Source organism: Cucumis melo, chromosome 6, assembly GCF_025177605.1.
Source record: "Cucumis melo cultivar AY chromosome 6, USDA_Cmelo_AY_1.0, whole genome shotgun sequence".
Taxonomy (NCBI): Eukaryota; Viridiplantae; Streptophyta; class Magnoliopsida; order Cucurbitales; family Cucurbitaceae; genus Cucumis; species Cucumis melo.
In genome coordinates this window covers 11,559,487-11,631,575 of record NC_066862.1, presented here as the reverse complement: position 1 = coordinate 11,631,575, position 72,089 = coordinate 11,559,487, and the positions used below count along the sequence as shown (strand labels likewise).

Sequence of the window (72,089 nt, the reverse complement as noted above, 5' to 3'; positions counted from 1 at the left end):
GTAGAGCTTGGTTATAGAAAGCTATACGAGGAGATGCGTGCAACCAACAAGGTGGTGAGCAATCAAGTTAGGCGATATGATGCACTAGTAGACAAATTTGGTTGGCGTAACTGTCAGTAAAAGTACAAAAGGATGTCTATGCAACGCCGATGCAACTTTAATCAGAAGCATTAATGAGGCATGAAAGAGCAAGCTCACATTCTTCCATTCTTCCTTTCCTTCTTAAGTTTTAGGTGAGAGCTTAGAACACAAAAGGAAGAGAGAGAGAGTTCCCCTTAACATTTTTCCCTCAATATTCAAGCAAAAATCAAAGCCAAGGAGCATGAGATCATTATCCAAGGCTTGACACATTTCTTTGAATACCAGCTTATGATTTTGTTGTATTAATTTATAATATGCACTCCATGACCAAAAAGGCCTAAGTTTATATTTATGAAATTAGTACATTTCTTCTATCATTCTCCCCTCCCCTTTTTTTTGTTGTTATCTATTTCCAATCCATTTAATTAACTATGAAGTAATGCAATGTGTTATTAATATTAGAAAATCGTAGTGTATGTTTTTAAGTTTTGTTCAATTAAATATGAATGTTAGCATTATTCATTCAGAAGAAGGCCAACCACATTGATAGCAATCACTTGACAAATGAAACCACATATTTAACTAAACAAGTAGCGAAGAGATGGTAGAAATACAATCTCACCGTCGAGTTCATACTTCGCATAAGTTGCAGAGATATTAACATGTGCGGCGAAAGCACGAGAGTTGCTCGCCTTAATTTAGGATAAATTACTCATAATGCAAACAAATTGATTTGATACAAATCATAGCTTAACATTAAGTATTTGTATCGTCTCGAACTATTAGTGCACAGTAAATTGTGATTAGTTAATTATATATTCCTTCAATCCATGCCTGCAATTTGAGTTCATCTTCCGTCTCACTTCATCGCAATGATCACCTTGCACCACCAAAGGCACCTTAGTGTAATTAATTAGAATAAAATATATTATTCATAATTATATTATATAGTTTATATTGCATGAGTTTAGCTACTCGATAGGTTCATCAAGAACAATAATTTCTCGTGTTCGACCCTGAACTTACCAGGATGTCTCTCTTCGCTTACACTTGGACAATAGAGAGGAAAACTTGTATATTACACGCATATCATGAGAAATTGGCAACACATGGATAGGAACTGCATCTTTTATCGAATGACTCTATTCCAGCCGCCTAATAGACTGCTCATTTAGAGCCCTAACACGACATATCTATGAACAAATATACGTGCGTGAACCAAAAAAAGCACTCCCAAACTAAAAAACAACTACAAAATCTCTTAAAAGTGTCTATTAAGTGACACTTAAGTCCCAAAACAATTTTAAAAAACTTAGGATAACTTCAAAACTTAACCAATATGACGTGACTCTTGTGTCAAAAAGTCGACGATTGATATGACCTTGCCGCCCAATCCAAATTCAGGGTAAGAAATGCGTAGAGACACGTGGCATTGCAAGATTGGACCACTTCTTACCGCCAGCAAAGACAATCATTCGGACATGGGAAAATTCATCGGAGAGACCTATAAATTGAGAAATTTCGCCCATTTTGAAGTTTCTTTTATCCTAGTATTTCTTAGGAAAGAACTAAGAAAATATCAAAGACTACCAGAGACTTAAAATGAGCTTGATGTCGATGAGTATTACAAACAGGTGCAAGGAAACTCTTGGCTAAGGAGGCTAGGCAAAAGAGCTAGTTGATTGTGATTGTGTATGGTTCTTCTTCTTATAAAAATGTTTCCGAAATGAAAATGATTTCTGAAATCTATTTGAACCCTTAAATGCATTTCTATTGAGACCATGAACTATATGATTTCTCTTATGCTTTCCATTTCTTAAAATGCATATGACTTATAAATGAATTGGACTTATTATGAATTGAAATGATGTATTGTAACGACCCAACTTTTTACACTAAACTGAGGCCATTACTAAAAAGAAACAATAACAATAGACACTTTCTTGAAAAGAGGAAAACTAATTTTTCATTAAAAACATAATATTAAAACACTGATGCATAGACGCGGAAGTAAAACTGAGTCCCCATATGGCATGTTATTCTCTGCCGCTCGCCAGCTTTCCTCTACCCTTACCTTCGCCTGAAATATTAAACATAGAAAAAGTGAGTATAAACATGTACTAAGTAAGGGACCCACTACTAGTCTCGCTAGGTGTCTGTTAACTTTCCATTAAAGTTCTGTAAAGAAGTATCACTGAACTGGCACGTTTTCGAACACGTGCAATCTGTGATCCCGTAGGAAAACATATCTGGTCTTTGGTGAACCCAAAGGAACACCTAGGACAATCTGGTTTTTAGTGTACCCGAAGGAAATACTAAGACAATCAGGCTATGAGTGGCCCCGTCGAATCACTCGTAATCATGTCTATGTCTATGTTAATGTCAATGTGGACTAGTAATCCCGTCGGACTACACAGTCATAAAAAAGGTAGTGATCCCGAGGGACACCCATGTGGTTACAACTCTAATAGACAAAGTTAACAAAACGCTCATCCATAGCATGTAGCATAATATAAATATCATAACATGGCATGAGTATTAATCTTAACATCCTTAGTTATGTGATTAATATATCATGCATTAACATCAACATCAACAGTCATCATCATCAATTATACTACCAGTCATAACATGACATCAGTCATCAACATAATATCAGTCATCATCATCAATCATCAATATAATGACAGTCATTATCAATAGCATCAATATAAATCCTCAAGCTTTCCAAAGAGACCAATCACAACTAAAACTGGTGATGTGACAACAACAGAGGATTATCTTATAGAAGAAGACGAAGAACTTTTTTTTTTCTTTTTCCTTTTCTTTCCAACTTAAGCATTTCAATGTTATCTATAAACCCAAATAATAATAATAATATTTATTATTATTATTATTTCCTTTTCCTTTTAGGATATATATATATATAATACCAAAAATATACATATATCTTTATTCTCATTATCTTCCCTCAATAAATGCCTTAAAAATGCACAAAATCTTAGGCATTTACAACCATTAATAACAATAATAATAATACTTATTTATTATTATTATTTTTCTCTCACCAAAATCTACAATAAACATATATATTTATTTAAACCATCATTCTCTCTTTTAAATAAATATATATCTTTTTCGTAAAATCAAATCAACCATCTCTCTCCTCATAGATTATCTTCTTTTTCAAATAAATATAATTATATTTTATCATATAATTAACTTCACTTTTCCAAATTATTAATTATATATATATATATATATATATATATATATATATATATATATATATATACTCAATTAAATCCAATTCCACCAAAACCAACTTTTCCCTCCAAAATCTCAAATTAAGTTAAATCTTCAATTAATTTAATCAATCAAATCTTTTCCAATAAATCACTTATAACTTCCAACATGAATTATCTTAACCCAACCATAACAACTCCACTCTAGAATCAATATTTATCTTTCTGCAAAATAATTAATTATCTTCTACAATAATTAATTATTATTTATCTTTATCTAAAATAATTAATTATCTTCCACAATAATTAATTATTATTTATCTTTCCCCAAAATAACTAATTATTTTCCACAATAATTAATTATTATTTATCTTTCTCCGAAATAATTAATTATCTTCCACAATAATTAATTGTTAGTTATTTTTCTCCAAAATACAATTATCTTTTCTTTAAATAATAATATTTCAACAAATATAATTATCTTTTCCTTTCACATAATAATTATATATATATTTCCACATATACATATAATTATCAAATCTCTAACAAACTTTCCAACCCACAATTTAATTAAATAACATTCATAATTATTTAATTTAATTCAACTTCAACAACACTAAAAATCCACAACTTTACTTAATCCTCTTAACCTACCATTTAATCAAAATCTCAACAAACACCACAACCTCTAATTAATTAAATATTCATCCAATAAATATTTAATTAATTTCAATTCCCACATAAATCAAATAATTCTCATTAAATGAATTCAAAATAACGTCCAATAAATTAAATCTAATTAAACAAAATTAAGATAATTAACTCCAAAATTATCTTAATTTTTGGGGCATTACATGTATTCTGGAGAGTGCATGAGATTTGATAATTTTGAAATGAATGTACCCTATGCGATGAGAATGCCTCATACTTGCTGTGTGATCTGGTATAGGATGCCTTATTCTCGTTGTGTGATCTGCAATAGAATGTTCTATTCATGTTGTATGATCTTGAATAGATGTCTCATACTTGCTATATGATCTGGTATGGGATGCCCTTTGCTTGTTTTGTGATTTAGCATTAGAAGATGCATTATGCATAGTGGAATTGATGGAACTTGCTAAATGCATTGAGATTACTTTGTATAGTTGCAACTTGGCAAAAGAATGTTGTAAACGCTTGAGCTGAGGAAAGGGTACAAAGATATAATTAGACATATTAGAATGATTATGCGAGATGATTATGTCATTCGCTATATGCAAGCTATGCGATATGAATTATGATGAAAGATTTTAACAAGGGGATAATTTCAAAATGATTTTTGAAAATGGTTGATGATATTGAGATATTGTGAATAGCCTAACGAATGAGATTTAGTTTGATTTAAACTCAATGTTTTATTAATGATACTGAATATTATTCATACCATGCCATTTGATGAAATGGATTTGAAATGTTAAGGTAAACCTGAATTATTTAAGGCGATTGATAAAAGATCTCACTCACTAGACGTTTTTGTCTAACCTTTCAAATGCTTTGTTAATTCCTCACCCCCTTTAGGTAGCGAAGGACATCCAACATTGGACTTGCAGCCTTGATCGCCTATATGTGCCTCCTTAACTGCATTATTTTGGTAGTGGCCACTGTCAGCTTGCATAGCATATAGTAGCTAGGCGAGAGAAGTACAATGTAACGACCCAACTTTTCCGGACTAAGCTGAGGTCACTACCAAATACCAAAACTCGACCATTCAACATAAAATTTAAAACGGACCAGATACGATTCATTAAAACAGTATAAACCTTACAAAAGACAGTTTCGGGCCCTATTTTAAATAATTCAAAAGGTCACAAAATAAAATGTCAAGTCACAGTCCAAAAATCACAATCAAAATATTCTGACAAAATACATAGCGGAAGCGGAAGAAAATCAGACGCGTCCATATGGCCTTCACGTATCCTTCCTGCCTCTCGTCGGTCTGCCCCTCGCTGTACCCCTACCTGAAAAGTTAAAGAAGAGAAAGGGTGAGTATAAACATACCCAGTAAGGGACCCACTACTGGGCCCGTTAGGGAACAACAGTTAACTTCCTATTCGGGGGTACCCTACATAACAGTCTAGTGGTTCCGTAGAACGCACATATCAGTCTAGTGCTCCCGAAGGATGCACATATCAGTCTAGTGCTCCCGAAGGATGCACATATCAGTCTAGTGCTCCCGAAGAACGCACATATCAGTCTAGTGCTCTCGAAGGACGCACATATTAGTCTAGTGCTCCCGAAGGACGCACATATCTGTAAGGCACACTACCCCATAGATGAAGCTAACCGTTACCCCTCAGTCCCAATTAAACTGTCTACATCAGCTACATCCCAACGGTATTCATATCACAGTCCCGCCATAGGCTTTATCAGTCAGATAGTATAGGTTTAAACATCTACACCCTCAGTCGCTATATGCATTACCGATTCGCACACCAATAGGGGAACCCTAGGTCCAATCGACTAACCAACCAAAACCGGACTCACTGTCCTTCCCCGTCCAAACTCCATGAACCACATCCAGACCAGTGTTTAATACATACTGAATCGTAACTTTAAGGTCCATCAACATAAAATCTCAATCCACAACTAGCAGTCACAGTATATTTTTAATCAGACAAAATATAATATTAGTACTTAACAGTCAACACGCATACAGATATTCAGTACAGTCACTACCGTGTAATCCCCTGTGGATTACTACGGTTTTAGCCTGGGCTCGGGGTCCAGTAGTAGGAAAACCCTTACCTGAAATTCGGTTATGCCCCTCGATCGAAAACCACGCTCGACAGATCTACCTAACGAAACACGAAAGTTTTAGTTGATGATTTTAGTAGCAGTTGTTTTAAAAGGTTATCCGTTGACTTACCCAAGGAAAGGAAGCTAACTCCAACCAGGTCTGCCGCGGAACCCGAGAACTTAAGCGTCAACTCTGCACTACCTTCAAGGGAGAAAAGTAGGGCCATATCTTAATCTAACATTCAAACTCGAATCGGACGAGGTAACATTAGGGAATTCATCAGAACAATCCTTACCGAAGACTCACCGTGAACCGAAATGAAGGAAGGAAGGCTTAGGTGGCTCGGCTCGGCTCGGCTCGGCTCGGCTCGGCTTGGTTCTCGGCTCGGCTCGGCTTGGTTCTCGGCTCGGCTCGGCTCGGCTCGGCTCGGCTTGGTTCGACTCGCGGCTCGGCTTGGTGCGGTTCGCTCGGCTTGCTCGGCTCGCTCGGCTCGGCTCACTCGGCTCGCTCGGCTCGGCTCACTCGGCTCGCTCGGCTCGGCTTGGTCGAATCGGATCCGTGGCTCGGGTCGGTTTTCTTCCCTTTTTCTTTGCTCCGCCCGACAACGCTCGAGTGAGAGACGTCGACGGCGGACGTGGGTGGCTCTCCTCGGCGTTCAGTGCTGCGTCGGGAACACCGGTTGAAGTGAAGCCGTCGACGGTGACAGAAACGGAGGAAGAAGAAGAGATGACGGCTGCCGGCGGTTGGAGCGAGTCGGGATTGGATGGAGGCCGCGGCGGAATCCGCTTCAACGTTCGTGGACGGAGGCGGAGATGAAGAGATGGTGGCGGCGTCGGCTTCGTGAAGGCAGACGGACTGACAGGCGAAGAACGGAGGAAGAAGAAGAAATGGATGGCTCGGGTGGCGGTGGCGCGGTCGTGAGGAAGGAGAAGGAAGAAACGGAAGAGAAAGAAGAAAAATTTTCGATGGGGGGGGGGCGGCGCGAATTAGGGTTTTTTTTAAAAAAAATTTATATATATATATATATATATATATATATATATATATATATATATAATCCTTAATAAATTTATAATATAAATAATTTAAATTAAATAATAATATATATATTAAATATAAATAATAATGATAATAATAAAGTAATAATAATAATATATTACTAATATTAATATTAAATAATTAATAATTTATTTTATTGTTTTATAAATAATAATATTTCTTTAATATTAATTAATAATAATAATTATTATAATATTAATATTATAACAAATAAAATAAATATTAATAATAATAATATAATTAATATTATATTATTATTATATCAACTTGCATTTTACATAAAACGAGAAAAATTTTACCTTAAATTTTCGGGGCGTTACATTCTTCCCTCCTTAGGGAACTTTCGTCCTCGAAAGTTTTATTCCTCGAACAGTTCGGGATAACGGGACCTCATGTCATCTTCGCGCTCCCATGTAGCCTCTTCTACCCGATGATTCCGCCATAAGACTTTAACTAGGGGAATTTCTTTATTTCTCAACGTCTTCACCTCTCTAGCAAGCACCTCAACAGGTTGTTCAACATAGCTCAAGTTTTCATCAATCTCTAGTGGCTCGTAATCCACTACATGGGATGGATCTGGCACGTACTTCCTCAACATAGAAACGTGAAACACATCATGAACTGTCGAGAGTGATGGAGGCAACGCCAAGCGATAAGCTACAGGGCCAATTCGCTCCAGAATCTCAAACGGCCCAACAAAACGGGGACTCAACTTTCCCTTTCTTTCAAAACGCAAGACACCTTTCATAGGTGCTACCTTTAAGAACACCTTATCCCCTATCTCAAACTCAAGGTCCTTCCGCCTCACATCTGCATAACTCTTCTGTCTACTCTGAGCGGTATGCATGCGTGATCTAATCTTCTGAATTGCTTCGTTAGTAGACTGAACTAACTCAGGACCCATCAATCTCTGCTCACCTACCTCACCCCAACAAACCGGGGATCTACAACATTTGCCGTACAGGGCCTCAAACGGTGCCATGCCAATAGTAGCCTGATAACTGTTATTATAAGCAAATTCCATCAAATGTAAGTGGGAGTCCCAGCTACCTGGAAATTCCAATGCACACGCCCGCAACATATCCTCTAAAACCTGGTTCAGACGCTCAGTCTGACCGTCAGTCTGTGGATGGAAAGCCGTACTAAAGTCCAACCTCGTGCCCATAGCAGTCTGCAAACCCTTCCAAAATTTGGAAGTGAAACGGGCATCTCTATCAGAAACAATCGACACTGGCACTCCATGTAATCTCACTATCTCAGACATGTACAACTGTGCCCACTTACTAGCAGTATAGGTGGATTTACCCGGAACGAAGTGCGCTGATTTAGTAAGTCTGTCCACCACAACCCAAATCACTGTAAATCCCCTCAGAGTTCTCGGTAGCCCTATAATGAAATCCATGGACACGTTCTCCCACTTCCATTCCGGTATGCTCAAGGGTTGTAATAAACCCGCTGGTTTCTGCCTTGGTGCCTTAACCTGCTGACACACCAGGCATTTACTAACAAATTCTGCTACTTCCCTCTTCATGTTATGCCACCAATAAACCCGCTTCAGGTCCTGATACATCTTCGTACTATCTGGGTGCATGGAGAATGGGGAACTGTGCGCCTCAGATAATAATTCTGTCTTAACCGCACCATCTGACGGAACACATAGGCGTCTTTCAAACAACAGTCCACCATCAGAGGATAACGAGAACTCAGCCGCTTGCCCTGCCTCTGCTAGGCCACGTTTCTCAACCAGATAAGGATCGTTACTCTGAGCATCAATGATCCTCTGCCTCAAAGTCGGCTGTACCGTCAACTGGGCTAACTGCGTAGTAACTGCCCCCACTGACACTGCAATCTCAGCCCGCTCGAGATCCCGATGCAATGGGGCCTGCCGGGTAATAAGTGCTGCTGAATGTGACACCTTCCTACTAAGAGCATCGGCTACCACATTTGCCTTGCCTGGATGATACAGTATCTCACAATCGTAATCCTTCACTAACTCAAGCCACCTTCGCTGTCTCATATTCAATTCTTTCTGAGTAAAGAAGTATTTCAAGCTCTTATGATCTGTGAATATCTGTATCTTTTCACCATATAAATAATGCCTCCATATCTTCAAAGCAAAAACCACTGCTGCCAACTCTAGATCATGTGTAGGGTAGTTCTGCTCATGACTCTTCAACTGACGAGACGCATAAGCGACCACCTTACCCTGCTGCATCAAAACACAACCCAGACCCTTCTTGGAAGCATCACTATAAATCACGAAACTGCCAGAACCATCGGGTACCGTGAGAACTGGTGCGGTAACTAGCTTCTGTTTAAGGGTCTGGAAACTGTCCTCACATGCCTTGCTCCAAACAAAAGGAGCTCCCTTCCTGGTCAACTGAGTAAGAGGAGTAGCTATACGAGAAAAGTTCTCCACAAACCGACGATAATAGCCTGCTAAACCCAGAAAGCTACGAACCTCACTGACTGTGGAAGGTCGGGTCCAACCGGTGACTGCCTCTATCTTAGCTGGATCCACAGAGACTCCAGCCTTAGAAACCACGTGACCCAGAAAGGACACCTGCTTCAGCCAAAACTCGCATTTCGAGAACTTTGCATACAACTTATTATCCCGAAGTGTTTGCAAAACCAAACGTAAATGCTCCTCGTGTTCGGCCTCCGTCTTGGAGTATATCAAGATATCGTCGATAAACATGATCACAAAAGTATCTAGGAATTCCCTAAACACTCTGTTCATCAAGTCCATAAATACTGCCGGAGCATTCGTCAAACCAAAAGACATCACAATAAACTCGTAGTGTCCATATCTAGAACGAAATGCTGTCTTCGGTACATCCTCATCCTTAATTCTCAGCTGATGGTATCCCGACCGAAGATCAATCTTAGAGAACACTGTGGCTCCCTGTAACTGGTCAAATAGGTCGTCAATCCTGGGCAAGGGATATCTGTTCTTTACGGTTACTTTGTTCAACTCCCTATAGTCAATGCACAGACGCATCGATCCGTCCTTCTTCTTAACGAATAAGACTGGCGCACCCCAAGGTGACACGCTTGGTCGAATGAATCCCTTATCAAGCAATTCCTGTAACTGTACCTTCAGTTCTTTCAATTCTGCGGGGGCCATTCTGTAAGGGGCTCTGGATATAGGAACCGTGCCCGGCTCCAACTCTATGGCAAACTCAACCTCCCTGTGCGGAGGTAACCCTGGAAGTTCCTTAAGAAAAACGTCCGGATAGTCCCTCACTACTGGTTCTGACGACAGGGATACATCCGCCTCTCTAGTATCCACCACGCTCGCTAAGATACCCCAAGTACCCTGACTGAGCAGTTTACTGGCCCTGATGGCTGAGATTACCTGAGGCAACGACTTTGACCCTCCTCCCTTAAATTTAAAACTGGCCATCGAGGGAGGGTTAAACGTTACCTCCTTACGTGAACAATCTATGCTGGCGTGGTTAGCGGCCAACCAATCCATACCCAGGATTACATCAAAGTCCAGCATATCCAGAACTATCAGCGTTACTTCAATCACATGGCCTGCTATCTCAATCTGGCATGCCTTCACCTTTTCTTTCGACAACATACATTCCCCGGAAGGAGTAGATACTGACAGAACATGGTGTAAGGGCTCTACCTCTAAGCGGGCATGCGACACAAATGCGGAAGAGATAAAAGAATGTGACGAACCCGAATCAAACAAAACTAAGGCGTAATGCCCCAACACTGGGAGCGTACCTGTCACTACTGTGCCTGCCTTCTCAGCCTCAGTCCTGTTGGTAGCAAAGACTCTACCCTGATACGGAGCACCTGCTCCCTGATTCTGCGCGATCCCCGTGACTCTCAACGGGCATCTATCAGCTGTATGACCTTCTTGCCTGCACTTAAAGCAGGTCCTGGTCCCGAATAAGCAACGGCCCAAATGGTGCTTCCCACAAGTGGTACACAACGGCTTCCCTCTGGCAGCCTCCCCTGCCTCCAAAGGTTTCTGCTGGAAGCTGCGAAACTCACCACCTGGTCTGAAATTCCGCTGTGGCACTGGAACAGGCTGCTGCTCAGCCTTCCTCTTCTGTCCCGACGTCGAACCTCTACCAGCGGTCTTAGACGAGTTGGCCCTCTCCTGTAAACTGAGATCCACTGCCAGGCGCAGTGCCTCGGCATGAGTAGCGGGTCTGAAAGCTCGGACCAAACCCTGAATGTCCAGTCTGAGGCCTCTAACAAACTTGTCAGCTCTGGCCGCCTCGGTCGCTATCATCTCGAGAGCGAAGCGGGATAACATGTCAAACTCCGCATCATACTGCTCCACTGTCATGTCACCCTGCTCTAAGTTCAGAAACTCCTGCCGCTTGGCATCTCTCAAACTGGCAGAAAAGAATTTCGCATAGAAACTCTCCTTGAACTGCTGCCACGTGATCTGATTCACATCACCACCTAGCATCCTCTCTGTAGTCTCCCACCAGGCAGTACCTCTGTCAGTCAACATAAAAACAGCACACTGAACTTTCTGATCCTCAGGGCATTTCATGTAACGGAATATGGTCTCCAAGGACGATAGCCACATCTGAGCTCTGGTGGGGTCCTCCAAAGACCCATCAAACGTCGTGGGATTATACTTCCTGAAATCCCTCAGGTGCTTAGCCTCTGCTGACAACTGATCCGGCACAAACTGGGGTGCAACTGGTGCCGGAGCCGGAGCTGGAGCAGGAACTGGTGCTGGAGCTGGCGCTGGAGCTGGCGCCGGAGTTGGCGAGGCAGGCTTCTGCTGCTCCCGCATCTGCATAATCATATCTCTAAACCTCTGCTCCATGGCGGCTAGGTCCGCATGAGTAACTGGCGCAGCCGGGTCAGGGGCTTGGGCTACAGGCTGCACCTCAGGCTGAACGCGTCCTGCTCCCCTTCCACGGCCTCCTCGACCACCCCTACGTGCACCTCTCCTTGGTGGCATTTCCCTAACAACCACCAACTATTCCTTTAGTCATAAATTGGTAATTGAATTTGCAGTTTAACTTAGGTAAGGTAATGCATGTAGAGTTATACATATACTTTCATGAGAGCGTACCTGACGAGCGGCAAGGATCGTTTCAGCCATAAGGACACAAAACACAGACTCACATTATAAGTCAGTCTACAGAACCTAAAACTTAGGCTCTGATACCAACTGTAACGACCCAACTTTTCCGGACTAAGCTGAGGTCACTACCAAATACCAAAACTCGACCATTCAACATAAAATTTAAAACGGACCAGATACGATTCATTAAAACAGTATAAACCTTACAAAAGACAGTTTCGGGCCCTATTTTAAATAATTCAAAAGGTCACAAAATAAAATGTCAAGTCACAGTCCAAAAATCACAATCAAAATATTCTGACAAAATACATAGCGGAAGCGGAAGAAAATCAGACGCGTCCATATGGCCTTCACGTATCCTTCCTGCCTCTCGTCGGTCTGCCCCTCGCTGTACCCCTACCTGAAAAGTTAAAGAAGAGAAAGGGTGAGTATAAACATACCCAGTAAGGGACCCACTACTGGGCCCGTTAGGGAACAACAGTTAACTTCCTATTCGGGGGTACCCTACATAACAGTCTAGTGGTTCCGTAGAACGCACATATCAGTCTAGTGCTCCCGAAGGATGCACATATCAGTCTAGTGCTCCCGAAGGATGCACATATCAGTCTAGTGCTCCCGAAGGATGCACATATCAGTCTAGTGCTCCCGAAGGATGCACATATCAGTCTAGTGCTCCCGAAGGATGCACATATCAGTCTAGTGCTCCCGAAGGACGCACATATCAGTCTAGTGCTCCCGAAGGACGCACATATCTGTAAGGCACACTACCCCATAGATGAAGCTAACCGTTACCCCTCAGTCCCAATTAAACTGTCTACATCAGCTACATCCCAACGGTATTCATATCACAGTCCCGCCATAGGCTTTATCAGTCAGATAGTATAGGTTTAAACATCTACACCCTCAGTCGCTATATGCATTACCGATTCGCACACCAATAGGGGAACCCTAGGTCCAATCGACTAACCAACCAAAACCGGACTCACTGTCCTTCCCCGTCCAAACTCCATGAACCACATCCAGACCAGTGTTTAATACATACTGAATCGTAACTTTAAGGTCCATCAACATAAAATCTCAATCCACAACTAGCAGTCACAGTATATTTTTAATCAGACAAAATATAATATTAGTACTTAACAGTCAACACGCATACAGATATTCAGTACAGTCACTACCATGTAATCCCCTGTGGATTACTACGGTTTTAGCCTGGGCTTGGGGTCCAGTAGTAGGAAAACCCTTACCTGAAATTCGGTTATGCCCCTCGATCGAAAACCACGCTCGACAGATCTACCTAACGAAACACGAAAGTTTTAGTTGATGATTTTAGTAGCAGTTGTTTTAAAAGGTTATCCGTTGACTTACCCAAGGAAAGGAAGCTAACTCCAACCAGGTCTGCCGCGGAACCCGAGAACTTAAGCATCAACTCTGCACTACCTTCAAGGGAGAAAAGTAGGGCCATATCTTAATCTAACATTCAAACTCGAATCGGACGAGGTAACATTAGGGAATTCATCAGAACAATCCTTACCGAAGACTCACCGTGAACCGAAATGAAGGAAGGAAGGCTTAGGTGGCTCGGCTCGGCTCGGCTCGGCTCGGCTCGGCTCGGCTCGGCTCGGCTCGGCTTGGTTCTCGGCTCGGCTCGGCTCGGCTCGGCTTGGTTCTCGGCTCGGCTCGGCTCGGCTTGGTTCGGCTCGCTCGGCTCGGCTCACTCGGCTCGCTCGGCTCGGCTCACTCGGCTCGGCTTGGTCGAATCGGATCCGTGGCTCGGGTCGGTTTTCTTCCCTTTTTCTTTGCTCCGCCCGACAACGCTCGAGTGAGAGACGTCGACGGCGGACGTGGGTGGCTCTCCTCGGCGTTCAGTGCTGCGTCGGGAACACCGGTTGAAGTGAAGCCGTCGACGGTGACAGAAACGGAGGAAGAAGAAGAGATGACGGCTGCCGGCGGTTGGAGCGAGTCGGGATTGGATGGAGGCCGCGGCGGAATCCGCTTCAACGTTCGTGGACGGAGGCGGAGATGAAGAGATGGTGGCGGCGTCGGCTTCGTGAAGGCAGACGGACTGACAGGCGAAGAACGGAGGAAGAAGAAGAAATGGATGGCTCGGGTGGCGGTGGCGCGGTCGTGAGGAAGGAGAAGGAAGAAACGGAAGAGAAAGAAGAAAAATTTTCGATGGGGGGGGGGGCGGCGCGAATTAGGGTTTTTTTTTAAAAAAATTTATATATATATATATATATATATATATATATATATATATATAATCCTTAATAAATTTATAATATAAATAATTTAAATTAAATAATAATATATATATTAAATATAAATAATAATGATAATAATAAAGTAATAATAATAATATATTACTAATATTAATATTAAATAATTAATAATTTATTTTATTGTTTTATAAATAATAATATTTCTTTAATATTAATTAATAATAATAATTATTATAATATTAATATTATAACAAATAAAATAAATATTAATAATAATAATATAATTAATATTATATTATTATTATATCAACTTGCATTTTACATAAAACGAGAAAAATTTTACCTTAAATTTTCGGGGCGTTACATACAAGCGTTGTTTGGGTCATGATTTGTAGTTTTGTGATGAATGTTGAAAAACGTACTAAATGTACTTGTATTCAAAGTATCAATGAAATTTCCACAATTCATCTGTCTACGGTCCGCATTAAATTTTCTTGTTGTCTTTTAATTTCGCATACTAGGTGTTTGGCAGATTACTTCGCGGAGAATCTCACGTAGAATTTCTAAGCGGTCGCGTCCCCATTTCATCGCATAGAGTGAACTAAAGTAGGGTGTCACAATGGTCAATACAATCATTTAGATTTGAAACTTTTTTCGCCATCGTTTAAAAGAACTACACGATCTTGTATCCTGACCTAAACGATAGAAGATCCTTCGTTTAGACTTTAGTACACGATTGTTTAGAAGAAGATTACTCAGGCATGTTAATTGGGGCATTTTTTGGTATTTCCCATTATTGACATGTGGGCTTTTGCCATTTTCGGAATTATTATAAATATTTTACAGCTTTGTTATATGTTTGGGAAAAACCCCTTTTTAACTAGTTGAAAGAAATGAGGACGAAAAAGAGAGAGATAGGATTCCAATAGAGTAACAAAAATAAAGAATTAAGTATGGACTAGTTAAATGGCAAAATCTAATATTTATTTTGACAACTAGCAAAAAGAATTTTTATTTATAAAAGTGAAAAAAAATTACTAAAAAACAAAAAAAGGAAACGGTAAAAAAAAGTACCCAGTTGAATCAAAACTGCTAACGATCAAATAAAATTTGGGTGGTCTTTAAACAATTAAAAAATGCAAAATACATTAATTATAGTTAAATCATTTACCAAGGCAATCAAGTAACATGCCAAACCTCAAATCAAGACCTACTTGACAAGATTGAGACACAAACCAAGGTATTTATCCGAAATATCAAACAATCTTCCTCAAGATAAAATTAGGGATTCATTCACGCCTGAATATTTTGGTCACACTTTTCTCTATTGCTCTCACTCACTCTTAGCAGAATCTCTCTCACGATCTCAGCCGCACACCATAATTTTCTACTTCTTCTTCTTCTTTCATTGTTGTAAAATGCAAATACATGGAGTAGAATTTCAATGGAGCATCACAAGCAATATGCCTCGATCGATAACATCTCAAATTGAAATCAAAGTTTTTTCTTCAATTTGAGATGACTTGCATCTTTGTAATAGCATTGTTATAAGCTTTTAGGTTATTGTCGTAATTAGAGTATTTTTTGGGAATATTATTCTTATATTTATTTTGCATATTCTTTCCTTAAGTGTCTATTTACTTGTGTATAATTAGGCTTGTATCTCTGTTAAATATCAATAAAAAATACACATTTATTTAATAAAAATCTAATGGTATCATAGCCCACTTGTTTAATCTAGTTGTCGCCGTTGTTATCGCTCTTCAAGATTTGCAGATCCACTAGCGCCCTTCATCTCCGTTTTGTTCTGTTTAGATCCGCAAACGACGATAACGAAGCTACAACCTGCTCAAAATTTTGTTCCGTATTTTATCCATTTCAGTCTACCCAGATCCGATATGCTCAATTTTATGTTCCGTTTCTAATCCGCTCTAGTCTGCCTAGATCTGCTCTGCTAAGTTTCGTGCTCTAATTTAGTTTCATTTTAATCCATCGACGCTTCAATTTGTTTTTTGCTCAGAATTGGTCACATTTTCTTCTTGCTTTACTCTGGTTTTGATTTGCTTTGGTTCTATTCTACCCAGTTCAGTATCTGTCTACTCCTCCACCGACCCCTTTGAGAAGCCTCGTTAATCTCAAATTTTTCACCTCATTCCTTGCCAAATATTTCTGATGGAGAAAAATGATATAGTTCGTCCTATTAGCACTATTCTTGATGGCCCAAATTACATTACCTCTGCTCATCAAATGAGGCGTTTTTTTATTGATATCACCAAATATGTCAAACCCACTCATTTAGTGAAAAACATCAGTAAGCACACCATTGAGAATGATGATGCAGACTCTTCTAATGTCACTGTTCAAGAGCCTACTGTAAAAGACGTCAAGTACATTGAAAGACTTGAGGACTAAGATAGCAAAAATCATCAAATCATCTCTTGGTTGGGTAACACTTCTATTCCAGTCATTCATACTCAATTTAATGCTTTTGATACTGCAAAAAAAAAAAAAAAAAAAAAAAAAAAAAAAAAACTTCGGGTTTTTCTGTCCACCTGTTTTCAGTCTATTAGGCTTGCTCAAATCATCAATTAGTTGGGTAACAGTTCTATTTCGATTATTCATATTCAATTTGATGCTTTTGATACTGCAAAAGAACTTTGGGATTTTTTGTCCACTCATTTTCAGTCTATTGGGCTTGCACTATTATCAATTACATTCTTGACTTGTTAACCTAAACCAGGAGGTTAGACAATTTAGGAATGAATATTTTGCTACTCTTCAACCTATTTGGACTAAACCAGGAGGTTAGACAATTTAGGAGGTTAGACCAGAAAAAAAAAAATCAGTGCTGACCATATTCACATCATAAAACTTCTCATGGGACTCCGCTAAAAGTATGAATCAATTCATGTTGCTCTATTAATCGCAACCCTCTACTATCTCTTGACGTTGTTAATCAGGAAACTTTATTTAAGGAGAAAAGACTTGGCATTATCTTCTCTTTGCGCTTAACATCGCTCTTGCAACCACTCATCCACGACCTATTAATAAGGCCGCTTTCTGCAAAAATTGTAAACTTCATGGTCATAAGTTTGCTAATTGTCCTACCATTTAGTGCATGTATTCTTACAAACGAGGTCACATCTTGGACAAGTGCCCAACTCGTCCACCCTGCCCTCCTGGTCACTCACATAAATCCAAGTTTTCTCCTAAAACTAGTTCTTCAACCGTTGTTGCTGCTGCCACACCATCTGATATCACTGCACCTCAAATCTTTTAGTTAAATGATTTTCATGACTTACCGAAACAGGTGATCTTTTCCAACTTTACTGCTCTTGCTGTCACCTCAAGTACCTCTTGGCTCCTTGACTTCGTTGTAATCAAATGACTTTTGATATTTCATTATTATCCTCCGCTATTCTTGTTCAATCCCTTCCCCTAATCCACTCTGACGATGGTAATCACGTGTCTATTTCTCACATTGACATTGTTAATACACCCACCATAAATCTTTCCAACACCCATCATAACCCAAATCTCATATTCAACCTAGCCTTTGTTGGTCAACTATGTGATCTTGAATTAACCATTGTCTTTTCTTCTCATGGTTGTCTGGCTCAGAACCACAAACGAGACAGGTGATTAGTATGTGATGGAAGGTGGGACAATTATTTGAGCTCACATCCCTCCAGCACTCGCTTGTGTTTCCACCCATATTTGCACCAGTCACTAATAAAACTATATATTAGTGGCATCATCGCCTTTAGTCATGCATCCTTTGATAAACTTTGTAATTTTGTTTCTATTGGCACTTTGAATAATGTCTCTAAATTTAGTTCTTTTGATTGTTCAAATTGCAAGCTTTCAAAACAACTTGCTTTATCTTTTACTACTTCTGCTTCGTTATGTAATACATCATTTGACATAATTCATTCTGACGTTTAAGGTCATGCTCCATGTACTACTGTTAATGGTTATTGATACTTTGTTTTATTTATTGACGACTATTCTCGTTTTTACTTGGATTTACTTCCTTAAACATCGTTCTACCTTATATCAAACCTACGTTGATTTCACAAATATGGTTCATACACAATCTCTTTCACAATTAAAATTCTTTGCACAAATAATGCTATGGAATATAAGGACTCTCACCTTCTTTCCTTCATTGTCCAACAGGGCACTTTGATTCAACGTTCATGCTTAACTTTTCTCTGCTTCTTGTCTTGAAAAATTTTGCTCGGCCTCACCTATGTTTATGTCATCAACCATCTTCCTTCTCAAGTCATTCACAATGTCTCTCCCTTTGAACGACTATATACGGTACTCCCCCTACCCTAATCTCAAAGTCTTTGGTTGTGCATGCTTTGTGTTATTACATCCTCATGAACATACCAAACTTAAACATCATGCTCGTCTGCATTGTTTTTAGGTTATGGTACTAAACATAAAGGATTTTGTTGCAGGGATCCCATCTCTCAACGATTACGTATATCTCGCCATGTCAAGTTTTGGGAACATTGCATGTTTTCTAGCCTTTCTTCATTCCAGCAACTCTATCTAGTCCTCACCCATTCTTCATCGATCCTCTTATTGATCTTTCCACTTCTAACTCACCACCCAACACTACACCTTGTCCTCCACTCATATCTGAGCTCACTCAATCTAATCCTATCTCTGCGCTCCCAAATCTTCCATCTACCCTTTGTGAGGAACCTAAATCTACACTTGTCCAACGCTCCACCCAAGTAAGAGAAACTCCTCCTTGTCTCAAAGATTACCATTTTTTTTCCACTATTATGTCTTTGGTTGAACCTTCCTCGTATAAGGAAGTCAATACTAACCTCTTGTGGCAATAAGCGATAAATAAAGAACTTCGAGTTTTAAAAAATACTCATACTTGGGACTATGTTGACTTACCTCCTGGAAAGAAACCTATCGGTTATAAGTGGATTTTTAAAATCAAAACTTACTCTAATGGCTCTATTGAACGATACAAAGCACGACTTGTGGCTAAAGGCTATTCTCAGGATTATGAAGAAACTTTTGCTTTAGTAACTGGAATGACGTCTATTCGCAGTCTTTCAGTCATTGTAGCTAGAAAACAATGGCCCCTCCTTCAAATGGATGTTAAAAATGTGTTCCTCAATGGAACTCTATCTGAAGACATTTATAAGAAACCACCACCTAGTACTATTGTGCCACCTCAGAAAGTGTGTCTTCTTCGTCGTGCTCTCTACGGTCTCAAACTGGCTGCTCGAGCTTGGTTTGCAACGTTCAGTTCCACTATTACCCAACTTGGATTCACCTTCAGCTCTCACGATTCGGCCTTACTCGCCATACATCTAGTGGTATTGTTATCTTTCTTTTATATGTTGATGACATCATTATTACAGGTGACGACCCTCGAGCCATATCTGATTTATAATGTTACCTGGGTAAGCACTTTGAGATGAAGGATTTAGAAACCTTCAGCTATTTTCTTGATTTTGCGATCTCATCCTCAGCTAATGGCTACTACTTATCTCAAGCAAAATGTGTCTTTGACCTCCTCAATCGTTCTAGTATTACTGATTCTACCACATCCTCAATGCCTCTTGATCCAAATGTGTGACTCACTCTTTTTAATGGTGTTCCTCTTGATGATTCCACTTTTTATCAGCAACTTGTTGGTAGCCTGATTTACTTAACTGTGACCCGTCTAGATATTGTATATCCAGTTCACATTGTTAGTCAATTCATGGCTGCTCCTCGTACTATTCACTTCACTATTGTCCTTCGTATCCTTCGCTATATTAAAGGCACTCTGGTTCTCTCTGTATTCTCTGATGTTGATTGAACGAGTGATCCTACTGATAGAAGGTCCACCACTAGTTATTGCTTCTAATTAGGTGATGCTCTTATCTCCTGGTGCAGCAAGAAACAATCTGTTGTTTCCCGTTCTAGCACAGAGTCTGAATATTGTGTTTTGGCTGATGCCACTTCAGAACTACTATGACTTTGTTGGCTTCTTACTGATATGGGTGCCCCACAAAGATCACCCACTATATTTCATTGTGATAATCGTAGTGCTATTCAAATTGAACACAATGATGTATTTCATGAACGAACAAAGCACATTTAGAATTATTGCCATTTTGTTCACCATCATCTTCAGAGCAACACTCTCCATCTCCACCACTGACCAACCAGCAGATATTTTCACCAAAGATCTCCATTCTCCTCATTTCACTCAGCTGCTTCACAAACTCAATGTGGTCTCTACTCTAGCATCTTTAGTTTGATGGAGGATATTGTCATAATTAGAGTATTTTTGGGGAATATTATTCTTGTATTTATTTTGCATATTCTTTCCTTAAGTGGCTATTTACTTTGTGTATAATTAGGCTTTTATTTCTGGTAAATATCAATAAAGAAAATACACACATTTATGCAATAAAAATCTCATAGATGATGTTTCTTCCCTTGATCAAAAACATTCAAGTCAAAGTTACGTTGATCAAAACTACAAAACTTCTTGCAACAATATCCAACTACCAAGAAACATTTCCCCTCCCCTTTTCACTTTTTCATCTTTTGGATATCAATTTGATCATTGAAACTTGGGCAAGATAAAGCTCTACGAATATATATATGATTCAAATTGTACTACTATTTTAGCACAGACAATTTCCTTTAGAGATTCTGTCTCAAAGAAGACAGGAACATGTATTCAATCCACGACAAACTCAATCCATATTCTCCCAAAAATACAAAGTGGTTTCCAGATTTCAATATTATCGTTGACTAGGTGCTCAAGCTTCCATTGTTTCAAATTGTTTATTGATCCGTACATATTATAGATTTAAATTTTTAAATATTTAAAATTATTGGGACAATCTATTTGTAAGTAAATGATAAAAGATATACAAGATTACTGAAAATCTGAAAGAGAAAAAAAAAAAAAAAGTGAAACCAATTTGTAAGATTCATTTAAACATGAAATAATGGGGATGCAACTATAGTTATATGAGATTCTTCCAAGTACATCTTTGGGTTATTAAAAGATTGAGAACATTTGCAGATTAGGGTCTTTGCCATAAATCTGACCAAATATTTATTTTTGACATTCTTCCAAAACAAAAAGCTTTAACTTTGTAATATCTGACCAATATTTAACTTTATAATCTTTTGACAAACGAACATAATCTTTGATATAACGAAACATTTTTCTACTTTTTAGGATTTTCCAGCCAAAAGGGACTATAAATTGTTTATATCAACGTTTTTTAACTAATAAAATACACCATCTAATAAAATACAACGTATAAAAACAACTAATGAAGTACAGTGTTTTTGTATTTGTAACTGAAAATTTTAGAAATTCACTTACACATAGATTTATAGTTGTTTGTATTTGATCAGTTATGCAAAGGGAACGAACCCCTGAAGATCAACAGGAAAAGTGTATTAAAAATGTATTGTATTTAACAAAAAAAAAAAATCCCTACTTTTTAGGATTTCCCAATCAAAAAGGAACATCAATTGTTTATCAATGTTTTTCAACAAACTAGTTTGTAACAGTTGAAAAAGATAATCAGTTCACTATTTTTTAAGGGTTTCTTAAACTGTATAGCAAAACGAGGATCGTAAGAATAGACAAAACTTAAAAGTAATGGTAAGTATAGTAAAGTTTATCTTCGACCCATAGATATTATTTAAAACTCCATTAAGGGCATGAAAATTCGAAGATACAAAATTTCCAGCTTTTGAAGTTTAACGATGATGGACTCTATCATCGATATAAGTGTATCATTGATAGACTACTATCTATGATATAAATTACTATCGGTAATTTTAGATGGTCCCATTTTTTTAGTGGTGGTGGTTTTGTTGGGTAGGTTTTTTTTTTTTATTCAAGACATACACAATTACTCGATCAAACACGATTTACAAGATTTGAGTTCAATGTGTGATTAGACCTTGGTAAATGTAGAACATATTATTCAGCAGACAAGATGACTCAATGTTGCAAACATAGATCGAAGATGTGTTGAAGGAGACGATGACGACAGGGTGAGGTGTTGTAGAGGGAGATCGAGATCATGCTTAGTTCGTAATTATGAATTTTAATTCATATGAACTTCAATTTTGAAGGTGGAATTGTACAAATCTTCATTCATATTTGCACCAAAATCATGATCATATTAGAAACTTGAGAAAACAATAAAACACTAAAACACTAGAATGCTAGCTTAAAACTAAAAAGATTTACCTAAAGATGTGCAATTTTCAAATAACATGTATATTGAACAAAAAAAAAAAAATAACTATGAGATTTCATGAAATGAGATGCAAAACAACCGGAAAAATGCAATTCGTTCATGGTCCTAAACTTTCTTCTTGAATTGTTTTAACACATGCATTCTGAGAAAGTTGAAGTTCAACTTAAGGATTATAAGGCATTAGGAAAAAGAAGATTATAAACATAGGCACACATTCAACCAATAGAAAAGTTGATTTTTATGATTTTTAATTTAAAGGTACACAACTTTCCTTAAGCCCGTGACTAATCTTCAGCCACGTAGGCTATGACTAGGTTAAAGGAAGTCGTGTACCTAGTTGACAATAGTTTCTAGTTCTCCCCTATTTTTGTAATATGTTTTAAAGGTACCCTATTCCGTACTATTCTAAAAAAAAAAAAAAGCATTATTGTCCAAAATGTTATATACATAAAAAATAAAAATGAAAATAAACTGTGTTTATTTTTTGTTCTGGTAGTAAAATTAGAAGCAACTATTACTTTTTATTAATATTTACTATATTATTTAAATAGATAGAAGAGAACCAACGACTAATCCTTTGCAATTATTCTTGAAAAAGAAAATAAAATTACCAAATTTGTCTTGTGATTCACAATTCTATCCAACATAGCCACAAATTTTTTTAAAACATGGAAATAGAACTAATAAAATACATTACCCAACTCTGTTTTCTTAAGCTCTATATATACAATCAAAATTGTAGATGGATACTTTCAAATTTTGTAATATTTCCAAATATTTTAATCAATTTTGGTATTACACTCATTTTAATTTCCAACTATAAACTTAACATACTTAATTAAATACAAGAATAAAAAAAATTATATTATTGGTTCTTTCCTACCATTTTCTATTTACAAAATTTCCATGTCATGGTACAAATTAAAATATTTAAGTAAAAAGATAATTACATTTAGAGTTAATAAAGTGGCCCTTTTTACTTCTTTTTAAATGCAATTTTTGAATAATACTCTACAAAATTAGACCTGTTTGTTTACGTCTATTGTTATTTACTGGTGTCAATCGAAATAAAATGTAGATCCACTGCAAAATTTATAATCAATAAAATGTGATCTAAATATAAAGGAGAAGATCATTAATTCAATTACATTATAATTATTACATGAAACTCACTCCTTTATTACAAATACTATAAATGTAATATTAAGAAAATTATGAATTTATTATTATCTTATTTTGAATTGGTAAGCATGAATTTTGAATCTGAAAAAAAATAGTAATTGAACAAAAAAAGAAAAATGAGATTTTAGTATTATGGGTGATGTGGCATTTCAAAAATAGAAAAAATATATAAAAACTCTCTCTCCTCATAATCTATTTTTCCCGGGAAAATCATTGGGTGGGGGAGAGGTGAGAAATTGAGAATGTGGAAACCCACTTCCCAATTTGGAGAGTCATTTCCATTGGTAACCATTTCTTTCTCTTCCGATCTGCTTTTTATTCGTCTTCCTCCTTCTCCTCTTCCTCTTCCTCTTCCTCATGGCCACCAATAAGCAAAAGGAAGAACCGAGGTCAAGGAGGCCCCGCCATCGGAGGAACCTACAGATGGAAGAATTGCCCACTTTCACCAAATGGCTTAACCCTTTCGGTCATTCAGCTTCTTGCAACGATGCTAATTCCAAAACCAAGCTACATAATCTTGCCAATCCCCCTGTTGAAAGGCCCCCTACCGTCCTTCTAGATTCCTCAGAGGATGCTGTGGCGGTTGTCACCAATGTTCCCGAAAAGGAACGACCGCAGACTGTGGCTGTGGCTGTAGATGGTTCTATATCTGCTAGAGGGGGGGCAGGTTGTTGTTGTTGGCAAAGTTCCAAATCCACGCGGCGGGAGTGTGCGCTTAAATTCCATATCTCTTTAAGGAAGAGAAAGGTGGTTGATAATTCTACAGAGGCAGAGGTTGTTGTCGCCGCTTTGAATCCCTCGGAGGAGGCAACAGGGGTGACTATCAAGGACGGATGTGGTTGTAGGTGTTTGCGAACATTTCAGATCTTCAAAAGAAGGAAAAGTAGGGTCCTCGGTATTTCAAATCTTCAAAAAGAGGAGGGAGTGGTTAACGATGGTGCGAATCTACGGATGGATGAAGTGGTTTCTAGTGGTTCAAACTTGGTGAAGGAAGAGGAAGTCGTCATCGCACCAGATCGACACAAGGAAGAGGAGAGTGGTTGCTGTTGTGGACGATCGAAATGTCCGCCGATGTTTCAGATTTGCAGAAGGAGGAAAGTGGTTGCCGGTAAGGAAGAAGTGATCGTCCATGCTCCAAAAGTAGAAGAAGAAATGGGTCATGATAACGTAAATAAGCAAGAAGGGGATTCAGTGGGATGCTTGCAAGCATTTCACATTTGCAGAAAGAGGAAAAGAGTAGACGTCAATCCAAAGACATCGGAGAAGGAGTCGGTGGTTGCCAGTAAGGAAGAGGTGGTCGTCGATGCACCAAAGGTAGAAGAAGAAGTGAGTAATGATATCGTAAATAAGCAAGAAGGGCATTCAGTGGGATGCTTGCAAGCATTTCATATCTGTGGAGGGCGGAAAAGGGTAGACGACAATCCAAAGACATCAAAGAAGGAGCCTATGGTTGTCGGTAAAGAAGAGGTGGTCGTCGATGCTCCAAAGGTAGAAGAAGAAGTGGGTAATGATAATGTAAATAAGCAAGAAGGGGATTTAGTGGGATGCTTGCAAGCATTTCACATCTGCAGAGGGAGGAAAAGAGTAGAAGCCAATCCAAAGACATCAGAGAAAGAGCCTGTAGTTGCCAGTAAGGAAGAGGTGGTCATCGATGCTCCAAAGGTAGAAGACGAAGTGGGTAATGATAACGTAAATAAGCAAGAAGGGGATTCAGTGGGATGCTTGCAAGCATTTCATATCAGCGGAGGGAGGAAAATAGTAGATGACAATCCAAAGACATTGGAGAAGGAGCTGGTGGTTTCCAACGATTCTTCAAATCTCAACGTCCAAAATTTGCAGAAAGAAGGGAATGGGTGTTGCAGTTGTTTTAGATGTAGGTCGCCATTCCAAATCTGCGGACAGAGGAGGAGGAGTAATGTGGATCCTAACGTTCCAAAACTAGGCAAAGAAGAGAAAGTGGTTGTCGATGTTTCAGATCCACTGGGGACGGGGTTGGTCGCTGCCGGAAGGGAACAACATTCCAGATCCGCTCAAAGGGGAACTTGTTGGTCAGGATGGCTGCCTAGGTTTTTTCTCTGTGGGGAAAGGACGGTCGTTAATGCCTCAAACCATCGAGATGAAGAAGAAAAGGCGCCACCTGACGTTCGTAAGGAGGAGGAGGTTGTTGTCGCCATTGCAATGGCTGACGAAATTCCAGATCACGATAAGGAGAAACAGGTGGCTGCCATCAACATTCCTGTTCTTAATGTGGAGGTGTCTGTGGGTTCCAGTGACACTCCTAATCTTCATAAGGAAGAGAATGTATCTTCCGACAATATTCATGAAGTTCGGAAGAAGGAAATTATGGATTCCGACGAGAAGGTGAAGGATGGTGGTTGCAAGTGCTGGGGAAAAGAGAGTGGTAGCCGCCAACAACACCAAAGTTCTAGATCTAGGGAAGGACGTTTGCCATTCCAGATATGGGGGAGGGGGTGGCTACCAACACTAAACATTTGTAGAGGGAGAAAAGACGTATCTGTTAGGATTCCAAAATTACCTGAAGAAGAAGGGGTAGTCGGCAATAACGTTTCAGATGTCCGTAAAGAGGTGGTGTATGCCGTCGGAGTTACGAGCGTGGTGGCTGGCACCGATAATTCAAAATGTAAGAGAGGATGTGGTTGTTGGAATTTGAAAGCACGACGAAGGAGGACAGCGACTATAGATAAAGAGGGCGAAAGCGATCGACGATCTAAATTTAAGGGTAGAAAAGGCCGACGGGGTTGGCTACGACGATGGGGAAGAAGGAGAGAAAGAGAGGGAAAGGAAAAAAACAGATAGAAAAAGAAATTCATTTTTTTTTCATTTTTTTAAAAATTATTTGTTTAGCAAAATTAATGAAAACAAAAAAGAGAACCATATTCTTTTGTCTTCTCAGCTTGTTTAATGAATAATGTACAGAATTAATTAAAGAAAAATGTTTCTTGGTCCAATGGGTTGGTGACTAGAAATTTTTATTTTAACTTCATTATTGGTAGAAAAAAGTTTCATCAATTCCTTAAAATCAAACAGATTGATAAAAAAATTGCATAAATGCAAAATCTCATAGGATAAAATTCAATTGTGAAGCATAGCTCATATAATAATTTCAGGTTAAATGAAATTAAAAAAATATGTTCGATTGTGGGTTTAAATTCAAATAAGAAAATTTTTTATTTACAAAATTAAGAACTTGAATCACCTTCTAGTTGAGTCCTTCACAAAATTGCGTTTTGTTGATGTTTTGGAATGATTATCACTTTGGTTTGGTTCAATATTACTTTCAAAATCATTCAGACTCTATAAAAATATTTAAGGACTTAAAATAAAACATTAAATTGATTTTAAACGATTAAAATACATATTTGCAGAATGATTTTAAAATTTATAAAATCACTATAAAATACACTTTTAATGATCTAAAACCAATTTCTGTTGTCTAACATCACATTTAAAATGACTCAAAAATAATTCAAGATATACTTATTTTCAACGCAAGAAAGCAGTCATTCCAAAATGACTGAAATGTCCTTGAGAAGCATATTTGAAAGTAATTTTCAAAATATCAATAATTTTAATAAATCTAAAATCACCATCAAACAATCTATTTCATTTAAATACTTGTAAATATTTCTGAACTTTTTTTCAATTTCTTTTTAACATACGTATGATTTATCATTTAGGAGGGAAAAGAAAGGAGCTTTAGATTACTTGAGGACAGTAATGAACTATCCTAAACATGAAATTCCTGGAGTGACAAGAGAAAGACTGCGGCAAGAGCAAGTAATATATCAGTCAAAGCAAACAATTGAGCTGATCTGCATTTTGATTGGGCAGAGCTGCTTTGCACAGCTACTGCTGAGGATTTTGTTGCTGCATTAATTGCCTCAGGTAACTCACAGGCCCCATATCTCATGTTTTCCTGAATGATCGACCATAGTTCATCAAAACCAAACATTTTGACAGCTTCTAATGCTAGAAAAATGATTATGCAGACCATTTTTTTAGTTTCAATGCCGTTGTTTTCATTGCTTTCCTAATCTCCTTCTACATTCAATCTTATCTATATTGCCCTCCAAACTCAAAGACTATGTACAGAGATTGTGATAGGGGTATTCTTTGAATATTGAAATTTCTTGAATTTGTTATTTGGTGCTTTGCGCAACCGTGTATGAGGATCTCAAAAACTAATAGGGAGATGTGATATATGTACGAATAGAAACTCCTGAAACATAGAGCCATCTCTCTATAAGGGGACTTTGCTAATATACTATTTAAGCTAACCTACTGTTAGTAAACCACGTAAATCTTTGTGTCGATTGTCTATCTTTTTACGTTTTTTATTTTCTTTATTTGTTGATTCCAAACATTGAGATATCAAGAAGTTTCCTTTTGATTGTAGCATAGTAGTAATCACTAACCTTGCAACTTGAAATGTTTGGACATCCACAAACAGAGTGACCGTTGGTTATATCGACGGCTTTGGCAGCTCCTCCCCCGTCACTTCTCTGAAATATTTTCAGATCAAATTAAACTATGTTTAGTATATACATCAATCATCAATTTCAGAGGAATTTGAAGGAACTGATTTATGAGTTAGTTACCTTGTAGAAGTCAACAGCAATGAAGTTAGGCCATCTATTTCCTGCTGCATTATGGCAGGTGTTCACCATGTTGAGTAATGGAGCTGAGTTGTCCTTGCAAGCTTCAGGGAAATTTGCAGCATTTCTGAAGAAATTTACAATTACAAGCGACCTTGAAGTCGTGTTCATCGGCAGTGATTCTCCTCGGTTCGGGCATGAACCTGCTTTCATTCCTCCATCCCCATCTGTAGAACGGTTGAACCAATAAGAATAGCTATTGGATTTTCCAAGTTTTATTCAGTCTACTCAGTATGAAATGAACTTACATTGGTTTTCTACCATGTATCTCCAAACGTATGCAATTCCTTCTGAGGCTTCTTTTGCTGCTTTTGAAGTAAAAACGAGCAGACGTTGGTTTTTCTGGATCATGTCGCTAACTGTGGGCCAATTACCACCATTCTTGGGCATTCTCCACACTGGGAACCAGAATTTTCTCAGACCAGCAGCACCAAACACATTGGTCAGGCCTTTGGGTGACGTGACGTAGTCTTCGATGATGATGGTGACAATTTCGAAAGGGTTTGCATCAAGAAATGCTTGGAACTCTTTGAGAACATTAATGGCAGGTTGCTGGTCATTTAAAGTTTTTGCATGAACTTGTTCAAAATAACATAAACAAGAAAATGAAGGCATATCACGCCAAATTTCAGAACACCAAATAACAGTCTGCAATATGCATACTTACAAAAGCTGTATAGTTGTAGCATTGGCCTCCATAAGAGTGACATAACCATATATCATTTTCAAAGTCATACATATCAAGCATAAACCCTCTGACACCATTCTGCAAAATGAAAATTTCATCATAAAGATAGGCTCATTAATAATCAATATGTAGTGAAAAAAACATTAATTAGAACTGTAACAAATATGTTTGTTCATGTAAATATTGTTCAAAAGGTAGAGACACGTACTAGTTACTTTGATCAGATCAGAGCCATCAAATCTAATCCACACAACTTTCATCAAGACACTTCATTTGAAGAGAAAGTTATTAGACTATACTAAACTGTTAATATGATTATGAATTGCTCTAAAACTAACAATCCCATAAAAATATGACATTTCTTTTTCAGGGTCTTAAAATTGATCGTGTGTTCCTTCCCGTTAAAGAGGTCATCAAGATATTCCAAAAGTAAGGCCCTGCCTAACAATAATTTTTGCCTTTGATTTTCTGCTTTTAAAATAACGTTGTTTGTATACTACTACTTTCTAGACTTCATTTTCAAAATTTAACCAGATTAGAAAAGGCGGAATACTACTACTAATAATAAAAGTAAAAATAAGCGAGGAAGAAGAAAGGTTTACAAGAATGAGAACTACGGACAAAAAAGGTTATGATACCAATCCTAAAAAGTTAACTTCGTTTAACTGGCTTTTGCTTAAAGATATATCATTCTAATTTCAGGGTCGCTTATTCTTGATGGCAACATGAACCTCAACTACCTTTTGCAAGAGTCAACAGCGTATCATTATTTGAACAATGTAGTTTAAGTAGTTGTCAAGCAACCGTATCGTTCCTCCCAATTAAAATAGAGAACTAGGACCAAAAAAATAACCAGCACATGAGAGAGAGAATCTCTTACGTAATAGGACCAAAATATTCACAAGCACGTGTGGAAGAGAGTGAGAGAGAGAGAGAGAGAGAGAGAGAGAGACAGGCCATATGCTTATTTGAAAATGGATAAGACAAAAAAGAGTGGAATATTCAAGTGACTGAGTCACGCTTGCACCAAAAATGATAAAACAATAGAGGAATAAACCAGAAAACACACGCCTAAGCATTATTTATAATATGAGTAGTGGAAATAAATATCCTAAACTTTTTAGGTCAAGATATCGGCAGGGTTGGCCTGTCAAGCAAAGATTTTCATGTTTCTTCCATTTAAAATAAAGCAACCTAAAAAAGGGCTCCCACTAGAAATAGAACTGTTCGCAGGCGGGGCAGGATCATGAATTTTCAACCAAAATATTACTTGCTTATGCGTATAATTATTGATTCTAACTATTAAAAGGAGGCATGGAGGAAAACATTTAAATTGTAAAGTTTGTATGTGTGAATATATAAGAGACAAATAAGAGGGGGAATTGTCCTTCTCCTTCACTTTGGATCCACCACAGCTCCTAGGCTGATTTTAGCTGGGTTAAATAAATGTTTGAGATTCAGTTAAATTATTAAGGCAAATTTCTCTAGTTCAAATAATACAAAATATAGGAACAATCCAGTTCAACGTCATGAGTTGAGGTCTTTAGACAGAAATTTGCTGGTTCAAGTCATTTGGGTCATTTTCTAAATTCTATTTTAAACAGTTCAATAATATTCTATCTATTTTACCCATTTGTACATGTCGAATTAAAAACAGTAATCAGCAGTTTAAATATCATATACATCATTTTAAGTACATAAATTAATTATATAGTTGAAAAAGCTCGAAATAAAGGCCCACGGAATTCTGAAGAAATCTTTTTTTTATAATTATTATCTTTTTAATTTGAGGAGAGTTTAAGATTACACCCAACTCAACTAACCCCTGAGGAAAATTTGTCTGATCCTACACCATTTAAATATAAAAGAAAAACTTTACATATAAAAGAAAAACCTCGTAAAATACTAAAGTCTAGTTACGATTGAACTCATGGCTGGGAAGGAATTTGGGTGTCAGAGTTGGAATTTTATAGATTAAGAAAGAAAAAGAGAAAGTATATAGTCTTTTTTAAGAAAATGATAAAAAAAAAAAAAAAAAAAAACAGCTGGATCGGTGAATCCTGACCAATTTTGGAAAATATATTAACTCAAAACCCCAGTAATTATCATATTCCGACTCAATCCAATCCAAACAAAGTTTGCTATTCTTGTCTAAAATAATAACAGTAATGATAATTTAAAAAAAAATGTTCCATTCAAATAGTGGAATTGGAATAGTCCAAACTTAGCAAAGTATAGGGGTAAACAGCCCATCCAATGCCAATTAGCTATTTCAATATGTTTACCACTTTTAGCATACATTTCACTCTAATCGTAATTCCATCTGGGGAAAAAAGTGTCCAAAGGGAGAAAATTAGGGTTCAAGTAGTGAAAAACAAAAGAAGTTTTGGTCTTTCAAGTAACAGACAACGAGCAATCCTAGAAGAGAGGTTCGCTATCAAGGACAGGTGAACCAAACATCCAAAAACTAGTTCAATTTTCAACTAAAGCAACGATAAGACTCACCGCTATACCGCCCAATAAACGTTACACAATTCTTAAATTTCCTTTTCCAAATTCTACTTTACTCTTCTCTCGAATATTCCACAACCGAAACAGGAGAAAAAAACAACAATAACGAAACAGAAAAGGAAAGGCAGTAAGGTAATAACGTACATTAAGCTGGCTAGTAATGGAGTCCTGTTGGTTCGTGGGAGCAAGAATCAAAGACCCAGTAGCCGATTTCGCCCCTAATTTCGCGAAAGAATTGTGGGTTGTCAACCATGTGTAATGATTAAACGGAAGATCCTTAACCTGCTCCAAGGTAAAAAAACCCAATACCCCCAAAGTGAAAAAGAACCCACAAACCCAGAAAAAACAGAAACAAACAGAGCGATGTTAATTATAACCTTTGAAATCGGACTGATCGGTTGGATTCGAGTACAGCGAGGGCGGACATTGCCATCGGCGAAGCAGGTTTCGCAATGCAAACCGGCGTCGCAGTTTCCGTTAGCAATACAAGTTCGTCCTTCCTGAAGAAGAAACAGAGAAACCCATTAAATAGAGAAGGAAAAACGAAGTGAGTAATGGAATGAAGGGGGAAAAAAGAACCTTAAGAGCTGAAGAAGAATGGAAGAGAAAGAGAATGTGAAAGAGAAGGAGTGCCCGGAAGAAATGAAGATAGGCCATAGAAAGAAGCATTTCAGGCGGGAAATTTTCCGGGAATGTAGATGGGAAAATGGGTGGGGGATTGGAGAAAGAAAATGGGAAAAAGAAATGGAGAGAGTGAGGGAATCCGGAAAGTCTTTGAAGAAACGAAAGGCAGAGTTCATAACTGTAAGGCGCGCAGAGTCGTACGGATATTTACTACACTCAACTCTCACTTATTTCTTTCTTTTAATAAATATGTTTGAAAAAAGAAAAGGGTTTAGGATTATTTGATAATTATTTAGTTTTTATATTTTAGAATCAAATCTAGCTATTTCATTTCATGGAGGTTAGTTTTCATCTATATTAAGAATCAAGCTGAACTCTTTAACCAATTACAAAACAATTTTTTAAGAAAATCATAATTTTCATAACTTAGTTTTAATTTTGAAAATATTGATTGAGAGGGAATATAAATATTGTTTTAGATTTAATTTTTAAAAATTAAAAATCAAAAATCAAATAATTATCAAATTAGTTATAAATTTAGGTGTGTATAGTTTTTAAAAATATGAAGAGGATGCTTCTAAGTCTATTCTTACAAATTGAAGACTAAAAGTCAGGTCTCATAAACATTCTTCTTTATTGTTTTTTAATATGAATAATAATTTAGAAATTTACTTATTGATTGAATTGCACTTACGTGGAATTATTGCATTTCGTAACTTATTGATTTTTATTTGGTATGATTTTTAGAATTTGAAATGTCTTTTTTGGCCAAGAAAGATACTTCCTTATTTAGTGTGTTGCTATAGCTATTATTACACTTCTTTAATAAATGTGTGTGTATATATATATATTTGGGTGTGTTTCACATCCATTTATGTTCCTCTATTCTTACCGGACATAAAATTTATAGGTAATATAGAATGGTTAATTTTAGAAACGAGATTATGAAAATGAAATTACCTGTTCTTTGAATAATTGAAACTATCTTTAAAGAAATGTTCGTAGTATTGAGTTAAGTTATGAAATTTGAATTTAAGAAGTCGGGAGTTTTAGAAATAATATATATCTATTCATACACCTAATGAGGAGTAAAATCATGATATGAAACTGTGAGAATAGTGTATCCTCAAGCAACCTAGAGTCCAAAATTTTAAATTTGGCAAATGGTGCCAATGTTTTAAAAGATAAATATTTTATTTTTAGAAATTAATTAATTAATTAAGAAATAAGATGTTGAAGTGGTGGGGTTTAGGGTGTACGCAAAAGATTAAATAAATAAAAAGAGTTTTCTTCAAAGAAAATACTAATCCTTATCCCTAATCAAACGCCACTTTGTATATAATGGACTTGTAGCCTCCTATCATTCTCCTTTTCATCATTAAATCAACTCCCTTTTTTTCTCTCGCACTTATGTTTCTTGGAAGCAAAAGCTTTTCCATAAATGGTTTTTTTACTTCAAACAATAGGGGAGCAACACTCGATCACATTTTCATCAATAATTCATATTTTAACCAATTTAATTATATTAAGTTTGTTTCACTCAAAACTACAACTCCTCCGATTTGAGGCCTCAATGACACAATGAAATAGAGAAAATGGATTTAAGGAAAAAATATGTCACAATGTTAAAATGCGTGTTTCTTTTTTTTTTTAGAAAATAGAGAACTTTCAAATTCATTATTTTTCTCGACACTTTTTAAACGTCATTGAGCACGACATTTTTTAAATGTCATCGCCTACCCAAATTTTTCTTTAATTTATCATTTCATTAAAACTAAAAAAATGAATATTTTATAAACTACCCAAATCAAAACTTCTTCACGTGAAAACCCAAGCCCCTTCACTCGGTAAGCCTCTTCACCTTCTCCACATACGATTTCGATGACCACCCCCTTTACCCTCGACGCAAGAACCGGTCGCCGCCTTCGTTCTCCCTCTCCCCTTCCGTTTGACCTTTTTTTCTCTTCTTCGTTGTCTGCATCTCACAAATCCCAAATTTATTGTCGTCGTTCAGCTTCAATCGCCACCAAACAAGGGTTTTCCAGTTGATTGGGCTCGTGTTCCGACTACTTAAGTGTTGTGCAACAATTTGGGCAACTTCTAAGATAACTCGATTCAACTAATTTCAAGCTTTCCAGGTTTCGTCCTTTTTGTGTTTAATTTGCCATTGTGAATGTGTAATGGTTAAGTTTGTGAGTTTGCTTGTCAAATTTATTCATATTAGAGAGTTATAAACCCTAAAAGCGGTACTCCATATTTGTGGGGAAGAAAGTAGTGTACTATACTCTGGACTGTATCGAAGGAATGAGAACATGCATGATGTTTTATGTTTATGGTTCAAGAAGTGCATCCATAATATTATTGTGTTGTGTTCATTTGGTTATGATACATTGAGTTAAAAAATGTATGAATCTACTTGTCCACGATAATTGGTTATTATAAAATATAGTTGTCTTGTCAGATTTTATTTTAGTTGGCACTACCAGAAATAACACATATGATACCTAATGAAAAAGACTATAGGCTATAATAGGCTTTTATAGTCTTTTTCAAAAGTCATGATAGCCAATGTTATTAAAAGTTTTGAGTTTTTTATAACGTTTTTCTAAAGTTATAATAAGTGTTATTGTACAGTATGATGATATAGCTTATATATGTTGTTATAAAAACAATTGATAGCCTTTTTCATTAGAGTTATAATAAGTTTATATAACTTAAATAATATGTTACATCTAACATATAATAACAATTTTTTCAACGCTATACTATAGTATAATATTTACAGCTGTAATATTAAACTGTAAGAACCTTTTGATAACATTTCGTTTTTTGCTATATAAATCTTTCTATAACTTTAACTTATAACTATGAAAAAGGTAACTTTTTTCTCAAAAATAATTTATGAATTAATTAGTATTTGATAAATTTTACTTCAAGTACTCATCTTTAGTTAAATCTACACACACAAATACTTCATAGCACAATAAATACTAATTGTTGGAATTTATGTCATAAAACTCATAATTTGTAGTTAAAATTATATTTTATTCAATAAAATGATTATTGAGAACTTATTAGTAAAAATAGAATACTATAATCTTGAATTCAATAAATTGTCCCGAGGCTATCTAGTGTAGACTTAAACTTTATGTAGAGACATAAACGTGGATCAAGTTTGAGTATATAGTCCAAACGGTTTGGGGACATTATGGATGCGGCATGCTTTGTAGTTAGTATAAACGATGTGATCCTGAATCGTTCATGTAGAGACATAGAAGTGAGGGCATCATATGTAAAGAGTTTACATAAAACTGGAATCATGTAATAGTCACTTTTAAGTTATAACACTGTTGACTGTATAAAACTGACTACTTCAATTATTGATGACCTAGGTAACTTAATTTTAATCCTAAGCTAACTATGAACTTCTGTTTACATGAAATTATCCTTAAATCTATATAGGTAAGGACAGTTCAACGGCGCTAGCCCAACAAGTCTTCCATTTCAAGGGTAAGACTAGGTGGATGGCTAGGGACATAGGGGTGCAAAGACATAATTCACTCCTATCTGCTTTAAGGTTAGTAGATAAGTTGTTCTCTTAAGAACTAAATCCAAGTCTTGAACAAATGGCCCTACCCCTCTTATTGGCCCAAGAGGGATTTGGTTTATAGGTTGGACTTTAAACCAATTATTCTATAATTGATCAATGAAACTTAAGGAGCAAGATGTAATCTCAGGAGTAAAACGGTATTTTGACCTAGTCAAGATTACAAACAACCTGTAAAAGATTAGTTTACTAATCATGATTATATCAGATGGGCAGAAATATATTTATAGTGAGGGGACTGGAACAACAGGACTTTAGTGTAATGACTCGTTAGTTAACGAATGTTGATTAGCTCGGTCTAAAAAGGTTTAGCCAGTTAATTTCGGATCGTTGAAGCCCTTGATCTATAGGTCCATTAGGTTCTCCTGCTAGCTCATATGAAATTAGCTTAGAACAATACGTTCGAATAATTTGAATTGTTCTAATTAGATTAAGAGAGAGAAACGAACAAATATATATGATATAGTCGTTGGTTATAGCTTTAAGATAGAGTTTTATGTTTAAATATGATTTAAATATTAAAAATATGAATACATATTCATATTCGGAAGCTCGAAATTGATGAAAATGGTCAAAGTTGTAAAAAGTCAAAATGTTAACTTTTGACTTCGAAAAGCCAAACTTTGACTGGCTTTGTATTTTTTAAAAAATACAAAGTCAAAAATGAATTTAAAAAAATGTTATCTGAATTTAAACTTTGACCGGCTATTCTAATGTGACCAACTATTCTAATGTGATTTGAATTTAAAGAAATGAATGCAAATTCATGCTCGAGAGGTTGAAATCAGTCAAGACAGACAAAATAATAAAAAGTCAACATTTTGACTTTTTACTTAACAAAGTCAAATTTTGACTTTGACTTAATTGGTCAAACAATGCATAAAAACTTTTTCAAGCCCTCTGTAAGAAAACTACGAGTGTCTCGATAACTTATGCGTTCAACAGGCGTCCATCCTTCCTTTTATGTGCTTTAGTCTATAATGCAACCTTTGTGACCGAAACTACGAGTGTCTCGATAACTTATGCGTTCAACAGTCGTCCATCCTTCCTTTTATGTGCTTTAGTCTATAATGCAACCTTTGTGACCGAAGTTGGATATGAACTACTTTTTTTCTACAAAATGAGATTTATACAATGAAACCACATACAATATGGACGAAAAATTGAAGTACAGTAATGACCTTTACCATCTCTTCAACCAAACGAGCATAGCCTTTTTTACATGTATATGGGAGTTGTTTTTTCTTCATTGCTTTGTATTTTTCACTTTTCAAAACTACTCAAATAAAAGACATTCAATATTCATATAAATTAATAATAAGAAAATGTAAGTATATACGTTTTGAAGTGGACATTTACATACCTTGAACTTTGCACTAGTCTTCTCACTCATAAAGTCCTTCCAATCATTTATGGATTGTAAATTATCAAGCGTCAGCTTAAATGGGACATCTCGAATTTTTTTTACTGAGCGAGATTTTCTAGCCTTCCATAATCTACCCATCTTTTGAAAAAAAAACTCTTTTTTTGCCAATCTTGTTCATTGTACCTTGACTAAAGTATAAAATAGTTAGAAATCAAATTCAATGAACTTATTAGAGAAAAAGAAATGTGCCTTCAATCTAAGTTATTTAAATAAAATAAAGTAACTTAATACCCGGATAGATTTTCATAACACTATTTTCAATCTTGTTGCTAGTTTTAGCCAATTCTCTAGATTCACTGGTACAACCTCTCTCATTAGTTGACCAAGAAAAGAAGTCAATTCTACCAATTCATCACCAATGGGTTGTCCATGTTCATTGAAAACAAGGTTCACTCTTGATTGATTTTCAACGACTATTTTCTTCATTTTTGTAGGTCCTTTGTTTTTCTTTTCTTTTTTGGCAAAGTTATCATTTCAAATGGGGGTTCTTTATTGGCAACATGATCTTCAACTGCCTTCTTATTAGGCAAAGTCGTTGTTTCAAATGGGGATTATTCTTCAAATCCATTTACATTAGAAGTTGTTGCTTGCCTACGAATTGCTAATCTTGTTCAAGCAGCCGGTGAGTCTAATGTAGGACTAGGCTTGAGTGATAAACATTTGGGGTGGGCACTAATGAGAAACCTTTCCATGTTCTCCTCATTCGGAAGAAGCAAACTATCACTAGTAAGCTTCATTTGTGTAGACCTTTTTCTTTCCTTTGACTCTTAATGTCATGGTATCTTGTATGTGTTGCTCAGTTTGAGATAATGATATGCTTTTCTCCATTTCAACCTAAAAGCATCAATATTAACAAATAATCAATAAGCATCATTTTATAATATAAATATTTACCGTCCTTTGTGTTTTCACCATAGTGGAGGTGGCTTATCCAACGACATACCTATAGATATTGATACAAAGTTGTGCAAAATTATTTATGAACAAAGTTAATTTGTAGTAAATAACTAACATCAAAATGATACTCATCTAGATGGACTCAATCCTTTACAAAATAGAAGTTTTTAATACAAAATAATCATATAAACAAATGCTTATATAGTGCATCAAACTACTTCTCAAAATGAAAACATCTTCACAATCTTGTCTTGCATAAGTAAGCTCGTTAGTTTCATCAGCATCTTCAACCATACTATGCATGTATTCATTACTAACTAAAATATCATCATAATTCTCATCATATATTTCTAAGTCATGAAACCCTTTCGATGTTGCTTTTAATACAACATACCAATTTGAAGTGTCATTTTCTATAGCATAAAACACTTGTTTGGCTTGCAAGGAAAATATTTCTCGTATAAACTTGCTTTCACTTTGAAAGATCAAGACGGTCCTGACATGTTGAAAAGGTGTGTATGCTTCACAGAGCATATATCTTTTCTATAACATATGTGAAAAACAGTGTGAGATAATCAAAAGTCCTTTAGTTAATTTTGAAGTAAATAACAATCGGAAGAGCTAAGTAAACAGTGGAAGAAAAATAACACAAAGAACTTTGGTAACCCAGTTCGACAAATACCACCTACGTCTAGGAAACTGCACACAACTCAGATAAGAAATATTATTAAGATTCACAATAGTCAATATAAATCAATACAATAAGGAACATTCTTCTTATGTATATAACTATCTTTAAGTACAATATAGCTTAAAGGATTCAGGCTCCCCTTGAATTTATGGATGACTCTTTATGAAGATAAACTCAGGCTCCCCTTGAATTCATTGACCACAGTTCAACTATTTCACTCTTCTTTCATATTTCTTATCAATTCGTACACAATAAGATCACTAATAGACCTTCAGTAATTTTTCATCACAAAGAAGGTAATTGATGTACCTTCGAAACCTTTCTCTCGAAAGAATGCCTGCAAATTGAATTATCAGTGATGCCCACCACGAACCAAGCATACAACTTCAATATATAGCCACTCTATGAAATCTTTGAGGTCTTTTTAAAAAGATATAGATAAAATATTGCTATTTACGAGGAAGATTTTTTTATCTTTAAAAACAAAGATCTTTTTAACCTATTTATTAAATAATCCTTAAATAATAAAAAGAATCTTATATTCTTATTTATGATGAAGATGTTTTATCTTTCAAAAAAAATATTTTTTTAACCTATTTTTTAAATAATTCTTAAATAATAAAAAGAATGTCATTAATTCTTTTTTACAAAAATCTCAACAAACTTCCCATTTTTGTCAAAAAGAGAAAATTCTTTTTATGTTCAACTAGATGCCCCATAATAAAATATCATTGATACGAAGCCAAAGAATAGATATAAAACCATCTTGAGATGCAGAGACTTCCAAAAGCATACATCACTAGAAGCATCAAAACATAAGGCACATCACAAAGACAAAATATACTGCTCACTGCTCTTTTGACCCAAAACAGAATAAATACATCTACCACAAACTTCTTAATCCATCAAAAAACAAAATCTGCACAAAACTCTTCTCTCCCTTTGAACATGAAAGTATGTTTACTCTTAAGACTGATCAGCTGCACTGGAAGCATGCGATGAAGGAAACCAGTTTATAATGTCAATCTTATGGAGTATGACATATTTAAAACTAAAGGATACAACAAAAATCTCATTCACCGGCCAAACTGAAAATGTTCCTCGAGATAATACAGAAGTCAATTCATCATTAGATAAATGTGAAAACTGAGAGCTTGTCACCATAGTGATTCTCAGAAATTCCATGATACTCAAACATGAGTGATGTTCATCTGATACATTCACTTCATCAACAATGCGTCTAATCTTCTTTAGATAAATGACATAAAGGATTATTATTTGACACCCAGTGATAGCAGTTTTCAATCTGTCTGATGCCACTCATAAGAACATTGTTATTAATATCAGTCACAATGCATTTTTCCTTGCTAAAATTAACATTACAACCTTGATCACATAGTTGGCTAATACTAATCAGATTAGCCTTGAGCACTTCAACATACTTAACATCTTTCAGGCATGGCAAATCTTGTTTTACAATATTTTCTTTTGCTACAATTCTGCCTTTTGCACCATCCCCAAACGTAACATGTCCAGATAAACATTCTGTTAACTCAAAGAAGAAAGATCGATTCCCTGCCATATGTCTAGTACACCCACTATCCAAATATCATGCATCTGTTGAGGACCGAATCGTTGTAAAAGCAATATTACACTTTTTTTATTGTTTTACTCTCCAAACCTTATAACTCCTCTTTCCATTTGATTGAAGGAATTAGATTTATGCTTCTGTGGATGATAACTAATCTTTCGATGATGGAGTCTATCTCTCTGTAATGAATAACAGAAAGGCCTAATATGACCTCTCTTATCACAGTAATGGCAAACCCAACTAGTTACTTTTGATGGAGCTAATAGCTTTAGTTTCAACTGCTTGATCAAGATTTACACCTACACTAGCAGGAATAAAGTTTATACCATTAGTCTGACTGATTCTTTTTTCAGATGAGTTAAAACCAAGACCACATCTATTTGAACTAGGCTGTCCTGAATTCATATTTGATCTAGATTTTCAGTTTCTGAATTTAACATTTTGACTTACTTCATAGCCTGATCATACTCGGTCTGGATCTCCCTCAATTTTTGCTTTAAAGAAGATATAACTGATAATAGTCGTTCATTTTCTTCCATAAGATTCTGTATTTTTTCTTTCTGCACTATTCTAGCTTCTGAATCTTCTTTCCATTTAATCTTCAATTGTTCAAAGGACAGGTTGTCTTCACTTTCTTCTTCAAAATCTTCAGCTTTATCTTTAGATAAAATACTAATAAAGGCTTTAGTACATTCACCTTCTTCATCACTTTCGTCTGTATCATCATCAGATAATGTAGCACAAAAACTTTTCTTCTGTCTTCTAAAAATTAGGGCATTCAACTTGATAATAATCATACCTTTCACATTATTTACACTTTAAAGATCTGTCTATTTTGACAACAATTTTAACAATATCCTTCCAATAAGCATTAATTATGCTATCTAAAACTGGAGAACGAGTTGTTGATCCACCTTTCCCGATCATGCCATTGAAGACTCAATGAACCAGCATCAACCCTCTCTAATACCAATTAAAAAACGATGTAAGATAATAAAAAATCATTTAGTTAACTCTGAAGTAAATAACAATCGGAATAGCTAAGTAAACAACAGAAGAAAAATAACACAGAAAACTTTGGTAACCCAGTTCGGCGAATACCACCTACGTCTGGGAAGCTGCACACAACTCAGATAGGAAATATTATTAAGATTCACAATTGTCAATATAAATCAATACAATAAGGAACATTCTTCTTATGTATATAACTTTATGGATGAATCTTCTTGAAGATAAACTCAAGCTTCCCCTGAACTCATTGACCGTAGTTCAACTATTTCAGTCTCCTTTCATATTTCTTATCAACTTGTACACAGTAAGATCACCAGTAGATCTTCAGTAATTTATCATCACAAAAAAGGTAATTGACCTTTGAAACCTTTCTCTCGAAAGAATGCTTGCAAGTTGAATTTTCAGTGATGCCAACCACAAACCATATAGAGCTTCAACAAATAGTCACTCTATCAAATCTTTGAGATTTTCTTTAAAATAAAGATAAAAGATTCCTATTCATGAGGAATATTTTTATCATTTAAAACAAATGGTTTTTTAACCTCTTAATTAAATAATTCTTAAATAATAAAAAGAATCTCATATTCCTATGAGGAAAATCTTTTATCCTTCAAAAACAAATATCTTTTTAACCTCTTTTTTAAATAATCCTTAAATAAAAAAAGAATCTCATTAATTCTTTTTAACAAAAAATGTCAACTAACATGAAAAATAGAGCTTCCACTACCGGAACCATAGTCTACTCAAAATAAGTAGAAAATTTAAATATTGTGAATAAGAAAATATAAGAAAAGTTCGGTTCGAGCTGATGCAAACAGGGTAGACACTGAGGATGGTCAAAGATTTTTATGTTAAAACAATCCAATGTATATTTATATAAAACAAAATAGAGTTTCTAAAACAAAATTCATGGATTCTAGCAAATATAACACTTTCACGCCACCCATCCAATCCAATGTCTTTATGTAAAAAGTTGAAGATATGAACAGAAAGCACATTTGGGATGAAAGCAACAGATTGAAGAAATAAAAAGAGATTAGAAAGCTAACAATTTCTGTTCATCATCAATTTCTAGCTCTTTTGGCAGCCAAGAGTTGAATTCGCAATATTAAACTGAAAAACATGAGACCTCCAAGTTAGTACTGAAGAGAAAATAAAGAGAAATCTAAGAAAGGACCAAGAATATCTAAAAGAAACTATTTAAAGAATCCAAAAGATGGGAGAATATAAATAAAAACATATGAGAATTTAAACTATACCTCAGAGAGAACCTTCAACATCTGATCAATGTACCATATTTTCTCTGAGGAGTACTTGCAACATCATGATAAGTGTTAATTAGAACATCATCCTCGAGAGCTTTCTATCTTCTTTATATAAGAGAAAAAGTTAAAGTAATTTTCAACTTGTCCTAAAGACTCACACACTCGGTTATTCCAAGTTAAAAGACAAATGAAAAAAGAAGACAGAACTTTATGGTTTTATAAGTAAGAAACTGAAAACATAAAAAATACAAAATTTTGAGATATAAATTATGAGTGAACATCAATTTTTTTTTTATTAAAACTTAGAAATCATAATCCACTCAGAAACAACTTACTTCCTTTTTTGCTTAACTTGCTATCACCTCTGACCTCTAAGAATGTAAATGCAAATCTTTCCACGTAATATCAGAAAATATTGACTCATTTTAGACATTATAAGAAACCACCAATTTTCAATTCTATAAAGAATGAAATATTGAAAAGGAAGATGAAACCTCCGACCAATTTCAATGAATCTTAAAATCAAGATCTCGAATCTGATGAAATATAGGAGAGTAATCACAAAACTAACATAGGCAAGGATACCGAAAGAAGCTATCCCAAACTTCAACATAAAATTTCCTACATTGCAATGGATCACCTATTTCTTTTCAAACACAATTCTCAGAATAGCAACACTGAGAAAATGAGTGAGGGAGAGAAGAGAGTATGTTGCAATAAACAAAGGAATGTAAACTTGTTCCTTTCATTTTCACCCTAAGCAATTAATCTTTAGTTTCCTTTTGGACCCAAATAAAAATGGATCGATGAAAAAGTTTCTCCTTTCATTTCTCAATAGTCCTATCTAAAATGGGCTATCCTCAAGAAAAATTCAAACCAACTGCAGTTGGAAAATGACGTAGAAGAAGGAAGAGTATTTGTTCTTACCTTAAGGAAAATCTTCACCAAGTAGCTTGAAATGTGAGAGCCCTAACATTTTTAGCGCGTTACCTTATAGATGACGACGATGCCAGAGCTTCAATGACAATGGCGATTGGATTGAGACAATGACGGCGTCGTCATCGATTGAACAAAGGGCAGTCGTGCATGTGGCAGTAGTGCTTGAGTAAAAGAGACCAAACGTGGGTATCACAGCCGTGTGGTAGTACTGCTTGAGGAAAAGAGGGCGGTCATGTGGCTGTGATTGGATAGAGACAACATCGGCGTCGTCTTCTGTTGAATAGAGGGCGGTTGTGCGTGTGACACGAGACGTGGGTATCAACCGACCGTTTGGTAGAGTAAAAGAGGGGGTGTCGTGTCACAATCGTAACTTTTCAAACACGATTGTACGACACTTGTTCTACTTGGTCAACAAGTCAGCCGATATTCGAAATCTGCAGACAAGATTGTTGGGGTTGATGCCCTAAATCTCATGGTCTTGTAGTTTGTAATTGTATATATTATACAAACTTTTTATTTATCTAATAAAATAAAGTGTTTTATTTTATTTGACATTTAGTTGCATTAACTCACAAAACCAATAAACTAACATCAAAGGTTATCTTCTGTAACCTAAACATGTATGTGGAGACATACAAGTGGATCATGTTTAAGTGATAACCTAAATGGTCTGTAGTAAATGGATAAGGCTGGATACCTTATCCTGATGACACTACGAATACGGCCTGCTTTGTAGTTGTTACAATTGTTCTAAAGTGCTACAAATGTTTTGATCCTAATCATTCATGTCGAGACATTAGAGCGGGGGTATTCTATACAAAGAGTTTGTATAAGACCGGACCATGAAATGAATAGTCTCTCTTATTAACATCGTTACTAGTTGAGACTACATTTCACCAGGATGACTATAAGTGACTTGATATGAATCCTGAGTGAGTTGTGAACTCCTGCCTATGAAGGCAATCCTTTGATTTGTATGGGTGAGAGTGGCCTATGTAGCCGACTTAATATGCCTACCATTTTGGGGATTCGTCTTATTGGGGAGCTGGGAACATAGCTACACAAGAAGGAATTCACTCATTCTCTATAGATAGAGTAAGTAGAGAAATTGCTCTCTTAAGGGTTGATTTCAGGGCTTGAACAATGTGACACCACACCCTCTCTTGGCCTGAGAGGAGATCAGTTATAGTAGGACTATAATTATTGTTCATTAGAGGAATCAGTGGTACTTAAGGAGTTAGATGTAACTACAGAGGCAAAACAGTAATTTTTGGCCTAGTTGTACTTACGAGCAATTTGTGAAGGGTCATTGCACTGTTGATTGGTTATATCTAATTGACACAAAAATATATCTATAGTAAGAAAAGTGCAACTATTAGTCTTTAGTTAAATGACTAATAGTTAATGAATGGAGATTAATTTAATTAAAGAGTTTAATTAGTTAATCTCATTTCATTGGAGCTTCAATCTGTAGGTCCATAAGGTCCCCTTGTTAGCTCAATAAGGATAGATGAGAATCAATTTTTTTTTGTTTAATTTGAATTGTTCAAATTGATTAAAGGGAATAAATTGTATATGATACAATTAATATAATGTATTTGATACGTTATAATGTAAAGTTTTTATGAGAGAAGTTAATATTTGAATATGATTCAAATAATAATAATAATATGAATAAGATTCATAAATAAACTATAGGCTAAAATTGAATTCGATTCATATTAGAACTATAGATTATATGAGAGATCTAAACCATTGGTTATATTATATATAATATAAAGTTTATATTATATGAGATATAATATATTTTAATTAAATTTATATTGATTTTATATTATATGAGATATAATATATATTAATTTTATTTAATTTAATATATATATATTAAATAGAATGAATAACTCCCTTGGGAGTTATTCTATGTGGGAAAGAAGGGGATCCATTGTTAAGATTTGTTTTAAAAGAAAAAAAGAAGGAAGTCTTTTTTAGCACAATCTTACGATCTCTCTGTATTTCAAAACAAAACAAAAATTCTCCCAAATACTTCTTCCCTCACCAAAATTACAGAAGCGCACAACTCTCTATGATTATTTACTTGGAGAATAACGAGGAAGATTTTGTGGTGTCTTGAAGCTTGGAAGAAGAATTGGTTCTACAAAGATTAGTTTATTTTCACCTTTTCCTCAATGAGAAGCATGTTTATTATTTTTCTTTGAATTTATTGGTTTCATAAATTGAATTTCACTTGCACGGCGTTCATACGCTTCCGCTTTAGGAATTTCATTCCTTCAGCTTGCGGTATGATGTAGCCTCCCTCCACATTCTTGGGAAAATTATTTTATAAAACGGGAGAGAGAAAGTAAATTGTTGAAAACATCATAAAAGAAAGCATTAAAGACTGTCAATTGCAAAGAAAATAGCTTAGGTTGCAAAGAGTGCGACGAAGCTTGGGGGTTCAAGTAGTGTGCTACCCCTAGTACATATTGAGATTTTTGGCCTTAGCAGACTTGCATATGAAAAAGCCGAAATGTCACATTGTGGCTCGATGACACGAAAACTAAACTACTTATAAGACATAAAGACAAAGCGATTTAGGGGTAATCGGACATACGGCCATAGACAAACAACACCTTGGACAAGTATACCCGCGACATGTCACGTTTGACTGAAATCTTCTCGAGGAAAAATATTGGGCGGGCAAATTTTTTTTTATCTCTAAGTGTTTTTTAATAGTCCTATTTAAAATGTGTTATCATTGAAGGCTTTAAAATACCAAGTTCTTGTAGTGTTGGTGAATTGAGTTGGAGGTGGTGTTTTTGTTTCTCTCCAATGGTAAGTTCACTCTTCCATCTCTCAAGTCGTCCCCTCTCTCTTGCTTTCCCGGTTGAACTTTTTTTTTTTTTTTTTTTTTTTTTTTTTTTTTTTTTTTAATTTTTGAATTCACTTCCACAACAACATTTATGAGTATATGCTGAAAACTTGTTTGAGGAAATGCCGCAACAAAGTTTTACCTTAAAATGAGTCTCAATACTGCAATTTCTCTTACATTACTACTTTAGATTCAATTTTTTACTAGTAAATTTTCAGCTCATTTTTGCTATTAAAATGTGTTTATGTGTTGGTGGTTAGTTTATGTGTTTATGCTCGTTCTGTGAGTTTCAAGAGATTTTATTGTAAATAAATATGAAAGAGTTAGGATTTCAACATCACTAAATTTCAAGATATATGCTAAGCTATACCAAAAAAATGGTAGTCCAAAAAGGGTCTCTTATGTCATCCCTCATCTTTGTTCTTTTAAACTTGACTTATTTTAGTTGTAAAACGACAAGCACATAAGAGAGTCTCTTCTAACTAGGTATGTGGATGATTTCTTTAATATTATAAGGTTATTATGAAACTTATTGTTTTTATGTGTTTGGTTGTACTTATATAGCTATTTTTGAAATTATTTTTGATGATTAGGTTTAGAAATTGGTATAGATTAAGAAGTGTGTTTGAATTGAGTGAGCTTCAATAAGTTGGAAAAGATTGTTGGCTAACAAGGTTTAGGTTGAATGAGTTTATTAGATCCAAGTGTGTTTGATTGAGTATCAATGTTCTTGAATTGTATGTGTTTTGGATATTTAGCTTTGTTTTGTACTCTTGTGGTGATATGCTGTGACTAGCTAGCATGTACTAAAGTATTGTTATAGTAGTTATACATTGAATTAGAGTTTATAAGTATACTTGGTAGAACTTTTATTCAATGAATATTTAAATTTCATTGAGTTTTAATGATGCCTGTTGAAGTTTTCTATTTTATTTAAATAGTAGCATATCAGTAACAATGCTAGTAAATAAGGTTGTGGAAGTAGGTGGTGATGGAACTATTGCCTCCAATCATGGAGCTGCCAACTAGATTATTCTCCTTCTGCCATTTATATAATTGTAGAGGCAAATTTCTTTTCTTTCTTTCCATTGTTTTTTTTTTTTTTTTTTTTTTTGATAGATGTCACATATTAATCATGCGTGTAATCTGGTATGGTATAAAGAGGGAATGCAAATGACTCCCTTTTATCAAAAGTGACAGCCATGTTGAAAGCCTCATATTAGTTTTAATTCTTCAGTTTCGTTTTTTTTTTTTTATATATCTGTGGAGGCTTTGTTTATTATTATTATCAATGTTCACATTTATGGTTTATTATTATTATTATTATTATTATTATTATTATTATTATATTATTATTATATTATTTATCTGTGGAGGCTTTGTTTATTTAATTTGTTTTGGCATGTCCTCCAATTGCATTTATTTTATGAACTTCTCAATTAAGTTAGAGCCTAGAGGATCATTTATAAATTTTTTAATCACCTTTATTCCTATGAATGCATTCTGTTTAAAGTGTACCTAGGTCTCAGTTAATGTTTGTTAGGAGAGTGTACCTCTTAGGATTATCATCTGATATGTACCGACTGATGTAGAAAAATCAAAGCTAAAAACAAGGTACAAAGTATATTCATCTTATAATATGTGGTGGTTCTTATAACTTCTATACATTTTGTTTTGGTAAGTTCTATGTAGTTGAGTTTTTTTAGGTGGTTCCAGTCCTAGTTAAAGTAATGTAGATTGGTTTTTTAACCCTTCGGTACTCTCTTTTTGTGGTTTGGACTTGATTTAAAGTGTGTGCAAAAAAGAATTATGGTTTTATTTTTATCTTTTTAGTATAAAAATTGAGGGAGAGGAAATTTGAATCAAAGATCTCTCATCTTCAAGTTCATATAGGTACCAATTGAGCTAAATTTTTGTTGGCTAGTTTTTCTTTTTTTTTTTATAATTTTGTTCATATAAAAAAATCTTTCTTTAGCATTTATTATTGTAGTTTTTCTAGTACAACTTGGGACGGGTTATGGAAAAGGAAATATTAAAAGATGTGTATTATGTTTATTATGATTTTTAGAAACATTGATAGTTACCGATGTAAAAATAATTGTCTACCTTTTTGTATTTACACATTTATGTAATTTAGGAGCGTATCAAAGAAATTGACAATGAAGGGATAAACACTTCTTCAAACGGTGTGGCAAATGATGCAATAAGTAAAGTTCTTGGTATTGATCGTGGTCATATTAGAGCATTTGGATTTGGAGTCACCACATCGAAGCTTTCTTTATTGTCTTAAACATATCGTCATTATGCCAAATTCGAAGAGAAGTGTGAGAAGATGGAGGTTGAAATGTCTCAAATGAAATCTTTAATATCTCACCTTCTTAAATCACAATTATAAAGTTTCATAGCATATTAAGTTTATATTCTTTATTTCTAATATTTGTTTAACTTGTACATATTATTTTTCTATTTTCTAACTTGTATACATTAGGGTAATGGAAGCGACCAACTTTCTAATGCTACCAATGATCAAGTGGTTAACAATGTTGCTACTAACTCGATTGGAACTTCACCTCTGGTAAGGTCTTTAATTGTTTATTTCTAATACTTTATTTCTAATTGGTATAACTTGCTCATTATGTTTAATATTGCATTTTATATTGCTTTGTCGGTGTAGAGTATTAATAACAACAATACTCTCCGCAAGTGCACATTGCTAGATTGGGGTGGTACAGGAGAGGTGGTTTATGAAGGTTGATGGTCCTCAAATGATCCTAAAGTTACTGTTCACCATGTTCCTCTCGGTCCATATGCTGTTAGAGTTTGGGTAGACTTTCCAAACAAGTCGGTTGCATTTTTATGGAGACCTAACTCAGAAATGACATACATTGAGGATGTTGTTGGAAGCACAGTAGCATGGCCTCTTGACAAAGTTATTTTAAGTATGTACATTCTTTAAGTATTAACTTCTAGCTAGCTTTTTCAACTAAAATCTTTGTGTATAAACTTAATCATTCATTTAGTTTTTTTTCATATTTTTTTTTGTAGGTCGATAAAAGAACAATTGTACAAAGCCCAAGAATGTCATTACCAAGACACAACAAGCTTCAAGTATTTAGATTTGTATCCTATTATCTTTCTGGAACTAATGTGTAGGTTGATCATTGTATTGGGTTGAATGATATATTAGTGACTATCTTTTGTGAAAATACTTAACTACAAAAGTAGCATTTTGTGCAAGATAATATAAATCTTTTGTGAAAATAACATAAATAACATTTTAATGGTAATAACTCTTTCTATATTATAAGGATCATTTTTTGTTATTTGACTTTTTACTAACTAACAATGTATGAGACATGAATTAGCCTTTTAAATAGATTTCCTCCACATAACTGGGATGTATTTTATATGTTGATGTTGGGAATTGAATATTGATATTTAAAAAAGTTTATTATAGATAAAATATGTGAAAATACTACATTATTGTAGCTTTTATCTAAAGGTATGACTAAACGTTTATATTTGTTAAAAAATACTATTATAAACAATCAATAACTTTTTATACTTGCTATAAAAAGTTTTACATGCTTTAACAAAACGCTATCATAAATAATATAAATAGAAGAAATGTTATTACAAAGTTATTTTAACCTTTTCAAAACGCTATCAAAATGCACACTTTTTATAGCTTTCATAAGACACTATAAAAAGTTTTTCATGTTTTGAGAAAACGTTATCATAAATGATATAAATAGAAGATACACTATTACAAAGTCGTTTTTATAACCTTCCTACAACTCTATCAAAATGCATACTTTTTATGGCTTTTATAAAACACTATTAAAAATTCAGACTTTTAATAGTAGTGGATTTCTAAACGCTATAAAATGTCTACGATGGCATTTTTAGCGAGTTATCGTAGACCTTTTTTCCTGTAGTGAAGGATTTGAACTTGGGACTTCTTGTCCTCAAATATATACAAGTGTCAATTGAGCTAAGTTCACGTTAACCATTTATTATTGTAGTTTGATTAAGGTTTTCGAATTAAGTTTGCACTCTAAAATCGTGTTCTTATTGTTTAGGAGCAATTGAATTATTTTAGGAGCTATTTTAAGTAAGTATGATTCTACTTGTTATGTGTTTACAAATTTTGCAAGTCAGTTGTTACACTTTAATTGAGGTCCTCATTGACAGGTACTAATAATTATTCTATCTTTTTTACATTATGTTTTCCTCTCCATTGATAATTTATATGTTGATATATTACAAATTAATACATTATTTTTAATTATTTATCTGACTAGGTGTCACAACCCTTCTTGGAGCCCCCTCCCCTCTCTCTTTTCCTAACCTCAAAAGAGGGTGCAAGAGCTAGCAAACATTGTCATACTTTGACAACCCTCACAACTAACTAACCTACCTAACACAGCAGCTTAACATTGTATGTTAACTAAAACAATCCAAGCTAAATACTTACACTTATAAACTATTTAGCACAAACATGCAGTCGAAACATAAATCTTACTAAATAGAGGTTCATGACTTTTAACTTTTGCTAAATCCATACGCATGCTACCTATAAAGATAATAACCTCAATTTACCAATAGCAACTGCAGATCAAGCTCGACACGAAATGATCACTACCTGGAAGCTTTAGATTTGCCTTTGAAAAACAAAACTTGACTTTAGAAATTGATAACTTAAAATCAAGAAATTTTATTCTACAAACTCGTTTCTCATCCTCCTAACTACATTATCTCAAAATTTTAGCTCCTAATTCGAAGTGATGAGTTTTATAGCATTTGGAGTAGGGGTGTACATAAGTCGGGTTGGAGGAAACATGTGGACCAACCCAAAATGGTCGGATTGGCAAAATTTGAACCCTATCGGTTCAATATTCAAGGGTCAAGCCAACCTAACCCAACCCAAAAAATTCGGGTTGGGCCGGGTTGGGTTGGCGCCGGCGGGTTGGTCTTTTGTTTTTTAATTATATTGTATTTTTAATTTTTATATTGGTAAGAATTTAATTTTCATCATTTTTATAGTCTTTCAACCCAAATTTTCATATTCTTTTCAAAATCGAAGTCTACAATAATATTCATTCAAAAGTTCAAAATCATTAAAAAAGATTAATCACACAAAAAAGCAATGTCCATTAAAATTTAAAAATACATTCAAAAATTCAAATTCGTACAAAAATAGGAAATTTTTTTGTTTAAATGTAGTTATTTAAATAGTTTGTTCGTACCAAAACACATTTGTACCAACAATTAAAGCAATATTACAAAGTGTGTTGGGCCAATAAAAGCGTTCACTGTTTTTCCATATGTGATTGTATTAGTCTGTAATGATATGTGTAATGGCAAGGCCACAAGAAATACAAGATTCAATAAGAAAGAGGGCTGTAAAATGATGACAGTTAAAATGTGTCATAAATGATAAATAATGACATTTAATATCAGTCATAGAATATTAACAATGACAGTTATCCTCCGTCATAAAAAGTAAACTATGACAGTTATAAGCTGTCATAAAATATTAACTATCATAAAATGTAAATTGTGATAGTTATTAACCGTCATTGTAACTAAATAATGACAGTTATAATCTGTCATAAAATGTTTAATTCGTGAAATTTATTCTATGTCATGAAAAATCACTTTTCGTGACAGTTTTTTACAACTGTCATGAAATACTTTCCATGACTGCATCAATGACTCTAAAAAACTGTCACGAAAGCTTTTAATGACAGCATTTAACTGTCATTGTAGGCCATTTTTCTACTAGTGATTGTTTTCAAATTTAAAGCTTATCTCAGAAATTTGTTTGTGAACTTTAACTTGAGTTCACTTGAATGATGTAAGTCATCTACAAATTATATACTCCTACATGGCATGTATGGGATTTTCGTCGAAGTTTGTCTTGTAATCTTTTTTTTCTTCTGTTCTTTGCGGTAAAATTCAACTTATATTTTGGTGAAAAAGGTAGTATTTATAAAACATACTTTTAGAATCTTTAGTTTGACTGTGTTGAATTAGAATAAATGTTGAAGTGTTTTAACTATCTGCAGTTATGACAGTCATAAATTAGTTGTGTGGATAGATTGTTTAGACATGTGTGTTTGATAAATCATATTAGAATATAATTAAGAAGTTGATAAATCTTGTACTGTGCAATGGGTCGTTATGCAAACCCCTCATTTCCCAACCTATACGAACTACCTTTGAGTCATCTGAGTTGCCGAAATATTAGTTATGTATTTTTAGAACTAGATAACTTATCTACCTTATTGTGTTCTCCAACTATTGGATAAACCTTGTAGTGTACTATCAACGTTAGCGGTAAGTGGCCCTCCTCCCCCGAACACATGCACATAGTTTTAATCCTCTAGAGTGTGGCATGTAGGCCTATTGTGTTACGACAATCTATTTTTACTCAAAGAGCTTTTTATATTATCTGAGATGCAATAATTTGTTGAAATGAGTATACTGTCACTACAAGAAATTTGGCCTTTAATGTCGGTTTAAAACCGACATTAAAGGCCTTTAATGTCACTTGGCGACCGACATCTTTGCGAGCGTTATTAAAGGGCTTTAATGTCGGTTGGGCTTCAATGTCGGTTTATAACCGACATTAAAGACATCTTTAATGTCGGTTATAAACCGACATTAAAGGCCTTCAATGTCGGTTATAAACCGACATCTTTGAAGGTGTTATTGAAGGCCTTTAATGTCGGTTTATCTTTAATGTCGGTGGATAACCGACATTAAAGATGTTTTTAATTTTTTTTTAACCGACATTAAAGCTGTCTTTAATGTCGTTTTTTCAAATTTATTTTTATTAAATCGTTGCATTATTGTCCATTTTGTATGACACCAAATAGTTAAAAATGAAATCTTTTACTTGTACATATACAAAATGAAATCTTAATAATGTGTACATTTATATACAACTTGGCTCCAAATACAAAGAAATTATGAAGCTTAATTATTATACACTGATCATCCTTTGGAAAAAAAGAAAGAAAGAAAGAAAAAGAATATATTGAGAGAGCAATAACTAAAATTGCAACTAATAGCAAACTAGAACGCTTCACAAATGACCATCTTCAAGATCTTGTCACAAAGATAAGGGTCTGGCTAATTGTACTCACTTGCAACCATTTCTTCTATTGCAGTCATTTGTTTAGTGATATCTCCCTGTAAAAGATATCAAGATGGTTGAATTGATAAGTAACAATGTTATGACCTAGTTATAATTGCAAGTCTCGCAACCGAAACCTACGTAACTAAGTATCCATATCACAAACAAAACAAAAATGTAAAAACAGAAACCAACTTATTTAAGAGAAAAAAAGGTCGTTCAAAGCAAGCAAACCACATATCACAAAGATTTTTTTTTTTAATCTTCAAAAGAAAAAACACCACACCAGGGCCAGCGGTATTTCCTCATTGCCATAACCTGACTGAAAAATATGGCAACAAACTAGAAACAACAATGAACTTTGTGAATAAATAATAAATATGGCATCCTGTTGGTTGTTACATGAAAACGTCTCAAGAACGTGAAAACAGCTCAAACTTGGAGTATGACGTCGATAACTTGTTTGATTTTTCCAATGAGGGACCTGATTTGGAGTGGATGAGTAATTTCCTGTAATTGGGTATCATAAGCAGCACCTATAAAGCTTAGGTTGTTGGTGCACTCTCATGCAAATCATCACTGAATTATCTAAAATTTAATCGTTTCACTCATAGCCTTTACCAAAATATTTGGTTGCTGATGTACAGATTTCTACTAACTTCATCTTCTGCTATCATCAAATCAAAATCATATTCCAAAGATCATAATTCTATACACAACTATAGGGAATCTGCAAGAAACATCTCTAGCTTTATACCAGAATGATTATTTCCATCGCTGAATGTCTATTGCCTGCAGCATATGTGAAGAGTTTGTTTTAAACTTCTTAACTATTTCCATACAAAATACAATTTCTTTCACCTTTTGTTTGGCTGTTAGTGCTTCCTTGCAGGCTGTGCTATACATTTCCATGGTTTGCTTTAGTTCCAACTTCAGCCTCCTCATTTCAGCCTCTACTTCTTCCTGTAGTCATCAACATATAAAACTCAGCCTCATAGCTTCTATAGTTTTCTACAACAATTTCATTTTGTTTCCCAGCTCGTAAAGGGGATGTGAATCAAATTAAATTGTCAAAATCGATTCCATTGATAGATTAAATGTTTAACCCTACATACTCAAATTAAGAACCTATTTACACTAAAGAGGTAAAAGTAAAATAATAAGACCTCTTATAAGAAACAATTGAAACACAAGATAATCTAACTCAATTGTATAATCAAATAAACATAATTCAAGAATATAATTTAACACTTACCATACTCTGTGACGAAGTTGACAATCTGTCACTTTCTGAGAAAACCGATAAAAATTCAGGTGGATAGTTTACATCCAGTGATTTGCGTCCATCCAAGGTTACTCATCTGATCTTATGCTATATTTGTTTCATGATAATCTAAGAGTTCTTACAGATATCCTGCTTCAGAAAGTTTTCAAATTTTGATTGCTCAAGCCTTTTCCCTTCACCTCATAAAAATATACAATGATGGGTATTTTCAAGAATGATTCATGACCAGCATCAACATCATAAGTCTACACTACACCTTCAATGAATATACCCCCTAAGTTTAGATGACAGGCTTTGACCGGCCAATAAATAGATTTTTTTTTAAGATAGATTCCAACCAATTCACCCTCCCCCCAACACACACACACACATCCCTCACCTCTTTTTTTTTTTCTTCTAAAAGTTAATGTAAACAGTGTACAAACGCAACTTGAACATAAAGAGAAGAAATGAGTCAATATCAACTCACATTATATAGATCAATAACTGTCTCATCTGGACCCGGTGAGAATGCACTGTTGACAAATACAAACTTCAAAGAATATAAACAATTAGCATAGAGAAGTGTCATTAATTTCAAATGAATTGGCAGATGGAAAAGAGATTATTCCACAAGTCAGATGAATACCAAGGTGTCCCGTTGAATGGACCGGCGTATATAATCAATAACTTTAATAAATTTGTCTGTTCCGAGCATCTGTCAAATGTATGAAATATGTGAATGAACGTTTTCCATAAACTTGCAAGTGTAGAAAACCAAATTCCAAAAAGTTGAACTTTCATGGATGAGCTGCTGTATAAAATTTACAAAACTGCACATTCTAAGACCGGTGATTCTATATGTTTATTCCAGATTTTATAAATACCACAAGTCATGTGCAGAAAAAATTCACGGCATAACAGGCATAACAGCGATGGTGATTCGACCCTAAACCCTAAAGTTGGATATGAATAGTTCATAAAATTATAAAAAACAAATCAATCAACCGCAACATTCCCATTGAACGAAACGGAGAAACAGAAACTCAAAGGAAGGAAACCCAATGAAAATCGAAAATCAAAATCGAAGATGAAGAATGGAAAATGTAAAATACGAATTTACCTCTACAGAAAGTGGATGAGCATGCCTTTGGATGAATATGGGAAGGATTCAGAAAAAGAAAAGAAGATGAGAAAAACAATGAGAAATCTGTGATCTTCCTCAATCACTTTCTCTCTGCCAAACCAACGCCAAGGATGCCGATTGACTTTTGAAGGAGAGAGGTTGAAGAAGGTTTCCAAAACCAACGCCAAATCACAATAGAGGCGACAAGCTCAATGGTGGCAGCGATTTTTATTCGGAGAAGGAACGGGCATCAGAGAAGAAAAAGTCGTCGAAGAAGAAATGGACGAATTCATTTGGAGAAGAAAAGGGATTGCGCGAGTAGGAGAGGGTCGAAAGAGTAAAGTAAGAGAGAGACTGTTATTTTTTCACAAAATAAAATTATTAAAAAAAAATTAAATGGACCTTTAATGTCGGTTTTCAAAAGGGCGGACCTTTAATGTCGGTTTAAAACCGACATTAAAGCTTAGTCTATAATGTCGGTGGAAAACCGACATTAAACATCCGCCTTTTCAAAACCGACATTAATGTTCATTTTCCATTTTTCCCAACCGACATTAAAGCCTATATTTGTTCTAGTGTGTGTTGTAATATGATTCAATTGGCTACAATATATGTAGTTTGTGATGGATGCATGGTTGGTACAAGTATAGCCTCCATCTACGTTGTTTGATTAAGAACTTCTCCCTGGAACATTCTAAAGTAATTTATAATTTTTAGAAACCCATTTTGCAATCTTTTTTTCTTATTTATATTTATACGTATTTGTTCAAATAAAATTGGTTGATATTAGTCTCTTTTTCTTAGTTTTGATAAGCTTACTTTCTTGAGTTGATAAATTTGCTATGTTATTGTCCTATAGTCTTGTTATTAAGGTGCTTATGGTTTCCATTGAGTTCTATATGCTTATAAGCTAGTTGTGTGTTTGTTATGTTGAGTGTGAGTACTTATTAATTTGGATAATGTTACAATATTTTGTATAGGTAAAAAACGAGCATACATTTTCTGCAATTTTGCAGGTTTTTAAGTAATCCATGGAGCATAGAAACATGTCGCTATAGATATGTTATTTTTCAAGATTTTTTGTTAAGGATATGTGGCATGTATTTCATTGCAATACTTTATGTAACGGCTTCTCTTAAAATGTACACCAAGTATTGGTTTGCCAAAATAATTTAACTCTTCATATCAATATATTGACCAATTTACAAATATATGGCTACTTTGCTTTTTAATTGTATAAGAAATGATAAGGTAAACGCGTCTCAGGAAAATCATGAAAATCCTTAATTCGATTTTTTTACGGAAAAAAAAATAATGTAGAATTAAGTAATTACATTATTATGTAAAAACCATGGTGTGATCTGAAAAGTAATGACTTTAAAGTACTCTCAGCATATAAGAAAATATTACACACAAAAATTATTAGGAGATTATATATGTAGACAATAATTAAATGCTACTAAACGTCAATCCATGACACAACATAAATGTCATCAATAACGGAAAAAATAAATCATATGGACGTTACAGAAATAAACAACCTCAACAATGACAGGTCAGAGTACATAGTAAATGTCATGAGAAGTTGATTATGGACATTAAAATCAATGTCACGTAAGTAATATTAATGACACTTTTTTGGATGTGTCATTAAATATCCTATCTTAGGGGCTTTAAGGATTGCAAAATATGTATTATAATAAGATCAATCACTGTATAAAGAAAAAAAAAGTAGTCTTCTGACACTTACAATCGTCAAAAACACGTGGGGAGTATAGTCGGAAAATCCCCATCAGGAGTTCATTGTCGAAAACACGTGGAGAGTATAGTTGGAAGCATTGGGAGATCATTGTTTGATGCTCAGCTTTATTGCTCATTAATCTCCAAACGAGGTGTTTAACCGTGAAGAGATTCTTATGCTTTTTTAATTTTGATCTTCATATAGCCTAAAATTTATACAACCTAAATCAATAGTTATTGAGTAAAGGAAAGGTTTTCACATGCATGTTGTTATATATAAAAGAGATAGTAGTAGACAATAAAGTGATAGTAGTAGACAATAATAATGTTTATCTATATAGGGTAAAAGAGAAATGTGTTTAATTTATATGTAACTTGTAACTCCAAAAGACACTTCCAAGGCATCAAATTTTCCTACAATATAATTAAGTTGCAACATTAGCAACAATTTAGTAACACTGTAAGTCAACCCTCTAAGTCACCCCTCTACAAACACACACAAGAAGCACAAACTTAGGCTCAGTAACATTTCAAGCCATTCTAATTATGAATCCTACAAATAATTCTAAGACGCTAAAACAAGTCCAAATCATTAGTATTTCACACTCACCCCTCCACAAACCTACCTTTAGTAACGATTCAAATCACTCTAATGAATTCTACAAACAATTTTAAGATATTTTATAAACCCAAATCATTAAAATTTCACATTTTTCTACGGTGGAGAGGTGCAGAGATATGTGTATCGCAAAACAAATAAATAAATAAACACAATTATGCATGTGATTTCACTTTGTTCTTCCTTCAATAGAGTACCCAATACTCCAATAGTGCCAATTCCGCGACGGAGTTATCCCCCGCTTTGGAAATCTGTGGCAGCATTAGACGCCAATCTCGAATGCACAAAATCATAACAAGAAGATTCATTTCAACAAATCCAATATCGTCGCTCTAAAAAATAAAGCCAATTCCAATTCATTATTGTGGTTGGTAGAAACCATCTCCGACTTCCTCAACCAATCCATCTTGTTATTCCTGTTCTGTTCTTGTCGTACCAGTTGCTGAATCTGAACGTATTGTGTATTGGGAGACCGAAGTGCAACAACAATTTTAAGACATTATTTCTTATCTATTGTGATGGCCAGACAATTCCAATCTAATTTGATGTCTTCCGGTCTCAACCGTCTACTCCGATTTGAAAGAGCACACTTCAAAAGGTGGAAACAAAAAATGTTTTTCCTCACATTAAAGAAAGTGGCTACTGTTTGTACTACTGAAAAGTCGAAGATCTCAGAAAAAGATCCTACAGAAGAACAAATGAAAGACCTTGTCACCTGGACAGAAACCAACTTCATTTGTAAGAACCTAATTCTTAATGGTCTTACTGATGAATTATATGACTATTACAGTACCATGACTACTGTAAAAGAAGTGTGGGACGCGCTGCAAAAGAAGTATGATACTGAGGAAGCAGGATCGAAGAAGTACGCTGTCAGCCGATACCTGAGATATCAAATGACTGATGACAAATCCGTGGAGGCATAATCACATGAAATCCAGAAAATAGCCCACGAAATTATCAGTGAAGATATGTCACTCAATGATCAATTTCAAGTTACTGTTATTATTGATAAATTACCTCCACTGTAGAAAGATTTCAAGAATACTTTAAGGCACAAAATCAAGGAGTTCTCATTAGAAAGCCTAATCACAAGGCTAAGGATAGAGGAGGAGGCAAGGAAGCATGATCAAAAAGAAGAAGTGAATGTTATCCCCAGAAAGAAGCCTACTACAGTTCTGAAACTGGACCTGAAGCCGAAAGGAAACAAGATGAAACGAGGATCCAACAAACAAAACAACCCCCAATCCAGAAGCATGGTACAAATTGTTTGTTATAATTGTAATATGTCTAGTCATTTAGCTAGACATTATAGAAACAAGAGTCGTCCTACTGTGCAGGCGAACCTGATAGAAGATGAATTAGTAGCTATGATTTCTGAAGTTAATGTAATTGGGAGGTCTGAAGGTTGGTGGCTAGACACCAGTGCATCCCACCATGTCTACCACGACCTTAGTCTTTTTAGAAAATATAATAAGGTTAAGGATAAAAATATCCTTCTAGGTGATCATCACACAACCAAGGTGGCCGACATTGGAGAAGTAGAATTGAAATTCACATCCGGCAAAATGCTTATGCTGAAGGAAGTTCTACATATACTCCAGAAATTCGAAAGAATTTGGTCTTCAGATATCTCCTCAACAAGGCTTGAATCACACAAACCATAGGATCAGACTTGTTTACCTTAACTAAAAATAATGTATTTGTAGGGAAGGGTTATGCTATTGATGGCATGCTGAAATTGAATCTGAAAATTAATAAGATTGCATCTTCTGCTTACATGTTGTCCTCTATTAATGTTTGGCATGCTAGACTTTTTCATATTGATAAAAGGTTAATTAGCAACATAAGTTGGTTAAATCTTATACATAAGTTATCTCTACATGATTTTGAGAAATGTGCATGTTGTAGTCAAACTAAGATAACTAAAACCTCACATAAGTCTGTAGCTAGAGTAACAGAGCCTTTAAAATTAATTCATTCTAACTTACGTAAATTTGATGGCACTTTATTTAGAAACAGTAAAAGGTATGTAATTACCTTTATAAATGACTCTTTTGACTACACTTTTATTTATCTTCTTAAAAATAAAAGTGATGTCTATGACATGTTCAAAGTTTTTATAACTGAAATAGAGAATCAAGAATTAAGAGACTTCGTAGTGATAGAGGAACTAAATATGATTCAGTTGTCTTCAATGAGTTTTATAACTCAAAAGGAATAACTGAGTTAGCAGTTACTATCTTACTTGAGTCATGAGCAACACCATCTTGGTGGGGTGAAATAATTAAAACTGTTTATTATGTTCTTAGATAGGATTCCTAAATCAAACAGTAAAACTTTACCATACGAAGTCCTTAAACATAAAACGCGAAACTTATCTTATCTTAGAACTTGGGGTTGTCTAGCTTATGTTAGAATACCTGAGCCAAAAAGAAGGAAATTAGCATAGGATACGCTGAAAACAGTAAAGCCTATGAATGTGCCTTCATAGGATATACTGAAAACAGTAAAGCCTATAGGTTCTATGACTTAGAAAACAAAGTAATCATATAATCGAATGATGTAGATTTTTTCGATGATAGATTTCCTTTTAGAAATAGTGGGGGCCTAAATAGTCAAACTAGTAAGGGCTCAAGTTCTAGTAGTTTACCTTTAATTAGGATCCAAACCTAAGATAAGGAAGTAGATCTTGAACCTAGAAGAAACAAGAGAGCTAGAATAGTAAAAGACTTTGGAGAAGACTTCGAAACGTACAACATAGAAGATCCAAATGATCTAACAGAAGCCTTATCCTCAGTAGATGCCAATTTATGGCAAGAAGCTATCAATGATGAAATGGACTCTCTTGAATCCAATAAAACTTGGCACCTAGTTGACTTACCCCCTTGGATATAAAGCTATAGGCGCTGCAAATGGATTTTAAGGAAGAAACTCAAACCTGATGATTCAGTAGATAAGTATAAGGCTAGATTAGTAACAAAAGGATTTAGGCAGAAGGAGAACATAGATTTCTTTCATACTTTTTCCTCGGTCACTAGAATCACCTCTATTAGAGTGTTGATATCTATAGTTGCCTAGAACAATCTTTTAATCCATTAGATGGATGTCAAAACTGCTTTCCTAAATGGTGATTCAGAAGAAGAGATTTATATGGAACAACCTGAAGGTTTCATAGTTCATGGCCAAGAATCCAAAGTTTGTAAATTAGATAAATCCCTCTATGGCCTAAAACAAGCTCCCAAGCAATGGCACGAAAAGTTTGACAACTTACTCATGTCAAAAGGATTCAAAGTAAATGAGAGTGACAAATGTATCTACTATAAGATTGAAGGTAGGTTATGTATTATTATATGCCTATATGTAGATGACGTCTTAATCTTTGGATCAAACTTGCACGTCATAAATGATGTAAAATCTATGTCGAGTGCAAACTTTGATATGAAAGACTTAGGTGAAGCTGATGTAATCTTAGGCATCAAAATTACATGAACTGAAAATAAAATTTTCTTATATCAATCTCATTACATAGAAAAGATTCTAAAGAAGTACAACTACTTCGAAAGTAAACTAACTTGTACACCTTATGACTCTAGTGTGAAATTATTCAAGAACACTGATGACGGTGTTAACCAATCTAAGTACGCTAGTATCATAGGTAGTTTAAGGTATGCTAATTGCACTAGACTAGACATAGCTTACGCCATAGGATTACTATGTAGGTTTACCAATAGACTTGGTCTAGAACACTAGAATGCAATAGAGAGAATAATGAGATACCTTAAGGAAACCAAAACCTAGGATTACATTATAATAAGTTTCCCGCTATACTTGAAGATTACAACAATGCTAATTAGAACTTCCTCTCAGATGACTCAAAGGCTACAAGTGGACATATTTTTAATATAGCAGGAGAAGTTGTTGCTTGAAAATCCAAGAAACAGACAATTCTAGCCCAGTTAACGATGGAGTCAGAGATGATAGCACTAGCTACTCTAGTGAAGAAGCAAGTTGGCTTCAAAGCTTGCTATAAGAGATTCCCACATGGAAAAGATCGATACCAGCCATACTAATCCATTGTAATAGTATTGCAGCTATCGCAAAAGTTCTAAACTGTTACTACAATGGTAAGAGACGACAGATATGTCGTAAGCACAATACCATTAGAGAATTTCTCACTACTGGAGCAATGATAGTGGATTATCTACAGTCTGACTATAACTTGGCTGATCCTTTGACGAAAAGACTCGCTAAAGAAAAGGTTTTTAAAACCTCAAAAAGAATGGGACTCAAGCCTATTAAAACTTGAATTACTGTTGATTGAACAATGGGTTTGGGCCCTTAAGGCACCCAAGTTTTGGAAGGGGGGAGGAGATAGGCAAATGAGGATATGCCTACATCTCCACATGTGCGCCACCGTCGGTCGGGCGTGGCGAGGAGAGGAGAGATAAAATAATATATATATTTTTACTAAAAATTTCTTTTAATTTTCTAATTTGAATTGAGAAACGTTATATGCTAATCGTTAATTAAGTGATAACGTTGATAACGTTTAATGTTGCATTAGAATTTAATTTGACCGTTTAAACATTTCCTAAATTAAATTAATTTGACTGTTGCTAATCCTCCACCACTATATAAGTCTCCCAGTTTTCATCTCTAAACACAACACAAAAAACCATCTTCTCATATTTCACATTTTCTTTAAGTTTTCGAGCCAAGTGTGTCTGTCAACTTTGAGCGGTTTAGTGACTATTAGTTGATTTTCATGCAAAATCAACTGAAGGGTGAGGCTGTTTTATCTTGGGGACGACGGGGCAACAATTTGTTTACACAATTCAGAGCAGAGCCGCAAAACGTCTTAAAGAGAGCGTGTTCCGCGGCTTAGCCGTATACTAATCTTTTTCTATTTTACAACTCTTACTTCCTCAACCAATCCATCTTGCTATTCCCATTCTACATTTGTTGTACCAGTTGCTAAATTTGAACGTATTGTGTATTGGAAGACCGAATTGCAACAATACTATACCATAAAAAATCCCAACTAAATCGGGTGGTTCGCCACCGCAGACACTCCAATCAACAATGAGGAACGAGATTTCCTATTATTAGTTGCAAAAATTAGAAACAAGATTATGTGTAGACGTTGCAAGATGTGGAGAGATTGAAAAAATAGGCAATATAACTGCATTAACTATTTTTGTTGGTTTCAAATTTCTCCCACTTTTTGGAACGTTTTTTTTTTTCCTCTTTTAATTCTGTGAACTAGAAACAATAATTATCAAACAAACTGGTTCCTTAAAAAATGAGAAACAAAATCGAAATAGAAAACTTAAGTTTTCAAAAGATCCCGTGATTTCATCTCATAAAAAAATAAAAGATTAAACTGATTTCATTTTGTTTAATGTCCAAGCTTTTAAGGGTTCTAATTTATTCTTTAATCATAGTTTTAAAGTTAACTTTTATCATAGTTAACTAAATAATAATAATTTTCATGAAGTTAGCCATTTTTTAAATATTTCAAGTTTTTTCTTTCGTCTTCTTCTCATCGTCTTTTAGAAGATTGTATAAGGAAAAAATAACCAAATCTAAACAATCGTGTAAAGAAAAATAATCATGTAAACAAATCTAAACGATCATGTACCAAATGAATCTTAAAAAAATCGTTTAGCCAATCTAAACAATTATATACCAAATCTAAAAAAAAAATCGTTTAGATTTGGGTAGCCAAATTTAAACGATCGTGTAACCAAATTAAAAAATCGTGTACAAAGAATTTAAAAAATAAATCGTTTAGATTTGACTATCCAAATCTAAACGACAAAATCTAAATGACCAAATCTAAATGATCGTGTACCAACAATAGCGAAATATAAATGATCGTGTACCAAATATATTAAGTGAGTTAACGTGCAGCGTAGTTGATGGGGTATTTTTGGTATTTTTCACGATGAACTTGTGTGCTTTTTCTGTTTTCGGAATTGTTCTATAGAGTGTAAATATTTTGTCACTTTGTTATATTTTTTAAAAGACTCCAAAAAGAAAATTATTTACTCAAAGAAAATTATTTTTAAAGTTTATTTAGAGTGCATAACCAAAATTTGATACTTTGATAATTAGAAGTACTTAAACTAAAATACAATAAGCTTAACCAGCTTTCAATATGACATTTTAACCTAAAATTTAATATTGAACATATATTGTGTACTATTAACACATCTTATATTTGAATCTTGGAATAATAGGGATATAGTAAGGTTTTTAGGGATTATTTTGAAAAATGGCCAAACCATTTTTTTTTTTAACAAATGGTACTTATGGCACGTGGATGTTATTTAATAAAATACTAAAATATTCACATTTCCGAACTGTAATTAATATGCGTTATGCATTTATGAAATACCCACATTTTCAAAATGTAGTTATTTCAAAGTGTAATTAATCTGTTATGTATTTATGAGTATAATTATTTTCGATGTGTTAAAGATATAACAACCTCTATCATAACCTCTTCCTAATATCTTGAGACTCGACTAATTGATTGAAGATTTTAACAACATTTTAATAATTTCAAAATAACTAAATTATTATTTTTATTAGTTGAATATCAACCCTTGATTTATTTCAAAATAACCTTGATTGGTTGAATCTCAACCCATAATAAATTAAAACTAATTTTTATATTAGATCTTATTTTATTTTTTAAAATTAAATTTTTTTAAAAAATAGTCAATATGTTTTCATTCTGTCGATTGAACTAATTTCATGTTATGAACCCTAAACTTGTAACAGTTCTTCAATGGTAGATGAAATGAAAACAACTGTTATCATTTATGTGAAGTGCATGTCCCATTGAACACATCATTCAACCAACTTATTTATCTAATTCAATTTAATTTTTTTTCCTCTTCTGAATATTTGAATTCTGAAATTACATTGTATCGTTTGTTGGGGTTGATGCCCTAAATCTCGTGATCTTGTAGTTTGTAATTGTATATATTATACAAACTTTTTATTTATTTAATAAAATAAAGTGTTTTATTTTATTTGACATTTAGTTGCATTAACTCACAAAACCAATAAACTAACATCCAAGGTTATCTTCTATAACCTAAACATGTATGTGGAGACATACAAGTGGATCATGTTTAAGTGATAACCTAAATGGTCTGTAGTAAATGGATAAGGCTGGATACCTTATCCTGGTGACACTACGAATACAGCCTGCTTTGTAGTTGTTACAATTGTTCTAAAGTGCTACAAATGATTTGATCCTAATCATTCATGTCGAGACATTAGAGTGAGGGTATTCTATACAAAAAGTTTGTATAAGACTGGACCATGAAATGAATAGTCTCTCTTATTAACACCGTTACTAGTTGAGACTACATTTCACCAGGATGACTATAGGTGACTTGACCTGAATCCTGAGTGAGTTGTGAACTCCTGCCTATGAAGGCGATCCTTTGATTTATATGGGTGAGAGTGGCCTATGTAGCCAACTCAATATGCCTACCATTTTGGGGATTCGTCTGATTGGGGAGCTGAGAACACAGCTACACAAGAAGGAATTCACTCCTTTTTTTTATAGATAGAGTAAGTAGAGAAATTGCTCTCTTAAGGGTTGATTTCAAGACTTGAACAATGTGGCGCCACACCCTCTCTTGGCCTGAGAGGAGTTCAGTTATAGTAGGACTATAATTATTGTTCATTAGAGGAATCAATGGTACTTAAGGAGTTAGATGTAACTACAAGGGCAAAACGGTAATTTTTGGCCTAGCTGTACTTACGAGCAATTTGTGAAGGGTCATTGCACTGTTGATTGGTTATATCTAATGGACACAAAAATATATCTACAGTAAGAAGAGTGCAACTATTAGTCTTTAGTGGAATGACTAATAGTTAATGAATAGAGATTAAATTTAATTAAAGAGTTTAATTAATTAATCTCATTTCATTGGAGCTTCAATCTATAGGTCCATAAGGTCCCCTTGTTAGCTCAATAAGGATAAATGAGAATCAAATTTATTTTGCTTTAATTTAAATTGTTCAAATTGATTAAAGGAAATAAATTGTATATGATATTAATTTATTTGATACATTATAATGTAAAGTTTTTTATGAGAGAAGTTAATATTTGAATATGATTCAAATAATAATAATAATATGAATGAGATTCATAAATAAACTATAGGTTAAAATTGAATTCGATTCATATTAGAACTATAGATTATATGAGAGATCTAAATCATTGGTTATATTATATATGATATAAATAAAGTTTATATTATATGAGATATAATATATATTAATTTTATTTAATTTAATTAATACATATATATATATATATATATATATATATATATATATATATATATATATATATATATATTAATATATTTAAATAGAATAGAATAACTCCCTCTACGTGGGAAAGAAGGGGAAGTTATTTTGATAACTTCCCCCTCCATTGTTGAGATTTGTTTTAAAAGAAAAAAAAGGGGAAAGTTTTTTTTTTTTTTAGAACAGCACAATCTTACGATCTCTCTGTATCCCAAAGAAACAAAATTCTCCCAAAAGCTTCTTCCCTCACCAAAATTACAGAAGCCTACAACTCTCTCTGATTCTTTACTTGGAGAATAACGAGGAAGATTTTGTGGTGTCTCGAAGCTTGGAAGAAGAATTGGTTCTACAAAGGTTAGTTTATTTTCACCTTTTCCATGAGAAGCATGTTTATTATTTTTCTTTGAATTTATTGGTTTCATAAATTGAATTTCACTTGCATGGCGTTCATACGCTTTCGCTTTAGAAATTCCATTCCTTCATCGTTATGGTTGCAACAATCCTAACGTCATTACTACTGTTGAAGACAAAGATGTGTTGTGGTTGTTGTCCCTTATTTTTTATCCCTCTTTTAATTTGATCATGTTTCTGTTGCTGTCAACTATGTCCCATCCTTATTCATCAAATTTTCCTATTTCGAGTTCCTCATCAAGAACTTCCCAATTGCACATCTAATGTCATCGACTTAGTAAATCTGGATTCGTGTGCTATAGACTTCTACATAAAAGAAAGTTCAATTTTTAGCAGCAAAAATGCCTTAAAGAAACATGGGGTTGATGTTAGTTATGATAAAGCTTGGAGAACCCGTGAGCTTGCATTAAACTAAGTGTGTGGGTCTCCAAAGTCATCATATGCTTTGTTGCCTACATTTTCTCATGTGTTGATCGAAAATAATCCAAGTAAGTTTTACATTATAATTACAATGTCATTAAATCATAATTATATAGTGTATATCATCCGTTTATATTGACCTAGGTACATATACATCAGAAGAAGTAAATGATGATGGCATATTAAAATATTATTTTATGGCTCTTACTGCTTCAATTCATGCATGAGAATGTTTTTTGTTTAGAATATTTATGAATTTTATGAGGCAAAAGTATTTATGAAATTTGTTTTCTTATAAATTTGTTATATTCAATATATATATATATATATATATATATATATATATATATATATATATACATACATACTTAAAATTTTATTTACACACACACACAATTAATTAAAAAATTGTTGCATTAATTGTGTTTATAAAAACTTTTAAACCAAAACAACGTTCATTTGACTGAACAACATTAATTAAATTATAATTTTTATTAATATTGGTTTAACGTCTATAATTGGGTGTTCATCTGATTGAAGAAATAAAGTACCAACTAACATATTTTGACAGTGCCACACGTGCATGGTATTTTATACAATACCAAAATACCCACATTCCCAAACTGTAATTATTTCAATATCTACGTTATTATCAGAAGTCTCTCCAGTGTAATTAATTTGTGATATGTACTTATGAATCTATAATTAATTTTGACGTGTTAATAACGTACATCCAACCCCTATCGCAATCTCTTCCTAATATATCGGGATTTAACAATTTTGTTAAAAAATTTAACGACTTTATTTATTATTCCAAAATAACCATATTATAATTAATTTTTATTGGCTAAATCTCAACCATTGTTTTTATTTCAAAATAAACCTTAATTGGCTGAATCTCAACCCTTAAAATAATTTAGAAATTAAAATTAGTTTCGTATTAGATCTTACTTTATTTTTAAAATTTGAATTTTTAACTCATAGTCAATCTCTTCGTTGATTTGTTTTTTCTCATTCTCTTCTGTATCATCTTGTCTGTCTCTTGTTCCTTGTTACTATGATCGATCTTGCATTTGAAATAATTACTTTTATTAAAAGGAAATACCTCATCTTCACTGCTTAAAATTTCGTTTGTTTCAAAAAATTTAGTTCCTTTTCTAGTCACCTATGTAGCTCTCATCGATCATTGCATCTTGCATTTGTCATGGTCTTCTTCTCTTTCGTCTCTTTTAATTATATGAAAAAAATGATTTTAAAAGGATTTACTATTCTTTTTTTCCAAAAAAATAGACTAAGATATTGTATTTTTTAGATAAAATCTCCTCAAATCCCATTTACATTACATTAATTAAATAATATAAATAATTTTTTAAAAAATCGACTAAAATTTTCCCTAAGAGACAAAGAAGATGCAACTTTTGCACCTTTGTTCTTTGGAGTGAAGGTTTTTGTTCTTCAACCCCAATTGTTTGAGATTACATGTTGTAGACTTTGAAGATCAAAGATGGAAGATGAAAAATGTGAGGCTGCAGAAAAATGACAAATAAGTGGTTAAAATTGGATTTTTAAGTTAAGGGCAAACTAGTAAATATGCCTCAATGGCATTTTTGAAATTAAGCTTATCTTCTTCCTTTACGCTATTAAAATAGAAAAGAAGAAGATTAGTAGAATGAGGGGAAGCTGCATAACACACAAAGAAAAACAAACAAAGAGATAAAGAAACAAAGACGAAGGCGGCTGATAGTCAAAGAGAGAGAGAGAGCAACGACTTTTTTTGGTGAGTAGAGAGAGCACAGCAGCAGTGATCGACGGCGTGTTCTTCTGGCGTTCGACATCGGGTCGTGCGTTGTTGGCAGTCGGGTCGCAACATTTTTCGAGAGGAGAGAGTTGTTGCATCTTCAACATTTGGGTTCTATTTTTCAAGCAGTAAAGGCATGTATCGACAGGTCTTTTTCAGCTTTGGGTTCCGACAGGGTTGCGTATCGTTTGGGGTAGTTTTCGACGATGTAGTGACATGAGTTGGCAGTGGTTTATTCCAGTGTAAGTTGTTTTCTAGTCCAATGGATTTATGGTCATTTGTAGTAGCTTGTTTGATACGTGGATCTTCGATCAAAGGAGGCAATTTTTTGTGGGTTTTTGGGTCTCGGTATCAGAGGTAACATCCAGCACGTGGTTCTTTTAGTTTTTGGTGTTTGGTCGACGGTAAAGCCGAGTTTGGTGGTAATATTACAGATTGCATATTACTTTGTTGATATCTGTAATTTGTATATTGATATTGCTTTTAATAAAACCCCTCCAAACTGGTTCTCAAAGTGGATGTTAACGAAATTAGTCGAACCACTATATATCTTTGTGTCATTTATTCTTTTATCGCTTACTTTGTGGTTATTTGGCTATTACGTTCTGGTTGGTTTGGCGTCGTATTCTCTGATTTAGTGTAGGAATTCGTAACAAGTGATATCAGAGATCCATTCGATCCAAAGAAAATTTGGGTTTTTTGTAGTAGTTCTCAGTTGGCATATCGTTGGTTAAATCATTTTTTGTAAAGATGGCTTCGACACGGTTTGAGGCGTCTAAGTTTAATGGGAATGGTGACTTTGCTTTTTGGAGGAAAAAGATTAGAGCTATTTTGGTTCAACATAAAGTAGCTAAAATCTTAGATGAACAGAGCCTTCTAGAAAATATTACAAAAAGTGAAAAAATGGATATGGATGAAATGACCTATTCAACGATTCTTCTATATCTGTCAGATGAAGTGGTTAGGCTAGTGGATGAGGCTACTACTACTGGGGAGTTATGGAAGAAGCTAGAGAGTCTTTACTTGACAAAGTCCTTGCCAGATAAATTATATCTAAAAGAGAAATTCTTTGGATATAAGATGGACCAAAGTAAAGGCTTAGAAGAGAACCTGGATGAATTTCAAAAGATTGTAGTTGATCTCACTAACATTGGTGAGAAGATGTCGAATGAGAATCAAACAGTGATTCTTTTAAATTCATTACCAAAAACATATCGAGAGATTAAGGCAGCTATTAAATATAGTCGAAATTCATTGACCAAGAATATAGTGTTGGATGACTTGAAGACTAGAAATCTCGAAATTAAAAAAGAATTTAAGGATTGAGAGCTACTCATGGCCAGAGAAAAAAGTGACAAAAGGAGCTGGAAAGGCAAAGAGAAGAGTTCCAGGATGAATTCAAAGGGAGAAGCTAGAAAGTGTTTCCTTTGTCATAAAGACACTTTAAGAAAAATTGCCTTTTGAATAAGAGCAAGGAAGCATCAAGTAGCAAGCATGCAGCTGAGACTAGTGAAGCGAATGTTACTGATGGGTACGATTCAGTAGAGGTCTTAATGGTGTCTTATAGGATGCTTGAATCATGGATTCAGGGTGCATATTTCACATGACTCTTAATCGGGAATTTCTGATTAACTTCCAGAAAAGTGATGGGAGAAAACTCTTATTGGGTGATAATGGTGTCTGTGATGTAAAGGGAACTGGTTCAGTTCAAATTGCAACACATGACGGGATGATCATAATGCTTGCTAATGTGAGGTATGTTCCAGAACTCAAACGTAATCTAATATCTCTTGGTGAATTAGATAGATCAGGTTATACCATAAAATTTGGTAATGGAGTTATGAAAGTTACCAAGGGTTCTTTGGTTAAACTAAGGGGAGCATTGAGGAATGATCTGTATGTGTTAGAAGGTACTGTAGTTTTAAGTAGTGCTGCTATGACATTATAGCGACAAAAACAGCAGACGGTTGATCTTGTTGTGACAAAGGTCAGAACTGATTCTAAAGTATGACCATCAGTCAAAGGTTCAGATGTATCTAGTGATCAGTCACCACTAGTTTCACAAACAGAGGCTACAAGCAGTCTGAATTTGATGGTGTACAGTCTCAACAAAAGAGGACTTTGATAGATGAGAGAGTCTGTAGTGATAGTATTGCATCTTATTTGAAGAAACAATAGAAGGACGCTATGGAAGTAGAGTTGTTCATTTTGCAAAAAAATCAGACATGGTCATTGGTTACAAAGCCTCATATTCAAACTCATTCAAACAAAGTGGTTCAAGAGAGGAGGTGACAGTAAGCCTAGGTATAAGGCTAGGTTGGTAGCCAAGGTTCTTCCAACTCATAGGTTTAAATACTAGTCAGATGAGCTGAAGCTTAATTCTAGATGATAGGGTGATTAGGAGAATCATTTCAATGTCTTAAATAGTTTGTCATGAGCGAGATTTGTAGAAAAATGACAAATATTGAAGTGGTTAAAATTGGATTTTTAAGTTGAGGGTAAAACAGTAAATATGCCTCAATGGCATTT

The 72,089-nt window shown here is 34.5% G+C and overlaps 1 protein-coding gene and 2 long non-coding RNA genes across 3 annotated transcripts; 1 reads left to right on the top strand and 2 right to left on the bottom strand.

The window, feature by feature from the left end:
• Positions 1 to 27,504: 27,504 nt before the first annotated feature.
• LOC103496166 (PI-PLC X domain-containing protein At5g67130) lies at positions 27,505 to 32,660 on the bottom strand. Its single transcript, XM_008457914.3, has 8 exons — positions 32,355 to 32,660; positions 32,153 to 32,275; positions 31,920 to 32,057; positions 29,244 to 29,342; positions 28,825 to 29,128; positions 28,520 to 28,743; positions 28,337 to 28,423; positions 27,505 to 27,837 (listed from the first exon to the last, which is right to left on the bottom strand). Exons 1-8 carry the CDS (start codon positions 32,442 to 32,444, stop codon positions 27,649 to 27,651), a joined length of 1,254 nt encoding a protein of 417 aa, XP_008456136.2. The 5' UTR covers positions 32,445 to 32,660; the 3' UTR covers positions 27,505 to 27,648.
• Positions 32,661 to 49,178: 16,518 nt separating this feature from the next.
• Positions 49,179 to 49,876, top strand: LOC103496165 (uncharacterized). Its single transcript, XR_539085.3, has 3 exons — positions 49,179 to 49,270; positions 49,370 to 49,634; positions 49,741 to 49,876. It is a non-coding gene; the product is annotated as an uncharacterized LOC103496165 (long non-coding RNA).
• Positions 49,877 to 53,617: 3,741 nt separating this feature from the next.
• Positions 53,618 to 56,504, bottom strand: LOC107992276 (uncharacterized). Its single transcript, XR_007821796.1, has 5 exons — positions 56,227 to 56,504; positions 55,753 to 55,821; positions 55,095 to 55,656; positions 54,701 to 54,802; positions 53,618 to 53,895 (listed from the first exon to the last, which is right to left on the bottom strand). It is a non-coding gene; the product is annotated as an uncharacterized LOC107992276 (long non-coding RNA).
• Positions 56,505 to 72,089: the final 15,585 nt, after the last annotated feature.

Excerpts from the sequence above, each read along its gene's own strand:
- LOC103496166 (XM_008457914.3), bottom strand. The coding sequence starts at position 32,444 with ATGCTTCTTTCTATGGCCTATCTTCATTTCTTCCGGGCACTCCTTCTC. Across the intron at positions 32,276-32,354 it reads ATTCTTCTTCAGCTCTTAAG|GAAGGACGAACTTGTATTGC; the intron begins GTTCTTTTTTCC and ends TTTCTTCTTCAG. Across the intron at positions 27,838-28,336 it reads CAAACATTTCAAGTTGCAAG|GAAAACATGAGATATGGGGC; the intron begins GTTAGTGATTAC and ends TCGATCATTCAG.